This window comes from Heptranchias perlo, chromosome 3 (genome assembly GCF_035084215.1).
Source record: "Heptranchias perlo isolate sHepPer1 chromosome 3, sHepPer1.hap1, whole genome shotgun sequence".
In the NCBI taxonomy this organism is placed as follows: domain Eukaryota; kingdom Metazoa; phylum Chordata; class Chondrichthyes; order Hexanchiformes; family Hexanchidae; genus Heptranchias; species Heptranchias perlo.
The window spans coordinates 73,233,298-73,305,386 of NC_090327.1; the positions used below are offsets into that span (position 1 = coordinate 73,233,298).

General features: G+C 43.4%; 1 long non-coding RNA gene across 1 annotated transcript; it reads right to left on the bottom strand.

The window, feature by feature from the left end:
• Positions 1-11,256: 11,256 nt before the first annotated feature.
• LOC137306567 (uncharacterized) lies at positions 11,257-59,403 on the bottom strand. The gene is made up of 3 exons (XR_010958909.1): positions 59,262-59,403; positions 56,419-56,510; positions 11,257-12,396 (listed from the first exon to the last, which is right to left on the bottom strand). It is a non-coding gene; the product is annotated as an uncharacterized lncRNA (long non-coding RNA).
• Positions 59,404-72,089: the final 12,686 nt, after the last annotated feature.

The window sequence follows — 72,089 nt, forward strand, 5'->3', positions numbered from 1 at the left end:
ACGGCGATATATTTCCAAGTCGGGATGGTGTGTGACTTGGAGGGGAACGTGCAGGTGGTGTTGTTCCCATGTGCTGCTGCCCTTGTCCTTCTAGGTGGTAGAGGTCACGGGTTTGGGAGGTGCTGTCGAAGAAGCCTTGGCGAGTTGCTGCAGTGCATCCTGTGGATGGTACACACTGCAGCAACTGCACACTGCAAGTGATAGCCCTTTTGCTTTATGAAGACTCCTTGATCATGTGGTGGTCCTCGGATTGCCACGTGTGAGCAATCGATTGTGACCTGCACCCGTGGGAAGCCAGCCAGAGGGGTAAAACCCACTACACGCTCATTCAGGCTGATGTCGTCGCGGGGCAAGTTCACGTAATCGGACGTGCTGGCAAACAAGCCATCCATCACCTGCCTTATACACTTATGTGCAGACAATTGACACTTCCTGGAGATGTCGCCGGTGGCGTATTGGAAGGATCCAGAGCCAAAGAAATTGAGGACAGTGGTGACTTTTACTGCAACGGGCAATGCGTGGCCACCAGGTCCAGTATGGAATAGCTGTTCCTCAAGGGGGCTACAGATGTCTGCGACCACCTGCCGACTCAATCTCAGCCTGCATAAGCACTGCTCCTCAGAGAGGTCCAGAAAGCTCAACCTCTGCCTGGAGACCCTCTCACATGGGCAGTGCCTCCTGCGACCTCGGCCCCTCTGTTGATCCTCTCTTTGCTGTTCACCAGGTCCTTGTTGCGCACCTACGACGTGGCTGCCATGGATGGTCATTTTCCTCCTCCTCAGATGTCCTCTGGAATACATCTATTGTGCCCTCCAACCTGATCTTGTCAGTTTGAGAGGCTCAAAACTTTAGCTAAAGCTGTCTCAACACAAGAACTCTCAGTCTCAACACAATAAGAACTCTCAGCCAAACATTTGCCTGAGAGAACTGAGAGACCAGCTGCAATGCCTCAGCTTTTATTGAGATGTGTCAATCACAGGTTTAAAAACCCAAATTAACTTTTTTTAAAATTCGTTCATGGGATGTGGGCGTCGCTGGTGAGGCCAGCTTTTATTGCCCATCCCTAATTGCCCTTCAGAAGGTGGTGGTGAGCCGCCTTCTTGAACCGCTGCAGTCCCTGTGGTGAAGGTTCTCCCACAGTGCTGTTAGGAAGGGAGTTCCAGGATTTTGACCCAGCGATGAAGGAACAGCGATATATTTCCAAGTCGGGATGGTGTGTGACTGGGAGGGGAATGTGCAGGTGGTGTTGTTCCCATGTGCCTGCTGCCCTTGTACTTCTAGGTGGTAGAGGTTGCGGGTTTGGGAGGTGCTGTCGAAGAAGCCTTGGCGAGTTGCTGTAATGGATCCTGTGGATGGTGCACACTGCAGCCACTGTGTGCCGGTGGTGAAGGGAGTGAATGGAGTGGATGGGATGCCATTGGTGAGTGGGCTGCTTTGTCCTGGATGGTGTCGAGCTTCTTGAGTGTTGTTGGAGCTGCACTCATCCAGTCAAGTGGAGAGTATTCCATCACACTCCTGACTTGTGCCTTGTAGATGGTGGAAAGGCTTTGGGGAGTCACTCGCCGCAGAATACCCAGCCTCTGACCTGCTCTTGTAGCCACTGTATTTATGTGGCTGGTCCAGTTAAGTTTCTGGTCAATGGTGACCCCCAGGATGTTGATGGTGGGGGATTCGCCGATGGTAATGCCGTTAAATGTCAAGGGGAGGTGGTTAGACTCTCTCTTGTTGGAGAAAGGGGAAAAAAAATTATGTTTTTAATATTCCCTCTCTCTCTCTCTCTCTGCCATTTGGGTTTCTTTCTGTCTGTATATAATTGACACAATGTATATCCAGTGTACTGGGACATGCTGTTCTCTGTGACTGGCCTGTTTGAATAACAACGACACCTTTTGATTGGTGTGATGCTGTCCTAGTATAAGATATGCGATTTGAGAACCTTTTCACTCATTCACCTGACGAAGGGGATAATCTCCGAAAGATTGTGATTTTAAAATAAATTTGTTGGACTATAACCTGGTGTTGTAAGATTCCTTACATTTGTTGGAGATGGTCATTGCCTGGCACTTGTCTGGCGCAAATGTTACTTGCCACTTATTAGCCCAAGCCTGGATGTTGTTCAGGTCTTGCTGCATGTGGGCACGGACTGCTTCATTATCTGAGGGGTTGCGAATGGAACTGAACACTGTGCAATCATCAGCGAACATCCCCATTTCTGACCTTATGACGGAGGGAAGGTCATTGATGAAGCAGCTGAAGATGGTTGGGCCTAGGACACTGCCCTGAGGAACTTCTGCAGCAATGTCCTGGGGCTGAGATGATTGGCCTCCAACAACCACTACCATCTTCCTTTGTGCTAGGTATGACTCCAGCCACTGGAGAGTTTTCCCCCTGATTCCCATTGACTTCAATTTTACTAGGGCTCCTTGGTGCCACACTCGGTCAAATGCTGCCTTGAGGTCAAGGCAAGTCACTCTCACCTCACCTCTGGAATTCAGCTCTTTTGTCCATGTTTGGACCAAGGCTGTAATGAGGTCTGGAGTCGAGTGGTCCTAGCGGAACCCAAACTGAGCATCGATGAGCAGGTTATTGGTGAGTAAGTGCCGCTTGATAGCACTGTCGACGACACCTTCCATCACTTTGCTGATGATTGAGAGTTGACTGATGGGGCAGTAATTGGCCGGATTGGATTTATCCTGCTTTTTGTGGACAGGACATACCTGGGCAATTTTCCACATTGTCGGGTGGATGCCAGTGTTGTAGCCGTATTGGAACAGTTTGGCAAGAGGCGCGGCTCGTTCTGGAGCACAAGTCTTCAGCACTACAGCCGGCATGTTGTCAGGGCCCATAGCCTTTGCTGTATCCAGTGTACTCAGCCGTTTTTTGATATCACATGGAGTGAAACGAATTGGCTGAAGACTGGCTTCTGTGATGGTGGGGATATTGGGAGGAGGCTGAGATGCATCATCCACTCGGCACTTCTGGCTGAAGATGGTTGCAAACGCTTCAGCCTTGTCTTTTGCACTCACGTGCTGGACTCCGCCATCATTGAGGATGGGGATGTTCACCGAGCCTCCTCCTCTCGTTAGTTGTTTAATTGTCCACCACCATTCACGACTGGATGTGGCAGGACTGCAGAGCTTTGATCTGATCCGTTGGTTGTGAAATCGCTTAGCTCTGTCTATAGCATGTTGCTTCCTCTGTTTAGCATGCATGTAGTCCTGAGTTGTAGCTTCATCAGGTTGGCACCTCATTTTTAGGTACACCTGGTGCTGCTTCTGGCATGCTCTTCTACACTCCTCATTGAACCAGGGTTGATCCCCTGGCTTGTTGGTAATGGTAGAGTGAGGAATATGTCGGACCATGAGGTTACAGATTGTGCTTGGCTGAATCTTCCCTCCGTTTCACTGGCGAGATTTAGAAGCCCTGGGAAACCCATGCAGGAGAAGTTAAATAGGAATCAGATTCAGAATCAATTAAAAAAAACCTATGTCAAGTATCTTAACTAGGTAAATTGCCCTCCTAACGATCCGTAATTGGAGATGCGACATAAGCGAATCGGCTGTGCAGGCGCATCCAAACGTACCCATGTTGGAGCCGGGTTGTGGTCGCGATAGCAAAAAGTGGAATTTTCACCTCCTACCTGACTCCAACCCACCCGTTCTTGGGGGTTAAATCTCCCTCCAGCTGTCAGCGCCCAACAACACAACTGTGATTGAGAACTGAGTGTGTGGGAAATCACAGTTGCAAATGAGTCTCCCATCATTGGGTGATGCTGCACATTAGAGCAACAATAATCTACATCACCATGCGACCTCTCTGATAATTACTTTCCTCCTGAGATTTTTGTGCTTAACTCCCCTATACAAAAAGCAAAAAGCAATGGTTCTAATATGATTCCAAAACATTTCTATCCAAATTGTGCATCTAGTTTAAAACAAATCTGTGTGCTGTGTTTAAATAACTGTAGTTGACATGCAGGACGGCTGGGGCCCATTGCATGCACATCCTGTGCCATGTGAGAACTCCAGAACACTTTGTGTGTCCTGGAAAACCACATGTGCAGGAATTGCCGCCAACTGCTCGAGCTCGAGCTCAGAGTTTCTGAGCTTGAGGGGCGGCTGGCGTCACTACAATGCAAACGGGAAGCTGAGAGTTTTGTGGTTAGCACATTTCAGGAGCTGGTCACCCGCAGCTACTGAGAGTTCAGGAGGAGAGGGAGTGGGTGACCACCAGACAGGCTGGGAGGAACAGGCAGGCAGTGCAGGAGTCCCCTGGGAGTGTGGCACTCAATAACAGAGACCTGGCTCAAAGAAGGGAAGGATTGGGTACTTAATATTCCTGGCTACCAGGTATTCAGTGTTGGGAACCAGTGAAGGCGTTGACACCTCGGGGGAGTGCAGTTGGGAGCAAATCCATGGCACCGTGGGAGACTCGGCTGCAGAGGGGGGGCAAAAGAAATGCAGTTATTATAGGGGATTCAATAGTAAGGGGATAGAAAGCCGTTTCTGCAACTGCCAACATGAGTCCTGCATGTTGTGTTGCCTCCCTGGTGCCAGGGTAAAGGACATTACTGAGAGGGTGCAGAACATTTTGAGGGGGGAAGGGGAACAGCCAGAAGTCGTGGTCCATGTGGGAACCAATAACATAGGAAGGAAAAGGGTGGAGGTCCTGCAGTCAGAGTTTCAGGAGCTAGGGAGGAAGTTAAAAAGCAGGACCTCAGAGGTAGTAATCTCTAGCTGTCTGGATACTGGGTATGGTAGCATAGTGGTTATGATACTGGGCGAGTAATCCAGAAAACTGGAATAATAATCTAGAGTCATGAGTTCCAATCCCGCCACAGCAGCTGGGGAATTTAAATTCAATTAATTAAATAAAATCGGGAATTAAAATACTAGTATCAATAATGGTGGCCATGAAACTACCGGATTGTCGTAAAAACCCATCTGGTTCACTAATGTCCTTTAGGCAAGGAAACCTGCCGTCCTTACCCGGTCTGGCCTATATGTATCTCCAGACCCACAGCAATGTGGTTGATTCTTAATTGCCCTCTGAAATGGCCTAGCAAACCACTCAGTTGTAAAATCTCACGAAAAAAAGTCATAATAAGAATAAAATCGGACCACTAGGCACCAGACACGACAAAGGCAAACCAAGCCCAGTTGACCCTGCAAAGTCCTCCTCACTAACATCTGGGGACTTGTGCCAAAATTGGGAGAGCTGTCCCACAGACTAGTCAAGCAACAGTCTGACATAGCCATACCCACAGAATCATACCTATCAGCCAATGTCCCAGACTCTTCCATCACCATCCCTGGGTATGTCCTGTCCCACCGGCAGGACAGACCCACCAGAGGTGGCGGTACAGTGATATACAGTCAGGAGGGAGTGGCCCTGAGAGTCCTCAACATTGAATCTGGACCCCATGAAATCTCATAGCATCAGGTCAAACATGGGCAGGGAAACCTCCATGCTGATTACCACCTACACGACCTCCCTCAGCTGATGAATCAGTCCTCCTCCATGTTGAACATCACTTGGAGGAAGCACTGAGGGTAGCAAGGGCACAGAATGTACTCTGGGTGGGGGACTTCAATGTCCATCACCAAGAGTGGCTCAGTAGCACCACTACTGACTGAGCTGGCCGAGTCCTGAAGGACATGGCTGCCAGACTGGGCCTGCGGCAGGTGGTGAGCGAACCAACACGAGGGAAAAACTTACTTGACCTCGTCCTCACCAATCTACCTGTCGCAAATGCATCTGTCCATGACAGTATTGGTAGGAGTGACCAGCGCACAGTCCTCGTGGAGACAAAGTCCTGTCTTCGCACTGAGGATACCATCCAACGTGTTGTGTGGCACTACCACTGTGCTAAATGGGATAGATTCAGAGCAGATATAGCAGCTCAAAACTTTGCATCCACGAGGTGCTGTGGGCCATCCAGCAGCAGCAGAATTGTATTCCAGCACAATCTGTAACCTCATGGCCCGGCCAGGCAGCATTTGACCGAGTGTGGCACCAAGGAGCCCTAGTAAAATTGAAGTCAATGGGAATCAGGGGGAAAACTCTCCAGTGGCTGGAGTTATACCTAGTACAATTTTGGCAAGTTAAAATTGACCCCAAGGCTTCTACCCCTAGTTTTCTGCCCTTTTGCTCCTGACATGTGCCTGTGCTGTTGCCGCACAGGAGTGGAATTTTTATCCCATTACGTATTACTAACAGTATAATGAAAAGAAAGTAAAGCCCCGATTTTCACCCAGCCCACCCAGCAGGAACAGTGTGGGTGGGGATTAAAATGGTGGCCAGCCGGAAGCCACTGCCTTCCCTCCCACAACCAGCAGCACTAACCTTATTCCAGGTTCTATTGTGTCCCCAGCGGATTCGGCCTCCCACATGATTTCCCACACCCGCCTGCCAGCTCTGACATCATTCCCGTTGTCTTCAGGAAAGAGACAGTGCAGACACATTTAAATGAGGCCAGGGCCTCACACCGCCACCCGCCCCAAACCCATCCCAGGGTAAAATCACGGCTTAAATATAGGAAGAGAAATAAGGAACTATCCCCATTCTGTATTCAAAAAATACATGTTTGGAAAATGCTCCAAGAATCTTCAATTCTTTACCTCCAACAGAGAAAGATCAGGTGGCGGCTGATTGCCTCTAGACCAGTATGATGACATCACCAGCAGGGAGGTGTCCAATGGAGCTTCAGTTATGCAATAAGGATCACCACTTTGGACCAACCAGATTCCACAGAAACTAGCCAGTAGGAGTTGCACAACAGCTGCATTCCCTCCATTGCTCCATTATTGTGGCACAACTGAGATCAGTAAATCATTGTGTGAACGACTGCAAGCACAAACTCACATTTGCCATTCCACGACAAATATGTTGCAATCTCAATACTGTGCCACCTGCCCACTATACAATCCTTTTTTTCTATTAAATCATAAAAGATGAAGTAGGAGAGAAACATAGAAACAAAGTGACAAAGTGGTAACACTGTGACCAAATATTAGCGTACCCAGTTACTCAGAGTAGTAATAAGAACTGATCCAAATTAAAAACAACTTATAGAGCTCATTATACACTCCATAAACTAAACTAATGAAATAATTAACTATCCCCAGTGATGAAGGAGTTGTGTTGAAAAGGCTTTATTTAAATGTGTTTTGGTTCTTACTCAAATTGATTACCTTCTTGGTAATTTTTAGACCTACTCAAATGCACTAATGCACTATACCTGAGCTTCCAAAACAAATAGCCAGCAAAGAAAATACCACTGCATTTTGTACATCAAAGGAACTATCTTAATTCAAATTTATTTTTGGTATTTTAACCCCTCAAGAGCTCTCCTCTGAGCCTCAGCAGCCTTCTGCCTGCCGTGCTGAAGCCACTGGGGAAGTAGCTCAGAGGGGTAGTAGAGTAGGTAAGAGATTTCTTATTTGTGTAAGCCAATAGAATTATAAATCTTTGTGACCAGAGTGTTGCTGTAGTAGCTCTTGGCCTTGCAATGTTAGGTAATAAAAAAAAAGAACTCGCATTTATAAAGCATTTTTCACGACCTCAGGACATCCAAAAGCGCTTTACAGTCCATGAAGTACTTTTAAAGTATAATCATTGTTGTAATGTAGGAAACGCGGCAGCCAAATAGTGCATAGCAAGGTCCCCAAACAGCAATGTGTTAATTACCAAATTATCTGTTTTAGTGTTACTAGTTGAGGGATAAATATTGGCCAGGACACCGGGGAGAGCTACCCTGCTCTTCTCTGAATAGTGCCATGAGATCTTTTACGTTCACCTGGGAGGGCAGACGGGGCCTCGGTTTAATGTCTCGTCCAAAAGACGGCACCTCCGACAGTGCAGGAGTCCCTCAGCACTGCACTAGAGTGCCAGTCTAGGTCTCTGGAGTGGGATTTGAACCCACAACCTTCTGACTCAAAAGCAAGAGTGTTACCACTGAGCTACGGCTATATTAATATGTATATCAATGGTCTATGGGCAGAATTAATTTATTAGAGGATAGAAGGACTCGGACAAATGTTGAGCATGAATGTTAATGCAGGGGATGCAAGGATTGCTCTGGCTGTAGACTGGTGTGGTGCTTTCCCATTTCTTCGTCATTCCCAATATCATTTGTGTCATCTTCACCATCTGCTTGAAGGTCCTCAATCAATGTTGGCTTCAAGTATTGTTCCTGTTGCATAGCAAAGTTATGCAGCAAACTACTATGATATAGGGCACTCTCTTTCAGCTGTGCTGGAGGAAGCTATCTGACCTGTCCAGGCAGTGGAATTGTTGCTTCAGTACTCCAATGGTCTGCTCGTCGAGAGCTCAAGTCGACCCGTGGGTGTGCTTGTGGCTCTGTTCATGCAGCAACCATGAGTTTCTGAGAGGAGTCATAAGGCAAGTATGCAGGGGATAGCCCTTGTCCCCAAGCAGCCGACACTCTCACTTGCTGAGCAGAGGCAAAGAGTGCAGGGGATGGAGGATTGGCATAATATAAAAGCATCATGGCAACTGCCAGAAAAGCAAGCACAGACGCACGCGATGCGCTACTGGTGATCGCACACCAGTTGCACATTAATGGAGTGGACATCGTTGCAATTCATGAAGGCAGCGGGGTCACGGAAGGAGCCAGCAGGGCAATGTATGTACAGTCAATGATGCCCTGGACTTGGAAGAAGCCTGCAATCTGCACAGAGCCCTATCCCTTTGTTTCTGGTAGTTCATGGGAAACATGATGAAATTGTTTGCTTTAGAGATCAGTCTTCAGGTGCTTCTGAATGAAATGAGGGCAAAAGAGAGAAAGACTGCTGCGTGACCGTGGGAGGAAACTGCAGAAAAATGTGCCATGTGGAGGCAGGTGGCAGTGGCATTGAGTGCCACCTCTCTCACCCCCAGCACTGCAGACAGGTGCCAGAAAAAGTTCAGTCACTTCATAAGGACAGGCAAGGTAACATATAGGCCACACTCTATTTTCATTACACCCACTTTGGGCTGTGGAACAAAACTGAAACTAATGGTAATAATAAAAGAAAATCATAAAACTGCTTTTTCTTCCTAATTTAGTAACATCTATTCTTTCATTAAACTTTACACACACAGGAAAATATCTCCCCTGATGTTTTTCAGCAGTGTGGTTTGAGTCAGTCAGTGCTTTGTGATTGAAGCAATCTCCCTGGACCAGCAGGTTCTGGGGTGAATTGATTGCCTCTCAAATTCAGAGTATACAACCAGACCACACGATGCAAGGTTGTGGTCACAGTTCATAACATTTTAAACAGTAAGTTTCCGCAGAGGATGTTTTTCCCCCTCGAACTGGCTCAGAATTGGTTTTACTTTATGCTATTTATCGTATTAACCAAATTTATAAAATCATTTTATATTAAGGGTCAGTGACAAGATCATTTTCTTTATAGTTAAAATTATAAATTTGTTTCTCAAGCACTTTTATTGCAGATTACACGTAGCTGATTCTCAGGAAGAATTAATCATGGAATTACAACATTCTTACAATGCTAGCTTTCAAAGTGATTGAAAATTTAATAGCACTTGGTTTTTATGCAAAGATTGGTATAAATTTGTGTGTTGACAACCACTTCCATGTCAATTGATTCTTGGTCTCCCTGTTACAGCGTTAGACAGTATAGGTGCCAAGTGTCAGATATTACCAATGACTGTTAATGCAGTCAGGGATTATGACGAGACAACAGAGCCCCGATTTAACCCCTACATGCCCGAAGAGAACGGGGGGTTAAAATGCTTGCAATAACCCACTCACCTGATCCTCACTGGCCTCGTGCTGTGTGCCATTTTAACAGGCATGTTCTGGACAGCCAGCGAGGCCCCCGCAGCAGGTAGACGAGGACCTCATTGAAATTCAAAAGTCAGGATCTGAAGACATCATTCAGACCCCAATTGTATTTTACCCCTTGGCAGAAGCATTCGGCGACAAATGCCAGCCTCGCCAGGAGCACTGGGTGAAAAGGAGCAGCAAACTGAACAGAGAGCCAAAAAGATAAAGGCATTTTTTTAATGCTTTCCTGGCGGACCAGCAAGAGTGGGAGTGCTCCTCCGGGCCCCAAGAGGAAACCTAGGACCCCGGACTTCCCTTCCCCCGACCGCAATCGCCTAACCCCCATCACCACTTACTAGACCACTTGGGACTGTTCCCATTAGGTCCCCAGCTCCTGCCACGCTTGCCCGACTCAAACCTGCCAGCCTGACCTAATTGATGTCGAGTTCAGGCGGGAGTTGGGCCTGGTATATATAAACGATGCTCAGGACTCACATTACTGCCCCACACTTGCCCCACGCTCCCAGGAAAAATCGGGGCTCAGATTTTCTTTTCCTTTTTTTTCTTTTGCATGACTTGTTGCCAATGAGAAAAACAATTTTTTTAATTGATGATGTGATTCTTTTCATTACTATTTCTGTTTTGTCTCGAGAACAAGCACTTTGTGAGTGGCAGTAGTATGCTGCAGAAATTAGCATGACTGCCAAAAAATAGTGATTGAACATAGCAGGTGCCATCTGCTTTAACTCAACACACTGGCCCATCTTGGTTATATCCTACTGTACAGTGGAAAGGTATCGATTACCACCAAGGAATTGCCTGCACAATCCAGATAACATTTCATTAAGTAGAGTAAATCTCCTTTGAATTCACAATACTGCCTTCATTTTATTCGTTTAAAACTGTATTCAAATCTGTCATGCTAAGCAGAGTGGATCACTGCAAATAATTTTTTACATTAAATAAACATATTCTTGTTGTCATTTAAATATTCAGTGATGGTCAAAGAGACAAATTTAACATAATCATACAAACTGGTATAAAGATTTAATTAATAAATTTATGTTTGGGATAGATATCAATCACACTCTTTAAGTTGATGATCCCAAAACTGATTTTAAAGCATTTTACGCACCCATGATGGTTCAGCAAGTTTATCCAGTGAGTAGCTGAGTTGTATAGAGTGGGAAGATGTCTGACTCAAACCCCAGTCTATGCTGATCACAGCTGAGGAAGCAGTAGGGATGCTACAGTTGGCCTCAGAGTGATGTGGACACAGAGTGAGGTCAGGATTGCACTGAGATGTGTCAGTCTCTGTGATCGATTAGCCTGCCAGCACTCACTATTAAGATTCACATGCATACAATAGCCATTTGGGCAAGATAAGGGAGGTATTTGTAGAACTGCACCCAATAAGGAATCAGCACCTTCAGGATGTTATGTGTGAATAAACACTTAGGTTGATGTGGTAATGTAGTGGCTGCTTTTATTTCAGACTCTTTGGAATATTCGTTCAAAGATATAACATTTGGTAACAAGAGGAGACTCTAGAGTGTAATTGCTACAATATGCTTACTCGCATCAGAGGGCCCTCTAGTGTTTAACTAACAATGTGCAAGTACAATAAATATCACAGGAGAGGGAGAAAAATTGTCAAGAATTTTTTTTAAATGTTGCATCAGAATTACTTTCTGTTTAGCTACAAATAACCCTCTTCTGCTAAAAGGGAGGCATTCAGTTCTCACACAGAGTTAGTCACCAGGTTTGGATCAAATCTGTAGGATTACTGATATTTACATAGAATCACAGTACATAGAATTTTACAGTATAGAAACAGGCCTTTTGGCCCAAAAAGTCTATGCCGGTTTTTATGCTCCACACGACCCTCCTCCCATCTTACTTCATCTAACCCTATCAACATATCCTTCTATTCCTTTCTCCCTCATGTGTTCATCCAACTTCCCTTTAAATTCATCTATTCGCCTCAACCACTCCTTGTGATAGCGAGTTCCACATTCTCACGACTCTCTGGGTAAAGAAGTTTCTCCTGAATTCCTTATTGTATTTATTAGTGACTATCTTATAGTAGTTTTGGCCTCCCCTACAAGTGGAAACATCTTTTCCACATCTACCCTTTAAAAACCCCTATCAGGTCACTCTTCTTAGGCCCACTTATGTTGTTATTACCCTTATTCCTGTTTCATTTCTTACAAGAGAAAGCACCCCACTCCTCCACACTATCCACCATGTGGTGGAAGCTTCTGGAGAGCTCCACCAAATAACCCAACAACCTGTCAGACTCAGAAAGCATCCTTCTCTTAAAAGCTGGGCCATTGAAATCTGATTCTCTGCCCTCATCAGCTAGGGAGGGAGGTGACATTGCCCTCCAGTGTGGGCTTCCTGTTCCTCTTCCTTATATGTGCTCCTGCTCCTGTCCATCCATGCTCAGTGACTCACCAGCTCTATTGTCCTTCTGCTGTCTATCTAAACATACTGGGATGGATGTCTCTGAGCTGATAGATGGGTAGGTTGATTGCAGTGGTAGGGTGCTAGGTGTGTTGATATTTAACAGGGGCTGGCTCTGGAAGGCTGAGGAGATCCTGCAGAAACACAAAAAGAACAGAGTAACTACAAGGAATTTAGAATGGTAACACTAATCATAGAATTACAGAAATTTATGACACAGAGGAGGCCATACGGCTCATCGTGTCTGTGACTAATGTGGCATTGGCAAGCATTTTACATGTTTCCAGTGCTCCTGGAAAGACTCAGTTCTTCAGGTAAGTTGTTATGTTGCAGTGTTCTGGAAGTACCCTTGGGATATTGTAAGAAAAGCATTATACAAACTTTCTCATTAATATTGCTAATCTTGTTAGGAAAAGCATTATACTGGTTTTTCCTCTGAACAAGGCCTACTGTTCTCTGTCATTAGCATCAACAGGCTTTTGGTAATTTTGTGTAGGTAATGCACCCTTGAGTAATGAGAGAGCCTGTCTCCATTATCAGGGAGGTCCAATGATGTCAGATATTGTGTGATATCTGGAATGTTCAGGGAGTGAAACAAATGACAGCTCCATGAGACAGAGAGAAGGATTGATGGGAGGCCTCATGAGTGCACACGGCCCTGTAAAACTAATGTGTTAATAACGTATATAAGCTGAGACGTAAATCGGATTTGTTAGAACGTTTCTCAGAGCGAGGCTGGACAGCTCAAGTAATATCAAGGACCTTCGAGATTTGAGAGTGCACCTCAGAACCTTGTTGATGATAAGCTTTGCCAGGCTGTATCTAAGTGTCTTATGTATGTTATAATTGTATGCTTGTATTTTAATATTTTTGCTACTTATATTGTAACTTCTTAATAAAACCTTTATACTTTGGAACAAAACACCCTCTAGTCTCCTTGTGCAAGGAACTGATCATTTAAAAGATTATTCATATTTTGGCACACAAGGGCCAGGAGGTGCAGTTTTGTATGAAGTATAAGTGTTTGGGTTATTGTACCTGTTAACGGGCAAAGTTGGGATTACAAGTTTTGGGTTGTGAGAGACCTGTGTAATAGTTCAGGGGCAGTACCGTGGTGAGTTGTTTAATGTGGCGAGAGATTATACCCTTGCATGGACTCACGATTCTCGTGGTGAGTTGTTTAACGTGGCAAGAGGTTATATCCTCGCACGGACTCATGATACTTGTGGTGAGTTGTTTAACGTGGCGAGAGATTATATCCTCGCATGGACACAGGATATTGTGAAAAAAAGGGTTTTTTTTAAAAAAGGGAGCGTGTTTAATTATGGCAGATGAGATTGATAGTTGCGGAAAGATGGAAGGAAAGTCAGTAAAACTCTGGTGAATAAAACAAAGAAATATATTCAGGAGAAACTAGGAACTTGTGCATTATTAGTTAAAAACTGTCAGACATTGTGTAAGGTTGAGGATAAAATGAAGGCGTTAACTAAGAAGAAAAAGATCAAGGGTAATGATTGGAAAGCAGGAGTACCGCAGTTTCAGCTTTGGGAGATGGGAAGATTAAGGGACGAATTGCAAGCAGTTCAGATTGACAATAAAATGCTGAAAGATAAAGCCCAGAGGAGGAGGAGAGGTTAATATCAGTTCTTTCACAGCAAAGGCTGTGAAAGAGTTGCATAAAAATCCTGGGTTGGACACTTCAGATGTAACAAAAGGGTTAGGAAAAAGAGAAAGAAGTTAAAAGCTCACAGCATGAATTAAAATTGTTGTGAGGAAGAAAGGCAAAAGCAGAATACCACAGATGCTGCGTGACTTACTGAGTATTTCCAGCATTTTCTGTTTTTATTTCAGAATACCACAGGTGGTACCTGACCTGTTCGTGTTTCCAGCATTTTCTGTTTTCATTTTAAAAGGGAAAGGCTGCTGGAATTTCAGTCTGTGTGAAAGTGTTTGTGAATGTGTGGAAATCTGCTGATGGCTTAACATTCCGAATGCTACAAATGTTTAACAAGCTACAGCATTACTTTTGTTTGAAAGTCTCTCTTAAAAAAAGTGTGTGTGATGTTTGTTTTCGGTGTCAGCTCCACCCTCTTCTTTTCACAGAGCTAAAAGCAGTTTAACCCTCTGGAGTCTTTTCTTTGATGTTGGTAGTACTTTAAGCATTTTAATCAATATCTTTTCTATAAGCATATGGTGTATTAAGTTTGTTAATTGATTTCTCTATTTATGTATACACACGTGTATTATTTTTGAGATATTGAGTCCTTCTGTTTTTGGTTTTGAACTGATTTGGAGTAATTGACAGATTGAGTGTTTGATTAAATTATCAAATTATGAACCTGGTTTTCTGTGGATGGCCACTACAGACAGTTAGTAATGCAAATTATGTGAATAGTCCTAGATGTGTAGCTTGGGATTATCATGTAAAATTTGGCACTTTCTGAGTTCATAACCTATTCAGGAATCGATATTTTTAAGGTACCTGAAAGTGTGAATATGGTTGTTGAGTATGTTCATTTCAATTTAAGATTGTGTCCCCAGAATATGGGAGTTTTTTTTTATTCGTTCGTGGGATGTGGGCGTCGCTGGCAAGGCCGGCATTTATTGCCCATCCCTAATTGCCCTTGAGAAGGTGGTGGTGAGCCACCTTCTTAAACCGCTGCAGTCCGTGTGGTGACGGTTCTCCCGAAGTGCTGTTAGGAAGGGAGTTCCAGGATTTTGACCCAGCGACAATGAAGGAACGGCGATATATTTCCAAGTCGGGATGGTGTGTGAATTGGAGGGGAACGTGCAGGTGGTGTTGTTCCCATGTGCCTGCTGCTCTTGTCCTTCTAGGTGGTAGACGTCGCGGGTTTGGGAGGTGCTGTCAAAGAAGCCTTGGCGAGTTGCTGCAGTGCATCCTGTGGATGGTACACACTGCAGCCATAGTGCGCCAGTGGTGAAGGGAGTGAATGTTTAGGGTGGTGGATGGGGTGCCAATCAAGCGGGCTGCTTTATCTTGGATGGTGTCGAGCTTCTTGAGTGTTGTTGGAGCTGCACTCATCCAAGCAAGTGGAGAGTATTCCATCTTGTGCCTTGTAGATGGTGGAAAGGCTTTGGGGAGTCAGGAGGTGAGTCACTCGCCGCAGAATACCCAGCCTCTGACCTGCTCTCATAGCCACAGTATTTATATGGCTGGTCCAGTTACGTTTCTGGTCAATGGTGACCCCCAGGATGTTGATGGTGCGTGATTCGGCGATGGTAATGCCGTTGAATGTCAAGGGGAGGTGGTTAGACTCTCTCTTGTTGGAGATGGTCATTGCCTGGCACTTATCTGGCGCAAATGTTACTTGCCACTTATGAGCCCAAACCTGGATGTTGTCCAGGTCTTGCTGCATGCGGGCTTGGACTGCTTCATTATTTGAGGGGTTGCGAATGGAACTGAACACTGTGCAATCATCAGCGAACATCCCCATATCTGACCTTATGATGGAGGGAAGGTCATTGATGAAGCAGCTGAAGATGGTTGGGCCTAGGACACTGCCCTGAGGAACTCCTGCAGCAATGTCCTGGGGCTGAGATGATCGGCCTCCAACAACCAATCCCATCTTCCTTTGTGCTAGGTATGACTCCAGCCACTGGAGAGTTTTGGAAAAACATTGTGCTTTACATTTTAAGTTAAAGATGCTGGTGTGGATTTATTTCAACTGAAATATACATTATGCAACTGTTAAAAGTACAGAGTTTTTTTTACATAAGAAATAGGAGCAGGAGTAGGCCATACGGCTCCTCTAGCCTGCTCCACCATTCAATATGATCATGGCTGATCTTCAACCTCAACTCCACTTTCCTGCCCGATCCCTATATCCTTTGATTCCCCTGGAGTCCAAAAATCTATCTATCTCAGCCTTGAATATACTCAACAACTTGGGGGAGAGAATTCCACAGATTCACAACCCTCTGTGTGAAGACATTCCTCCTCATCTCAGTCCTAAATGGCCAACCCCTTATCCAGAGACTATGCCCCATAGTTCTGGACTCTCCAGCCACAGGAAACAACCCCTCAGCCTCTACCCTGTCAAGCCCCCTCACAATCTTATATGTTTCAATTAGATCGCCTCTCAGTCTTCTAAACTCCAGAGAGCTTTTCACCAGCAGGGGGAGCCTCGTATGACCCCCTGGCCCAGAGTTAAAACGCCTCCTAGTCATGTCCTAGCATTCTACTCAATCCCTCATCATAGGACAACCCTCTCATCCTAAATCCCTCTCACTTACAAAAAAAGATAAAAATGCAGCTTTAAAGAATTACAAGTTATAGTTGCAGGATGGTGTCTGGTTGTAAATCGATTTGAACTTCTTCAAAGCACTCTGTTTTAATTGGGTTACAGCTAAAAACTGCTATTGCTTTATACAGTTTAAATTAAAGATGCTTGGTTTGTTTTAACTCCATTCAAATATTTACAAAGCACTGTTTTTTAATTTGGTTACTGCAAGTCTGAGACCTGCTATTGTGATTGTCTCCTACCCCACCCTTAACGTTTTGACAAGCAAGAAGTAATTAACTCTTACTTCTGCATTGCTGAAGTTAATTACCTGCTGTACTAGTTTTTTTTAAGAAGTTGGCCTGACACCTTTTGAGCTTCCAGCATTTTCATCCACTGAGTCACAGCTTTCTGAGTGGAACGAGCAGTCACTGTACAGTTTCAATGGGCATTAAATTGGATAGGGCCGGAAATTGGGAGCGGGTTTTGTGATCTGCGATTGACTCGCACCTGGTGCTTCCTTCATCCGGCCTCAGTGCTCACCTGAAAGCAGCGTTGCAAATCAGTGTTGACACTCGGATTCAAGGACGTTCGCACTTTTCACCAGCAGGTGGAGCCTCGTATGACCCCGAGCCCAGAGTTAAAATGCCTCCTAGCCATGTCCTAGCATCTGATGGCCCTTGGAGAAATTTGCAGATTGATTACATGAGCCCGTTTCAGAGGACTCAGAAGGGTAACCAATGGGTCTTGGCCATAATTGAGTGCTTTTCTAAATGGGTTGAGGCTATCCCTGTGAGATGAGCCACTGCTTCCAAACTGCAAAGGTACTTATTGAGCATGTTTTCATTCGCTGGAGACTGCCAAATACAATTGAGTCCGATGAAGGGACTCATTTCATTGGTCAGGTCATGAAGAAGACACAAAGCCTCCTAGGAATCAGGCAAAAACTTTACATTCCATATAACCCTCAGGCAACTGGGATGGTCGAGCTATGAATCGTACCCTTAAGCAACAAGTTATCAAGGCAGTGAGAGAGGCTGGTAAGACTTGGCATGTTGTATTGCTGTTCATATTGATGGTAATTCGGGGTAACCCCCGCCTGGGAGACGGGGCACACTCCGTTCAAGGTCATGACTGGACGCCGAATGCGATTGCCAGAGCTTTGATAGGCAGCGCCCTCTCCGGACCTCAACACGAGAGTGTGAACATGGACACGTCTATGGAGCGGTTTGGAGCTCATTTAAGACAGATGTACCTAAGTTCAACCCTATCCCACTGGCCACAATAATAAGTGCCGGCACAAGTTTGACCTTTATATTAAGGGTCTTGAAATGGGGGACATGGTGATGGTGAAACTGAACAGGGTCACAGGAAAGTGGGCAAAGAGATTCGAAGGACCCTTCTCGATAATAGACAGATTGAGTAGTAATGTGTACAAGATTCACACTGATAAAAGGGATGGATGGGTACATTAACAGATAAAGAGGTGGCAGGGACAGGATATCGGAAGGATACATTCCATCGTTTCTTTAATCCTTTTATGGCTTATGGACGATGACGATGAGCAAGTTGAGGCGAACGAGACTGCCTCCACTTGGACATTCCTAGATTATGAGTCCGATGAGCTTTTAAATTTAACATGGGATGATGAGGGGAGTTCGAAAATTCTGACCTTAAAAACACAAAGACAAAGAGAAAGACTTGGAAATTCCAAATTCAGCCATCCTATGTACATCTGTGTGTGAGAGAGACAGGGTTAATTTCAAACAGGCTGCTGGCTGCTAGCTCCAAAAGTGAGAGAGAGAAACCTTGGGAGATAAGGCAGAGAAGGTGTCATACCTAACACAAAGGAAGATGGTAGTGGTTGTTGGAGGACAATCATCTCAGCCCCAGGACATTGCTGCAGGAGTTCCTCAGGGCAGTTTCCAAGACCCAACCAACTTCAGCTGCTTCATCAATGACCTTCCCTCTATCAAACATGGGCAAGGAAACCTCCTGCTGATTACCACCTACTGTCCTCCCTCAGCTGATGAATCAGTCCTCCTCCATGTTGAGCACCACTTGGAGGAAGCACTGAGGGTAGCAAGGGCACAAAATGTACTCTGGGTGGGGGACTTCAATGTCCATCACCAAGAATGGCTCGGTAGCACCCCTACTGACCGAGCTGGCCGAGTCCTGAAGGACATAGCTGCCAGACTGGGCCTGCGGCAGGTGGTGAGCGAACCAACACGAGTGAAAAACTGACTTCACCTCGTCCTCACCAATCTACCTGTAGGCAAATGCATCTGTCCACGACAGTATTGGTAGGAGTGACCACCGCACAGTCCTCGTGGAGATGAAGTCCCGTCTTCGCACTGAGGACAACATCCAACGTGTTGTGTGGCACTACCACCGTGCTAAATGGGATAGATTCAGAACAGATCTAGCAGCTCAAAACTGAGCATCAATGAGGCGCTGTGGGCCATCAGCAGCAGCAGAATTGTATTCCAGCACAATCTGTAACCTCATGGCCCGGCATATTCCTCACTCTACCATTACCAACAAGCCAGGGGATCAATCCTGGTTCAATGAGGAGTGTAGAAGAGCATGCCAGGAGCAGCACCAGGCGTACCTAAAAATGAGGTGCCAACCTGGTGAAGCTACAATTCAGGACCACATGCACGCATACAGTGGAAGCAACATGCTATAGACAGAGCAAAGCGATTCCTCAACCAACGGATCAGATCAAAGCTCTGCAGTCCTGCCACATCCAGTCGTGAATGGTGGTGGACAGTTAAACAACTAACGGGAAGAGGAGGCTCTGCAAACATCCCCATCCTCAATGATGGCGGAGTCCAGCACGTGAGTGCAAAAGACAAGGCTGAAGCGTTTGCAACCATCTTCAGCCAGAAGTGCCGAGTGGATGATCCATCTCAGCCTCCTCCCGATATCCCCACCAATACGGAAGCCAGACTTCGGCCAATTCCATTCACTCCACGTGATATCAAGAAACGGCTGAGTGCACTGGATACAGCAAAGACTATGGGCCCCGACAACATCCTGGCTGTAGTGCTGAAGACTTGTGCTCCAGAACTAGCTGCGCCTCTAGCTGTTCCAGTACAGCTACAACACTGGCATCTACCCAACAATGTGGAAAATTGCCCAGGTATGTCCTGTCCACAAAAAAAGGACAAATCCAATCCGGCCAATTACCGCCCCATCAGTCTACTCTCAATCATCAGCAAAGTGATGGAAAGTGTCATCGACAATGCTATCAAGCGGCACTTACTCACCAATAACCTGCTCAACGATGCTCAGTTTGGGTTCCGCCAGGACCACTCGACTCCAGACCTCATTACAGCCTTGGTCCAAACATGGACAAAAGAGCTGAATTCCAGAGGTGAGGTGAGAGTGACTGCCCTTGACATCAAGGCAGCATTTGACCGAGTGTGGCACCAAGGAGCCCTAGTAAAATTGAAGTCAATGGGAATCAGGGGGAAAACTCTCCAGTGGCTGGAGTCATACCTAGCACAAAGGAAGATGGAAGTGGTTGTTGGAGGCCAATCATCTCAGCCCCAGGACATTGCTGCAGGAGTTCCTCAGGGCAGTGTCCTAAGCCCAACCATCTTCAGCTGCTTCATCAATGACCTTCCCTCCATCATAAGGTCAGAAATGGGGATGTTCGCAATCCCTCAAATAATGAAGCAGTCCGAGCCCGCATGCAGCAAGACCTGGACAACATCCAGGCTTGGGCTCATAAGTGGCAAGTAACATTCGCGCCAGATAAGTGCCAGGCAATGACCATCTCCAACAGGAGAGAGTCTAACCACCTCCCCCTGACATTCAACGGCATTACCATCGCCGAATCCCCCACCATCAACATCCTGGGGGACAGCATTGACCAGAAACTTAACTGGACCAGCCATATAAATACTGTGGCTACGAGAGCAGGTCAGAGGCTGGGTATTCTGCGGCGAGTGATTCACCTCCTGACTCCCCAAAGCCTTTCCACCATCTACATGGCACAAGTCAGGAGTGTGATGGAATACTCTCCACTTGCTTGGATGAGTGCAGCTCCAACAACACTCAAGAAGCTCGACACCATCCAAGATAAAGCAGCCCGCTTGATTGGCACCCCATCCACCACCCTAAACATTCACTCCCTTCACCACCGGCGCACTGTGGCTGCAGTGTGCACCATCCACAGGATGCACTGCAGCAACTCGCCAAGGCTTCTTCGACAGCACCTCCCAAACCCGCGACCTCTACCATCTAGAAGGACAAGAGCAGCAGCCACATGGGAATAACACCACCTGCATGTTCCCCTCCAATTCACACACCATCCCGACTTGGAAATATATCGCCGTTCCTTCATTGTCGCTGGGTCAAAATCCTGGAACTCCCTTCCTAACAGCACTGTGGGAGAACCTTCACCAGACAGACTACAGCGGTTCAAGAAGGCGGCTCACCACCACCTTCTCAAGGGCAATTAGGGATGGGCAATAAATGCTGGCCTCGCCAGTGACGTCCACATCCCGTGAACGAATAAAAAAATAAATAAATAAGGTCAGAAATGGGAATGTTCGCTGATGATTGCACAGTGTTCAGTTCCACTTGCACTTCCTCAGATAAATAAGCAGTCTGTGCCCGCATGCAGCAAGACCTGGACAACATCCAGGCTTGGGCTGATAAATGGCAAGTAACATTCGCGCCAGACAAGTGCCAGGCAATGACCATCTCCAACAAGAGAGAGTCTAACCACCTCCCCTTGACATTCAACGGCATTACCATCGCCGAATTCCCCCACCATCAACATCCTGGGGGGTCACTATTGACCAGAAACTTAACTGGACCAGCCATATAAATACTGTGGCTAAAAGAGCAGGTCAGAGGCTGGGTATTCTGCGGCGAGTGACTCACCTCCTGACTCTCCAAAGCCTTCCCACCATCTACATGGCACAAGTCAGGAGTGTGATGGAATACTCTCCACTTGCCTGGATGAGTGCAGCTCCAACAACACTCAAGAATCTCGACACCATCCAGGACAAAGCAGCCTGCTTGATTGGCACCCCATTCACCACCCTAAACATTCACTCCCTTCACCACCGGCGCACCGTGGCTGCAGTGTGTACCATCCACAGGATGCACTGCAGCAACTCGCCAAGGCTTCTTCGACAGCACCTCCCACATCCCATGAAGGAATTTAAAAAAACTAGCTCTCTCAATTTCCCTCTGGTTTGGAAGTGACATGATGACTGCTATGGGTGCGACCTCTATCGCCTAGAAGGACAAGGGCAGCAGGCACATGGAACAACAACACCTGCATGTTTCCCTCCAAGTCATACACCATTCCAACTAGGAAATTTATCGATGTTCCTTCAACGTCGCTGGGTCAAAATCCTGGAACTCCCTACCTAACAGCACTGTGGGAGAACCTTCACCGCACAGACTGCAATGGTTCAAGAAGGCGGCTCACCACCACCTTCTCAAGGTCAATTAGGGATGGGCAATAAATGCTGGCCTTTCCAGTGACGCCCACATCCCATGAACGAATAAAAAAAAACTAGCTCTCTCAATTTCCCTCTGGTTTGGAAGTGACATGATGACTGCTATGGGTGCTTGCCCAGTTCATGGGACAGTAAGATGTCATCTTGGTCCCTCTGCTTCAAAGTAATGAAGAATTTGGAGTCGTCAGATGCAACCACCCATTCGGCCTCTACCGGGTGCCCGGTTGCAGACAAAGATCCCAGCAATGGTTTATTGCTTTTCAAAACATATCAGACACAATATAATGTTGTGAGATTTGAAATCTTCCCTGTTCTGATTAATTTTTCAAAGATTGCTTTGCTATCAGGTTTGTGTAATGAAACTTATGAGAGGCTCTAGCAACAGATGTTGTCTGAGAAACCTGGACAATTTATGGAGAGAAATTCAGGTCGAGATGTAGAGGCAGTCCCAAGGAACAACACCATACCCCCCATTAGACAGAGTGGAAAACGGGAAGTGGCTGACTGGATATAGGGGCTACAGCAGGGACGGCCGCTAGGACCAGGATAGATATAGAAAGCATGCAGGAACACGATGAAGCCATGTGAAAGCAATTAAAGGGTATTATGAAAGGGGAGAATGGGGTAGTGAAAGGGTCATTAGATGAACAGCAACAAGTTTTTGTGTCTTTGAAGGAGATGGTTGACAACTTTTGGCAGACTCAGGAGAAAATTAATGAAATAATAAGTGACACGATGACATCTAAGACTCAGATCTCCAAAGGGATCACATGTTGTAAGTACAGCTCGTTTATGCTGTCACAGGCACAAAAGGGATTGGAAGATATTGAGAACAATCGTATCCCTTTTATAACTGATGAACAGCTAGATAAATGGACTGGTGATGGAGGAAATCATAATGTTAGACGCCTGGGATCTATGAAACACTCCTGTGAAGGGTGGAAAGAAGGAAAAGGTTTTTCTTTGACTATTGCAATTCCGCACGCCTTCCACCCAATCAGAGGTCTCCAAGGTGGAGTCCGTAGGCATCCTCAAAGGTGACATACATAAGGAATTGGTTAACTATCCAAAGGTATTGACAAAGGATGGTGAAACGTGGGTGCCACCAGATTTATCTGGCTGTACTCTAATCAAAGACACATGGATGTGACAGTGTGATGAAGGAACGGCGATATAATCCCGACTTGGAAATATATCGCCGTTCCTTCATTGTCGCTGGGTCAAAATCCTGGAACTCCCTTCCTAACAGCACTGTGGGAGAACCGTCACCACACGGACTGCAGCGGTTCAAGAAGGCGGCTCACCACCACCTTGTCAAGGGCAATTAGGGATGGGCAATAAATGCCGGCCTTGCCAGCGACGCCCACATCCCATGAACGAATAAAAAAAATTAAAAAAATGCCACCCAGAGCAGTGCCCCGGCTTGTGGTTTCAGTCTTGATCCCAGTGAATGTTCATAATGCTACAGAAATTCAGGTGGAAATCAGTTTAAGGGAGGAAGCCCAGAAGGTGGTTATATAGCATGGACATCCGATTCAACCACTGTCACTGAATCGTAAAACTATACTTGATCGGAAGGTCACATCAGCGTGCCACCTAATTGACCTACAACAATGAAATGCAGCCATAGAAAGGGATATAAGACAGCTAGGGTTGCATAAATGGTGGGAAGCAGTATATAACATAGGACAGCATCCTTGGACTAGAATTCTGTCACTGGTTTTAATTCTTACCCAGTTTGTCCTTATTGTAATTGCTATCATATTGCTTTGTGTAGTATTCTCAATGTATAAAAAGATGAATATGCAAATAGATGTATTGCGTTACCGAGCCATGAACTAAGGATGGGACGGGAATGTGAGCATAAAGGAATTCCCTTGTAGGCTCAACAGAAGGGTAATGTAAGAAAAGCATTATACTGGCTTTGCCTCTGAACAAGGCCTATTGTTCTCTGTTATTAGCATCAACAGGCTTTTGGTAACCTTGTGTAGATAATGCACCCTTGAGTAATGAGAGAGCCTGTCTCCATTATCAGGGAGGCCCGATAATGTCAGATCTTGTGTGATATCTGGAATGTTCAGGGATTGAAACAAATGACAGCTCCATGAGACAGAGAAGCCACAGGAGTGTACTGATGTGTTAATAACGTATATTAGCTGAGATGTAAATTGTATTTGTTAGACTGTTTCTCGGAGCGAGGCTGGACAGCTCAAGTAATATCAAGGACCTTCGAGTTTCGAGAGTGCACCTCGGAACCTTGTCGGTGATAAGCTTTGCCAGGTTGTTTCTAAACGTCTTATTTAGTATGTCATAATTGTACACTTGTATTTTAACATCTTTGCTACTTATATTGTAACTTCTTAATAAAACTTTTTGTAGCAAGCTGATGAGAGCCCTGATCCCATAGTGAGAGTATGGCCCTTTAAGAAACCTTGCCTTTAAAGGTAATTTGCAACTTAAGTGGGTGGAGACTTTCCCCAACCAGATGAGACTAAAAGGGTGAGGTTCAAGCGAAGTGGGAAGGCTGAAAGAGGCTAGAAGTTGGAGAGTGTTTTAGGTATTGTTAAATTGAATGTATTACGTGGTGTTGTTTTGGGCTGCGTGAATATAAAAATGTTTGAAATACAAATTCTTTGAGGACTACCGTTTATAGGAGAAAGGAGACTCCGAGATGGTAGGATCGTGTGACACTTTATACTTTGGAACAAAACACCCTCTAGTCTCTTTGAACAAGGGACCAATCCTTTAACAGATTACTCACAGATATTAACCCTTTGCTGGGACTTGACCTGCATTTACAGCTCCCGCAATCTCCAAGATCCAGTGTCCATTGCTCTGATGGATTTACATCTCAGCTTATACACGTTATTAACACATTAGTTTTACAGGGCCGTGTGCACTTATGAGGAAGGAGGCATTGCTGGATTTGGTTTTGGAGAATGAGGTGGGCCAAGTGGAGCAAGTGTCAGTGGGGGAACATTTAGGGAACAGCGATCATAGTATTATAAGGTTTAGAATAGCCATGGAAAAGGACATGGACCACTCTAAAGTAAAAATACTCAATTGGAGGAGGGTCAACTTCAGTGGGATGAGAACAGATCTGGCCCAGGTAAATTGGAATCAAAAATTGGCAGGCATAAGTGTAATTGAACAATGGGTGGCTTTTAAGGAGGAGATGGTTTGGATACAGTCTAGGTACATTCCCACGAGGGAGAAAGGTAGGGCAACTAAAGCCAGAGCTCCCTGGATGATAAAAGAGAAAGTAAGATGGAGCAAAAAAAAACGGGCTTATGACAGATGTCAGGTTGATAGCACAAGTGAGAACCAGGCTGAATATAGGAAGTTCAGAGGGGAAGTGAAAAAGGAAATAAGAGAGAGTATGGGAATAGACTGGCAGCCAACATAAAAGGGAATCCAAAAGTCTTCTACAGGCATGTAAACAAGTAGTAAGAGAAGGGGTGGGGCCGATTAGCGACCAAAAAGGAGATCTACTCATGGAGGCATAGGCATAGCCGAGGTACTAAATGAGTACTTTGCATCTGTCTTTACCGAGGAAGAAGATGCTACCAGTCTTAGTAAAGGAAAATGTAGTTGAGATATTGGATGGGCTAAAAATTGATAAAGAGAAGGTGCTAGAAAGGCTAGCTGTACTTAAAGTAGATAAGTCACTCAGTCAGGATGGGATGCATCCTAAGTTGCTGAGGGAAGTAAGGGTGGAAATTACGGAGGTATTGGCCATAATCTTCCAAACATCCTTAGCTATGGGGGTGACGCCAGAGGACTGGAGAATTGCAAATGTTACACACTTGTTCAAAAAAGGGTTTAAGGATAAATCCAGCAATTACTGGCTGGTCAGTTTAACCTCAGTGGTGGGGAAACTTTTAGAAACTATAATCTGGGACAGAATTAGCAGGCACTTGGATGAGTGTGGATTGATTAGGGAAAGCCAGCACGGATTTGTTAAAGGCAAATCATGTTTAACTAACCTGATAGAGTTTTTTGATGAGGTAACAGAGAGGGTATATGAGAGCAATGCAGTTGATGCGGTGCATATGGATTTTCAAAAGGTGTTTGATAAAGTGCTGTATGGTAGGCTTGTCATCAAAATTGAAGCCCATGGAATAAAAGGGGCAGTAGCAGCCTGGATACAGAATTGGCTAAGTAACAGGAAACAGAGAGCAGTGGTGAACGGTTGTTTTTCCGACTGGAGGGATGTTTACAGTGGTGTTCCCCAGGGGTCAGTACTAGGACCACTGCTTTTAATGACTTGGACTTGGGTGTACAGGGTACAAATTCCAAATTTACAGATGACACAAAACTTAGAAGTGTAGTGAACGGTGAGGAGAAAAATGATAGACTTCAAGAGGATATATTCAGGCTGATGGCATGGGCGAACCTGTAGCAGATGAAATTTAACGCAGAAAAATGCGAGGTGATACAATTCATAGGAAGAATGAGGAGAACCAATATGAACTAAAGGACACAATTCTAAAGGGGTGCAGGAACAGAGAGATCTAGGGGTATACTTACACAAATCGTTGAAGGTGGCAGGGGAGGTTGAGAAAGCCGTTAAAAAAGCACATGGGACCCAGGGCTTTATAAATAGAGGCACAGAGTACAAAAGCAAGGAAGTCATGATGAATCTTTATAAAACACTGGTTCAGCCACAACTGGAGTACTGTGTCCAGTTTTGGGCACCGCACTTTAAGAAAGCTGTGAACGCCTTAGAGAGAGTGCAGAAGAGATTTACTAGAATGATTCCACGGATGAGGGACCTTCAGTTACGTGGATAGACTGGAGAAGCTGGGGTTATTCTCCTTGGAACAGAGAAGGTTGAGAGGAGATTTGATAGAGGTATTTAAAATCATGAAGGGTCTAGACAGAATAGATAGAGAGAAACTGTTCACATTGGCGGAAAGGTCGAGAACCAGAGAACATAGATTTAAGGTGATTGGCAAAAGAACCAAAGGTGATATGAGGAAACATTTTTTTACACAGCAAGTGGTTATGATCTGGAATGCACTGCCAGAGGGGGTGGTGGAGGCAGATTCAATCACAGCTTTCAAAAGGGAACTGGGTAGGTACTTGAAAGGAAAAAAATTGCAGGGCTACAGGGAGAGGGTGGGGGAGTGGGGCTAGCTGGATTGCTCTTGCATAGAGCCGGCACGAACTCAATGGGCCAAATGGCCTCCTTCCATGCTGTAACCTTTCGATGATTCGTATGAAGACAACGGACTTCGAGTTCTGGTGGAGGTGCTATAAAGGAATTGAGGGGAAGTTCTGGTGTTGCTCAGGTCTTAATGGCAGCAGCAATGTTAAAGGGGCAGGTCAAAGGGGAAGTCCCATGAGAAGCCCAGATCTTTGAATTTTAAAGGTAACTTGGCAGAATTTTTCTTGTTCCAGTTTCTGATGAATTGCTATAAATGTTGAAATTAACTTATGCTTTCCAGAGCTATGATTTGCATGTCAGTGCTCTTCATCTTCAATTAAAGGTTGCATCCCCTGTGAAAGAGTTAGTGTGGCTGGGATGGCAGCAGCATCCCAAGCAATAGTCCGGGTGGCCCCTGTGGTCTGCCTTGGAGCTGGTAAGAGCGCAGCACCAAGGTGCCAAGCAGTAGGTGGAGAAACTAGGAAAACAAGTGTGAATATGAAAAATGATGGTGCAGGAATGGGAGCAGGGGGTGTTGGCTGTGACATTTCTTATTTTATTGGTGCATTGGAGCAAGGGGAGTGGTTGGGAAAGAGTTGATATTGGCTCAGGAGAGGTCCAGCAGGTGACTTCTGCAGCTGTCAAGGGGGCTTATGGTTGTTTCGCTTGTCTGCCTCCAAATAAGCCATAACACAAAAGGGGGCGGGGGGGTTACACACTGCTGGATATGGCCTCCATTACTAAGTATAACAAGTGCAGCAGCAGCAAAATCACTTTTTATTCAAAAAGTCAAAAATATAGGCCTATCCTAACAATATCAGCCTGTCCTTTTAAGGCAAATTGTGCCAGAACAGCAGCTCAGTAAACAGTGGCACCAGGTTTTTATAGGGCCAGTTTGCACTTGATCTGTACCTGATGCAATTGGAAGAAATCTGTGTCCAAAGCTCTCTGACATTCATTTGCAAGTAATTTTAAATGTTCCGGCACAGTCAGACGCAGACACCAGAAAAGCCACAGAGGAAGTTCAGGTGCAGTGCTATTCAGGAGCAAAATGGGAGCAAAGGGTTAGCACCCCTACTTTGCACCCATTTCTCAGGCACTACTTTGGAGCAGGACAGAGGAAAATTGGCCTTATTTTGTCCTTAATACTAATACGTTGCTATATTGCACAAATACTTAGGACACATGAAAGTATGATACATGCCTAAGAAATACAAATGTGTACTTCTACTTATGTAACAACTTTGTACCCAAGCTTTCTTTAAGAGCTGTCTATACGAGCTCTTAAATTTGTATATCTTTGCATGTTGCACACATTTACTAACACTTTTGTATATGTTTAATTTGCAAGCATGTCAATTAAATATTAGGAACATAGGAACAGGAGTAGGCCATTCAGCCCCTCATGCCTGCTCTGCCATTTGATAAGATCATGGCTGATCTGTGATCTAGCTCCATATACCTGCCTTTGGCCCATATCCCTTAGTATCTTTGGTTGCCAAAAAGCTATCTATCTCACATTTAAATTTAGCAATTGAGCTAGTATCAATTGCCGTTTGCGGAAGAGAGTTCCAAACTTCTACAACCCTTTGTGTGTAGAAATGTTTTCTAATCTCACTCCTGAAAGGTCTGGCTCTAATTTTTAGACTGTGCCCCCTACTCCTAGAATCCCCAACCAGCGGAAATAGTTTCTCTCTATCCACCCTATCCGTTCCCCTTAATATCTTATAAACTTCGATCAGATCACCCCTTAACCTTCGAAACTCCAGAGAATACAACCCCAATTTGTGTAATCTCTCCTCGTAACTTAATCCTTGAAGTCCGGGTATCATTCTAGTAAACCTACGCTGCACTCCCTCCAAGGCCAATATGTCCTTCCGAAGGTGCGGTGCCCAGAACTGCTCACAGTACTCCAGGTGCAGTCTAACCAGGGTTTTGTATAGCTGCAGCATAACTTCTGCCCCCCTGTACTCCAGTCCTCTTGATATAAAGGCCAGCATTCCATTAGCCTTATTGATTATTTTCTGCACCTGTTCATGACACTTCAATGATCTATGTTCCTGAACCCCTAAGTCCCTTTGGACATCCACTGTTTTTAACTTTTTACCATTTAGAAAGTACCCTGTTCTATCCTTTTTTGATCCAAAGTGGATGACCTCACATTTGTCTACATTGAATTCCATTTGCCACAGTTTTGCCCATTCACCTAATCTATCAATATCCCTTTGTAATTTTATGTTTTCATCGACACTGCTTACAATGCTACCAATCTTTGTGTCATTGGCAAACTTAGATATGAGACTTTCTATGCCTTCATCTAAGTCGTTAATAAATATTGTGAATAATTGAGGCCCCAAGACAGATCCCTGCGGGACTCCACTAGTCACATCCTGCCAATGTGAATACTTACCCATTATCCCTACTCCCTGTCGCCTTTCACTCAGCCAATTTCCTAACCAAGTCCGTACTTTTCCCTCGATTCCATGGGCTTCTAACTTAGCTAACAGTCTCTTATGTGGGACTTTATCAAATGCCTTCTGGAAGTCCAGATTGGCATATTGTTATTCTTTATATATGTTTCAGTACAATTTAAATATAAATTTAATATTTCATTTCAAAGAAGTGTTCCAGAGTTCAGGTTTTCACCTAACTTGTTTACTCTATGAACAAGGTCACTAGGAACAGTGCATAATAACATAGTTTGCTCGGATGAAATTCCTCTCGGTTTACGATCACAGCTCTCACTTAACTGTCAAATTCGATTGTGTCTTATCCATTGTTGTGTTTAAATTGTTCATCCACAGGTGGTTTCTTAAACTTCAAGCCAAATTAACAAAATATCAATTTGTCTTCTGATTGTTCTGATTTGGGTAGGACGCACATAGCAAATTCTATATTGCGCAAACTGGGCAGATAACCTTTTTGCTTGTCCCTACTTGTTGTCGACTACATAACAAAATGTTTTTGTGAGTATCAAACTAATAATAAAAGTTCTGACGTCAGAGTTTTCTATACAAACCAAAAAAACTCCTATTGTCCTCAAAGGTTGAAACATTTAAATGACAAAATCAAGAGATTTGTGAGATCTACACTTGTGCCCTTTTTTCTGAGATATTATGTGCGTCCTACCAAAATTTGAATAATAAGAAAACAAATTGATATATTGTTACAGAGCATTCATATTTCACACAGTGTAAGAAATTACCTGTGGGATGAACAGTTTTCACAGAACATAATGGCTAAGACATGCATGAGTCTAACAGTTGCGTCTTTAAAAGCTGTTTGGTTGTATTTCCCTAATTTCTCTATTCTTCTGAAAGCACTGACTAATGCTTGGGTACAGTTTTACAGGAACAGACAGCCCTCCAGGGCCTTGCCCAAGTGACTAGTCATCACGATTATGCCTAGATAATGTTGGTGAGCTATTCAACTATGGGGCATCACAGTTGAGTCACATGACACCCAGACCATGTACTTTTCAGCAAGGATCAGTAAATAACGAATGGTGGTAGAAACCTTGGCTAATTTTTCCTTTCACTAGTCCAGGGATATTTTGGCTAATTGTAATGTTACCACAACTACCCACTTGAAATCAAATAACTCACCACAGATCAGAGAATGAAAATGGAACCTTCTTGGTCTGTATGGCTTAGTGCCACAGTAGGTGACCATGGCAAAATTTGAATTGCTTGTTTGATTTACTTAAAAATCAGAGTGCGTCTTTTAATCAAGAGATTAAATTGGTTGGATAATTAGTAGTGTTATTCCTCTGAAGCAACAAAATAATTTTTCTTAATTGTTAAGATTTGTTTGATGCAGACTTGCATATCTTTTGTTTGCATGTACTTCATATCTTCCTGGATATTGGTCATTGTAGTTGTGACATCTATTGGTAATTGAATGTATGTGTGTGTGTATAAAGTAATGTTGAGGCAGACGTGGAAGCTCTATATTAAAAAGTGAAAGAAAAATTTGTAATTGTATATTGTCTTTCACGACCTCGGGATGTCCCAAAGCACTTCACAGCCAATGAAGTACTTTCGAAGTGTAGTCACTGATGTAATGTATGGAAACAGGCAGCCAATTTACACTGCAAGGTCCCACAAACAGCAATAAGATAAATGACCAGATAATAAGTTTTTGCTGATGTTGATTGAGGGTTAAATATAGGCCAGGACACCAGGAGAACTCCCCTGCTCTTCTTTAAATAATGCCATGGGCTCTTTTATGTTCACAAGATAGGACCTTGGTTTAACGTCACATCCAAAAGAAAGCACCTCCATCAGTGCAGAACTCCCTCTAACCTTGCTTAACCTGAAGTGCAATGCCACAGGAAATTGACTAACATCTTATTAAAAAGCATGTATGCACACACTTCATGTCCAACAAAATATTTTCTTTGGTCACAATTTCTTGACATGCTTTTATGTCAACATTTAACCGTGAAATTGCTGATGTACACATTATAATGGGATTTTTCTATGTAAACAGCTACAATAATGTCATAGCAGCAGGCTCTGGCAAGTTACAGATGCAGCCTTTGGGTACCAGGTGGAGCAATTTTCAATTTTCTAAAGGCCAATTCTGACCATCATCTTGCTTTTCCGCTCTGCGAGATAAGTATTTGAGTTTTTCAAACTTTTTAGTTTTCTTTTATATTTTTAAATATATATATATATATTTTTTAACATTTTCATTTTTGCCCACTTCCACACATCTCCATGCTCTTTTCTTTTGATGATCCCTCAGTGTGCTCTGATCTCTCCAGCCTTCCCGCTGTACTTTCCCTAGATTTTCCCTTGCCTCACCCATCTGACTCCCAGCTCCTCCGAGATCTTTCATCCTTTGCTTCCTTAGCTGGCTCACTCCCAAAAGCTTGACCTTTTCATCTCCAACGCACTGCAAAGTCCTCCTCTCCTTTCACCCTCACCCTGTCCCCAGTTTTCAGCCATTTATGCCATCTCTCGGGATTCCAACGAAGTTGAGTTACGGCAGGAAATTTAGGGTCAAATGTTTTCAGCAAAAATAATACAAATTACATTCCCGTTCAAAAGTTTTCTGACAGAGGCTGATCGTTGCAGCTCCTTGCCAATAATAATGTGGGAGAACCTTCACCACACGGATTGCAGCATTCAAAAAGGCAGCTCACCACCACCTTCTCAAGGGCAATTAGGGATGGGCAACAAATGCTGGCCTTGCCAGCGACGCCCACATCCCATGAACGAATAAAAAAAAATACCAGATGGGCAAATTGTCTCATTCACTTAGAGTTTGGGTTTTTATCGTGAAGAACAAAGAAATTAAAACTGGTGCTGCTTCTGGCGTGCTCTCCTACACTCCTCGTTGAACCAAGGTTGGTCATCTGGCTTGATGGTGATGGAGGATTGATGGATATGCCAGGCCATGAGGTTACAGATTGAGGTGTAAGACAATTCTGCTGCTGCTGATCAGTATGATTCTGTGAATATGACTATGTCAGGCTGTTGCTTGATTAGTCTGCTAGTCTGTGGGACAGCTCTCCCAACTTTGGCATCAGGCCCCAGATGTTTGTTAGTGAGGAGGATTTTGCAGGGTCAACTGAGCTGGGTATACCTTTGTCGTGACCTAATTTGATGCCTAGGTTTCCTTCTCTAAAGGACATTAGTGAACCAGTTGTTAGCACCCCTTACTGCAGTCAGTTCTTGGGTTTTACATACCTGCCGTGCTCATGACCTTTGAGTGAGATTGCTAATTTATGAAGTATGCATGGTTTTGTGGTTACCAGGTATAGGGATGATATGCCCAATATTATATAAGACTCTGAGCCAGCAGAAATAAAAGACTTTCATGAATAAGTCTGGGTTGGATTCAAATCTGAATTGTCCCTGTGCCATCAGTGCTAGTCTTAAATACTTTTGTTACGTTAATTATATTAAATGATTACATAACTTGTGATAACTTAGGAATGTAATACAACCTTTGTGCTCCAGTGTGTAAATTAACACATCCATGTCTCTGTGCATTTAGTTCGAGCACTGAAAATAAATTACAACAAATTGTTCATATGTCATCTCAAAGAAAATTATCCAGGAAACGACAAAGGGCCGTAACAATGCTGATCCCTCTGAAAGTGATAAAACTTGTAGTTTGTTAGCTAAAATGACTAAAATTTTGAATAAATATTTTGGGTGGGATTTTAATTTTTGGGCAGCTGACTGGCGGAATACATCGTCCACCCAGCCGTATCAGGACTGAAGACATTGGAGCCATTTCGAGGTCCGGCTTCATTTACATAGAACTGGTGAGTGGCGTGTGCCAAATTGGCAACAAAATAAATCCTGTGGGGGAGATGGGGATCATAATAACGGACTGGGGAACCCAAGCCGGCAGCAGCCCAGATTATTTTTGTGGAGCACAAAGGAGCACTCCTGCTGCTCCTGGCCCCACAAAAATAATTTAAAACTTACCTTTTTGGGGCCTCTTCTGCTGTACTGCCCTATTAAAACTGGTCAGAGAGTGCTTGGCACACACTCCACTCAGATCTAGCCAAAAATAGCAGTCGAGGTTCTATATAAGTGATAGGACCCCGATTTATGTATTAAAAGGGCCTACCGCCTGAAACAGGCAGGTGCTTTGGCCGCCCAGCGGTAGGCCCCTTTAGAAATGGCAGTGACCAGGAAGTCGGTGTTAAAGGGACAGTAAGTCTATTAACCCCATTTTGAGGCCATTACTGCCTCGTTAACGTCGATTTGACCAAGTTAAAATTGGATCCTTACACCAGAATTTGTTAAGAATTTCTTAAACAACTTTAATTTGCCTTAATTATGGGAGACACCACTCACAATGAACATGACAAGGCAAGAAAAGCTCAGAAGGGGTGGTTGTTACCGTGTTGTTTTTATGAGCAAGTTAGAATTCTATAAAACTACTGTAACTACTGAGTTTGGCAAGGTTTTACATATTAAATATATTTTTGACAGGCAATTACAGAAGAAGGTACCAGGGGAATGGAAATAAATTGTTACAATTTGGGGAAAAAAGATCTGTCTAATTCGTAACAAAGATATTACTGAAATCTACCATTCACTGTAAAGTTGCTAGGAAACCCTGAACAATCAGAAGGTTTAATTAAGCATCAGTTGTTTAAAAGGTTAAAGGAAAGGGCAGTGACATTTTTGGAGGACAAAAATCAGCTGTCAGTAGAGATCAATAAGTTAATAAAAAGAGCCAATTAAACCAAATCCAGGCATGTCCCATAGTTCTGAAAATCAAATATTACGTGTGGTGCATATTGATCAAATCTCAATGTCCTAACCTTTCTTCTTTAGATTGACTATATCTTGTTCAGTAATTCAAATATATTGCTAATTGCTTCCTGTAAAACTTTGTAATGATCAAACTCCTCCCGAAACAACCTCTAACTTGCTTAAAATTCTGCTGCCCACATTCTGTTCCACACTAAGTCTTGCTCATCCGTCACCCCTATCCTCACTGACCTCCACTGGCTCCCTGTCTGTTAACACACCAAATTCAAAATCCTTATCTTCATCAACAGATCTGTCCACAGACTTGCCCCACCCTAACCTCTGCAACTTCCTCCAACCCTACATCTTTTGAATCCACACCCTCCCCTTCTGGCACACCTCACTTGGTGCCACAACCTTCAGCTATCTTGGCCCCATTCTGTAGAACTCCCTTCCTAAATCTCTTCCCCTTCCTATTTTCCTCCCCATGTTTAAAAGCCTCCTCAAAACCGACATTATTGACTGTGCCTTCGATCAACTCTCGTAAATGCCCCCCACTGCTTCAACTCTCCTATGTGAAACACCTTGGGACCATTCATTACATTCAAGGTGTTACAGAAATGCAAATTGTTGTACACCAATGGAATTCTACCTTTCAATCTTTTAGTTTGAGAAACATCAAACCATACTTTTTTATCCGCTAGTAACAGATGGGGAAATTTTAACTTTGTGGGGGATTTGGTTGGGCGAGGGTGGGACAAGTGACAAAACCTTCCATGGCATTGGCAGCATGAGGCCCAAGCGATTTTAATTCCCAGGCTCCTCCTAGCCCCACAAGGAAAGTAAAGAAACTGACCTTAAATTACCTCTTCTGGTCTCTGATCCTCTTCCCACTCTCTTCACCTGGCGGGAAAGCCGCAATGGTTTCCACGCTCAGGTCACAGTTAAAATTGCAATCAAGGCCGATTACATCATCAGACCAGATCTGCACATTTAAATAAGGACGCTGCCGGTTTCAGGCAAGTGTCGTTGCCACCTGATCAGAAGAGCAGATTAAAATTGAAGATGGCAGGATCCAGGCAGGATGTCGGGAGGTGAGTCACCCGGCCGGTTTTAACTGCCCACCCGCCCAGCAGAAACTGGTTAAAATCGCCCCTAGTATTTCTAGCAAATAGTTAATGTGCATTGAACAATTGTTAAGCCCCGCTCCAATTAATGCACTGATATTAAGAATTTCTTGCAACTAATTCAACAAATCTTATGGCGCATATATTGTGACTTAGATTAAAATACCGCATTTGCAGTAAATGTCTGCAACTCGAGGAACTTCGCTCAGAGTTGTTGAGCTGGAGTCCGAGGTGCAGACATTGCGATGCATCAGGGAGAGGGAGTGTTATCTGGACACTTTGCTCCAGGAGCCAGTCACACTCCTTAAGTTAGGTAGAAGTTTAGATTTGGTCAGTAGTCAGGGACAGGAGAATGTGACTGAGTCAGGCAGATATGGGGACCCAGGATGCCGTGATGGAGGAGTCTCAGCCTTTGACCTTGTCCAACAGGTAAGAGGTACTTGCTACCTGTGTGGATGAGAACAAAGATTGCAGGAAGGATGGGCAATATGACCATGGCACGGTGGTACAGGAGGCCATTCAAGTGGAGGAGTAAAAAGGAATGTGATAGTGGTAGGGGATAGTATATTCAGGGGGATAGATACTGCTCTCTGCGACCGGGAATCCAGAAGGCTGTATTGCCTGCTAGTGCCAGGGTTAAGAATATCTCCTCGCAGCTGGGGAAGAATTTGGAGCATAAGGGGGAGGATCCAGTTGTTGTGGTCCACATAGGAACCAACGACATAGGTAGAACTAGGAATGAGGTTCTGCTGAGGGAGTTTTGAGGAACTAGGGTCCAAATTAATAAACAGAACCTCAAAGATAATAACCTCAGGATTACTACCTGAGCCACACACACATTGGCATAGAGTCAAACAGATCAGAGAGTTAAATGCGTGGCTCAAAGTGGTGTGGGAGACAGGTTTCGATTCATGGGGCACTGGCACCAGTACTGGGAAAAGAGGGAGCTGTTCCATTGGGACAGGATGGGACCAGAGACCTGACGAATCAAATAATTGTAGATAGAGCTTTAAACTAAAAAGCAGGGGGGAGGGTTCAGGGAAGGGTAAATTTAAAATCTAGAGAAAAGCCAAGGCCATAGAGCAGTGTAGCCATTTGGGTAAAGAAAAGCAGAGAGTGTCAGGAAGGGACAAAGAGTTTAACAGTAATAGTGCATCAGTGAATAAGGTCGAATCAGGGAAAAATAGTAAAAAGTTAAAATTAAAAGCGCTTTATCTGACTGCACGAAGCATTTGTAACAAGATAGATGAATTAATGGCACAAATAGAGATAAATGGGTTTGATCTAGTAGCATTAGATTAACATCCATTACTGAGATGTGGTTGCAAGGTGACCATGGTTGGGAACTAAATATTCCAGGGTACTTGACTTTTTGAAAAGACAGACAAAATGGAAAGGGAGGTGGGGAGGTAGCCCTGATAATAAAGGATGACATAAAGGCAGTAGTGAGAAAGGATCTTGGCTCGCAAGATCAGGAAGTAGAATCAGTATGGGTGGAGATAAGAAATAACAAGGGACAGAAAGCTTTGACCAACACTATAACAGTGTTGGACAGAGTATAAATCAGGAAATCAGAGGAGCATGTAACAAGGGTAATGCAAGAATCCTGGGAGACTTTAATCTTCATAGACTGGGCAAATCAAATTAGCAAATGTGGTCTGGAGGACGAGTTCATGGAATGCATTCAAGACAGTTTCCTAGAACAACACGTCGTGGAACCAACCAGTGAACAGGCTATTTTAGATCTTGTCTTGTGTTATGAGACAGGGTTAATTAGTAAGGGATTCTCTGGGGAAGAGTGATCATATGATAGAATTTCACACTGGGTTCGAGAGTGACGTACTTAAGTCCAACACTATAGTCTTAAACTTAAACAAAGCCAATTACATTGGTATGAGGGGAGAGTTGGCTAAGGTAGAATGGGAAATTAGATTAAAAGATATGATGGTAGATAAGCAATGACGAACACTTAAAGAAATATTTCATAATTCTCAACGAATATACATTCCATTGAGAAATAAAATCTCCATGGGGAAAGTGATCCATCTGTGACTAACTTAAGAAGTTAAGGATAGTATCAGATTAAAAGAAGATACTGATAATGTTGCCAAGAGTAGTAGTAAGCCTGAGGATTGGGAGAATTTTAGAAACCAGCAAAGGGTGACCAAAAATTTGATAGAGGGAGAAAATAGAACATGAGAGTAAACTAGCATGAAATATAAAAACAGATTGTAAGAGCGTCTACAAGTAAGTAAAAAGGAAGAGAGTAGTAAAAGTAAACGTGGGTCCCTTACAGGCTGAGACAGGAGAAATGATAATGGGGAATAAGGAAATGGCAGAGAGGTTAAACAAATATTTTGTATCTGTTTTCACAGTAGACACAAAAAATGTATCAGAAATAGTGGGGAACCAATGGTTTAACAAGAGTAAGGAATTTAAAGTAAATAATATTAATAGAGAAAAAGTACTAGAGAAATTAATGGGACTAAAAGCTGACAAATCCCCTGGACCTGATGGTATACATCCCAGGTGGCTGCAGAGATAGTGGATGCATTGGTTATGATCTTCCAAAATTCCCTAGATTCTGGAACAGTCCCCGTGGATTGGAAGATAACAAATGTGACCCCACTATTCAAGAAAGTAAGGAGAGAGAAAACAGGGAACGACATCAGTAGTCAGGAAAATGCTGGAAACTGTTATTAAGGACATGGTAATGGGGCACTTAAATCGTAATATGATTAGGCAGAGTCAACACAGTTTTATGAAAGGAAAATCGTGTTTGACAAATCGACTGGATTTTTTTGAGGATGTAACTGGCAAGGTAGATAAAGGGGAACCAGTGGATGTAGCATATTTGGATTTTCAAAAGGCATTCAATAAGGTGCCACATAAAAGATTGTTACACAAGATAAGGGCTCATGGTGGGGTTGGGGAGAATATATTACCATGGATCGAGGATTGGTTAATGGACAGAAAACAGAGAGTAGGAATAAACGGGTCATTTTCAGGTTGGCAGGCTGTAACTAGTGGGGTGCCGCAAGGATCGGTACTTGGGCCTCAGATATTTACAATCTACATTAATGACGTAGATGAAGGGACCGAGTGTAATGTATCCAAGTTTGCTGACGATACAAAGCTAGGTGGGAAAGTAAACCGTGAGGAGGACACAGACTCTGCAACGGGATATAGACAGGTTAAATGAGTGGGCAAGAAGGTGGCAGATGGAGTATAATGTGAGGAAATTTGAGGTTATTCACTGTGGTAGGAAGAATAGAAAAACAGAATATTTTTTAAATGCTGAGAAACTAATAAATATTGGTGTTCTGAGAGATTTGGGTGGGTTTTTTTATTCATTCAAGGGATGTGGGCGTCGCTGGCAAGGCCAGCATTTATTGCCCATCCCTAACTGCCCTCGAGAAAGTGGTGGTGTGCCACCTTCTTAAACTGCTACAGTCCGTGTGGTGAAGTTTCTCCCACAGTGCTGTTAGGGAGTTCCAGGATTTTGACTCAGCGACGACGAAGGAACGGCGATATATTTCCAAGTCGGGATGGTGTGTGACTTGGAGGGGAACATGCAGGTGGTGGTGTTCCCATGTGCCTGCTGCCCTTGTCCTTCTAGGTGATAGAGGTCGTGGGTTTGGGAGGTGCTGTCGAAGAAGCGTTGGCGAGTTGCTGCAGTGCATCCTGTGGATGGTACACACTGCAGCCACAGCGCGCTGGTGGTGAAGGAAGTGAATGTTTAGGGTGGTGGATGGGGTGCCAATCAAGCGGGCTGCTTTGTCCTGGATGGTGTCGAGCTTCTTGAGTGTTGTTGGAGCTGCCTGACCTGTGCCTTGTAAATGGTGGAAAGGCTTTGGGGAGTCAGGCGGTGAGCCACTCGCCACAGAATACCCAGCCTCTGACCTGCTCTTGTAGCCACTGTATTTATATGGCTGGTCCAGTTAAGTTTCTGGTCAATGGTGACCCCCATGATGTTGATGGTGGGGGATTCAGCAATAGTAATGCCATTGAATGTCAAGGGTAGTTAGACTCTCTCTTGTTGGAGATGATCATTGCCTGGCACTTGTCTGGCGTGAATATTACTTGCCACTTATCAGCCCAAGCCTGGATGTTGTCCAGGTCTTGCTGCATGCGGGCTCGGACTGCTTCATTATCTGAGGGGTTGCAAATGGAACTGAACATTGTGCAATCATCAGTGAACATCCCCATTTCTGACCTTATGATGGAGGGAAGGTCATTGATGAAGTAGCTGAAGATGGTTGGGCCTAGGACACTGCCCTGAGGAACTCCTGCAGCAATGTCCTGGGACTGAGATGATTGGCCTCCAACAACCACTACCATCTTCCTTTGTGCTAGGTATGACTCCAGCCACTGGAGAGTTTTCCCCCTAATTCCCATTGACTTCAATTTTACCAGGACTCCTTGATGCCACACTTGGTCAAATGCTGCCTTGATGTCAAGGGCAGTCACTCTCACCTCACCTCTGGAATTCAGCTCTTTTGTCCATGTTTGGACCAAGGCTGTAATGAGGTCTGGAGCCGAGTGGTCCTGGCAGAACCCAAACTGAGCATTGGTGAGCAGGTTATTGGTGAGTAAGTGCCGCTTGATAGCACTGTCGACGACACCTTCCATCACTTTGCTGAAGATTGAGAGTAGACTGATGGGGCGGTAATTGACCGGGTTGGATTTGTCCTGCTTTTTGTGGACAGGACATACCTGGGCAATTTTCCACATTGTCAGGTAGATGCCAGTATTGTAGCTGTATTGGAACAGTTTGGCTAGAGGCGCGGCTAGTTCTGGAGCACAAGTCTTCAGCACTACAGCCGGGATGTTGTCGGGTCCAAAGCCTTTGATGTATCCAGTGTGCTCAGCCGTTTCATGGTATCACGTGGAGTGAATCGAATTGGCAAAAGACTGGCTTCTGTGATGGCGGGGATATCAGGAAGAGGCCGAGATTGATCATCCACTCGGCACTTTGGTCGTTGTACACGAAGCACAGAAAGTTAACATGCAGGTACAGCAAGCAATTAGGAAGGCAAATGGTATGTTGGCCTTTATTGCAAGGGGGTTGCAATACAAGAGTAAGGAAGTCTTGCTGCAATTGTACAGGGCTTTGGTGAGACCACAGCTGGAGTACTATGTGCAGTTTTGGTCTCCTTACCTAAGGAAGGATATACTTGCCTTAGAGGCTGTGCAACTAGATTGATTCCTCGGATGAGAGGGTTGTCCTATGAAGAGAGATTGAGTAGAATGGGCCTATGCTGCCTGGAGTTGAGAAGAATGAGAGGTGATCTCCTTGAAACATATAAGATTCTGAGAGTGTTTGACAAGGTAGATGCTGAGAGGCTGTTTGCCCTGGCAGGAGCGTCTAGAACTAGGGGGCATAGTCTCAGGATAAGGGGTCGGCCATTTAGGACTGAGATGAGGAGGAATTTCTTCTCTCAGAAGGTTATGAATCTATAGAATTCTCTACTCCAGAGGGCTGTGGATGCTGAGATGTTGAGTATATCCAAGGCTGAGATCATTAGATTTTTGGACTCTAAGGAAATCAAGGGATATGGGGATCGGACAGGAAAGTGGAGTTGAGGTCGAAGATCAGCCATGATCTTATTGAATGGCAGGGCAGGCTCGAGGGGCCGAATGGCCTACTCCTGCTCCTATTTCTTATGTTCTTATTACCGCAGTTGAAGCCTAATACTTATAACTACTACATCATCCGGATCAAGAATATATATTAATGACATGGACTTGGGTATACAGAGCACAATTTCAAAATCTGCAGATGACAAAAAACTTGGAAGTATAATAAACAGTGAGGAGGATAGTGATATACTTCAAGAGGACATAGACAGGCTGGTGGAATGGGTGGACACATGGCAGATGAAATTTAATGCAGAGAAGGACGAAGTGATACATTTTGGCAGGAAGAATGAGGAGAGGCAATATAAACAAAAATGATACAATTCTAAAGAGGGTGGAGGCACAAATCTTCGAAGGTGGCAGGACAGGTTGAGAATGCGGTTGAAAAAGCATACGGGATCCTGGGCTTTATAAATAGAGGAGTCGAGTACAAAAGCAAGGAAGTTATGTTGAACCTTTATAAAACACTGGTTCGGCCACTGCTGGAGTATTGTGTCCAATTCTGGGCACCACACTTTATGGAGGATGTGAAGGCCTTTGAGAGGGTGCAGAAAAGATTTTCTGGAATGGTTCCAGGGATGAGGGACTTCAGTTACGTGGATAGACTGGAGAAGCTGGAGCTGTCTGAGAGCAGAGAAGGTTAAGAGGAGATTTGATCGAAGTGTTCAAAATCATGAAGGGTTTAGATAAAGTAAATAAAGAGAAACTATTCCCATTGGTGGAAGGGTCGAGAACCAGAAGACACAGATTTAAGGTGATTGGCAAAAGCACCAAAGGCGAGTAGTTATGATCTGGAATGCGCTGCCAGAAAGGGTGGTGGAAGCAGATTCAATCATGGCTTTCAAAAAGGAATTGGATAAATACTTGAAGGGAAAAAATTTGCAGGGCTATGGGGAAAGAGCAGGGGAATGGGACTAACTGGATTGCTCTTACAAAGAGACAGCACGGGCTCGATGGGCCGAATGGCCTACTTCTGTGCTGTAACCATAAAAAAATCAATAAAAAAGAATAAAAATGTCAGTGTTCACCTACATTATAACAGTGACTACACATTAAAGTAATTTATTGTACATAGAGCACTTTGGGACATTTCTGCACTATATAAATGCAAGTGATTTATTTCCATCTTTAATAAGGCACTCCATATTATACAGAAAAGAAAATCATGCACAAAGGCCAACTTATACATCAGCTTTTTCAATAGTTTTCCCAAAATACTGATTAGATTCCATGAACTGCAGTTGAAAGTTTTCAATCTCTGTACCTTTGTATCAGTCCACAACTTACTTTTGATAGAGATGGCCAACTTTCCAGAGCTCGAGAGAAGGAAAAAGAAAATATATTTGACAAGGAGCTGCAATTTTTGAAGCCTTTTTATGTTACAGTTCAAGTCCTGGGACAGCAATGACAAAACCGGGCCTCCACTGCCGTCAGTTCTACAGAGCTCAAGTCATTTATGTTCATGGATGTCATCAATGGTGTGAAAACCACATGCCTGCCATCAATGGCACTGAATCAAGGTGAAAGTACTGTACATTAAATTCAAATATGAAGAGGCTTCAGATCAGCACCAATATTTTTAAAACGTGTTTGGCACACCCTAGACCTCAGACGCAATGAAGGAGAGTTCAGCTCAGCACCAACATTTTTGCACCACTTCCTGGCATACGATGGGCCTCAGCATGCTGTACAAAGGATATTTTTCTCTTTTCAAACTTCCTGCTTTTTGCTGAACAGCCCTTTCTGTCCAGTGAGCATGACTGCTGTAACCATCCGATTGACAACAGCCATCAATAGGTTACACTAGCCAAGGATGGAGAAGACAAGTGGTGTAAGGTAAGAGAAGGCATGCCAACAAGTCAGTTGATAACTGAGTTAGACTGCCTGCACCCACCAGGTTAATGGCAAACCTACCTGTCAATGATATGGGCAACTTCCTCCTCAGGCTCTGGGTCAGTATGGATAAAGTTACAGAACTGTACCTACAAACAATCTTCACAATGGGATGGCACTGCCACTGGCTGTTGAGCTCATTTTCTCTCTCGGCTGTCATGCCTTTGCCTCTTTGGCAAGCTAGCATAAGCATCAGCTACTATATCAGCCATTTTGCTGCCTACAGATGCCTCAACCAAGTAAATGATGCGTTGTTCAGTCAGGGCAGCACTTATAGATCCTTTCCTACTGAATACCAATAGCGATGTGACATGGCTGCTCAATTTTCTCACAATGCTAAGTTCCCCAAATTCTAGTGGGGGCATTGATGGCACTCATGTGTATATCGAGTCCCTTCACCCAATGCCGTAGAACCATAGAGGTTTACAGCACAGATGGAGGCCATTCATCCCATTGTGTCTGTGCCATCTCTTTGTTAGAGCAATCCAAAATTAATCTCATTACCCTGGTCTCTCCCCATAGCTCTGTATCTTTTTTAGCTTCAAATATTTATCAAATTTCCCAACATTCATGGGTGCCTCAACCAACTCCTGGGGCAAAGCATTCCATGCTCCAACTACCCTCCGTGTAAAGAAATTTCTCCTAACTTCTCCCCTCACTCCCTTAGTGACAATTTTAAATTAATGGCCCCTCATCAGAGAAGCACAGGGCAGATACAATGAGGCCCAAGTATCGATTATAAAGCATACCATTGAGATCTTAAGCCCGCAGGTGGTGCATTGCTTTACAGCCCCACCAAGGTCTACGAGATCATCATGGTTTGCAATATAAAGAGGACTAACCATGGAAGAGAAGAATGAGGAGAAGGTCACCCGACTATCAAGGTCAGGACAGGTCAAGGTCACTGATCAAGTGGATTTAGCAGCAAAAAACCCTATGCAGCCAAGAATTCTATGGACCCATGTGCTCATAAAAAATCTTACGGCCAATTTAGCAAGGGTATATACCCGGAGCACACCCTCACATTTTGGGATTGTGCTTCACTGAATCAGACAAATAGGTCCAAATTCGTGCAGCGGCAAACTGTAAATTATGGAGCCCTAGCACAGAGCATATGTGAGCCTAATTAGCTACTTAATTTACAAAATCCTACATAAATTGGTTCACATCTGAAATCAGTGACCTTTCTCACCTATTCACTTCTTCAATGCTGCTTACCAATTTAAAACGGGCAATACAGATATTTTCCAGCTTTCGTGTTTTGAAGCTTCATAGAATCATAGAAATTTACGGCACAGAAGGAGGCCATTTGGCTTGTCGTGTCTGTGCCGGCCGAAGAAAAGCTATCCAGCCTAAACCTACTTTCCAGCTCTCGGTCCGTAGCCTTGTAGGTTACGACACTTCAAGTGCACATCCAAGTACCCTTTAAATGTGATGAGGGTTTCTGCCTCCACCACCCTTTCAGGCAATGACTTCCAGACCCCCACCACCCTCTAGGTGAAAAAAATTCTCCTCAACTCCCCTCTAATCCTTCCACCAATCACTTTAAATCTATGCCCCCTGGCTATTGACTTCTCTGCTAAGGGAAATAGGTCCTTCCTATCCACTCTATCCAGGCCCCTCATAATTATATACAACTCAATTAAATCTCCCCTCAGCCTCCTCTGTTCCAAAGAAAACAACCCCAGCCTATCCAATCTTTCCTCATAGCTAAATTTCTTCAATCCTGGCAACATCCTCGTATATCTCCATTGTACCCTCTCTGGTGCAATCTCATCTTTCCTGTAATGTGGTGACCAGAACTGTACACAGTACTCTAGCTGTGGCCTAACTAGTGTTTTATGTAGTTCTAGTATAACCTCCCTGCTCTTTTATATTCTATGCCTTGGCTAATAAAGGAAAGTATCCCATAGGGGGATGGGATACAGAGTGGAGCTACAATAGGGGGTGATGTGCAGCCAAATATAGAGAAAAAAACAAGTCAGCTTGGAAGACAGGGCAAATATGTGAGGGTAAGGCTGGATGGCATCTATTTTAATGCAAGGAGTCTTGCGAATAAGGTGGATGAACTGAAGGTGTTGATAAACACATGGGAGTATGATATTGTTGCTGTCACAGAGACATGGTTGAGGGAGGGGCAAGACTGGCAGCTCAATATTCCGGGGTACAGAATCTTCAGGCGAGACAGAGGGGGAGGTATAAGAGGAGGGGGGGTCGCAATATTAATTAAAGAATCAATTACTGCCATAAGGAGGGATGATATATTAGCAGGTTCCTCTAATGAGGCCATATGGGTGGAGCTTAAAAACAAAAAGGGGGCAAGCACTTTGATGGGAGTGTACTATAGGCCCCCAAACAGTCAGAGGGAGATAGAGGAACAGATATGTAGGCAAATCTCAGAAAATTGTGCAAATAATAGGGTAATAATAGTGGGGGATTTCAACTTCCCCAATATTAACTGGGATACTCAGAGTGTAAAAGGCTTAGAGGGTACAAAATTCTTAACGTGCATCCAGGAGAGCTTTTTGAGCCAGCATGTAGAAAGTCCTACAAGAGAGGGGGCGGTACTGGACCTAATTCTAGGGAATGTGGCCGGCCAAGTGGAAGAAGTGCTAGTAGGTGAGCACTTTGGTGAGAGTGACCATAATTCGGTGAGATTTAAGGTGGTCATGGAAAAGGACAGGGAGGGGCCGGAAATAAAGGTTCTAAATTGGGGGAAGGCCGATTTTAATAGGATAAGGCAGGATCTGGCCAAAATGGACTGGGATCAGCTGCTTGTAGGAAAATCCGCATCGGAGCAATGGGAGTCTTTCAGAGGGGAGATTGAGACCATACAATGGCAACATGTTCCCGTAAAGGTCAAGGGTGGTTCCAAGAACTCCAGGGAACCTTGGATGTCAGGGGATATACGAGAATGGATTAGGAAAAAAAGGAGGGCTTTTGGCAGATACAAAAGGCTAAAGACGGAGGAAGCCCTAGAGGAGTACAAAAAGTGCAGGGGGATACTTAAAAAAGAAATTAGGAGATCAAGGAGGGGCCATGAAATAACACTGGCGAGCAAAATAAAGGAAAATCCTAAGATGTTTTATAAGTATATTAAGGGTAAGAGGATAACTAGGGAAAAAATAGGGCCCATTAGGGACAAAAATGGCAATGTGTGTGTGGAGCCGGCAGATGTAGGAGGGGTTCTAAATGAATTTTTTGCATCTGTTTTCACTATGGAGAAGGACGATGTAGACATAGAAATACGGCAGGGGGACTGTGATATACTCGAACATATTAACATCGAGCGGGAGGAGGTATTGGCGGTTTTAGCAGGCCTAAAAATGGATAAATCCCCAGGCCCGGACGAAATGTATCCCAGGCTACTGTGTGAGGCAAAGGAGGAGATTGCGGGGGCTCTGACACATATATTCAGAACCTCTCTGGCCACAGGGGATGTGCCAGAGGACTGGAGAACCGCTAATGTAATACCATTATTCAAGAAGGGGAGTAGGGAAAAACCGGGGAACTACAGGCCAGTGAGCCTAACATCAGTGGTAGGAAAATTATTGGAAAAAATTCTGAAGGACAAAATTAGTCTCCACTTGGAGAAGCAAGGATTAATCAGGGATAGTCAACATGGCTTTGTCAAGGGAAGATCATGTCTGACTAATTTGATTGAATTTTGGTAGGGTGGTAAATAGCGAGGAGGATAGCCTCAGTCTGCAGGACGATATAGATGGGTTGGTCAGATGGGCGGAACAGTGGCAAATGGAATTTAACCCGGAAAAGTGCGAGGTGATGCACTTTGGAGGGACTAACAAGGCAAGGGAATACACAATGAATGGGAGGACCCTAGGCAAGACAGAGGGTCAGAGGGATCTTGGTGTGCAAGTTCACAGATCCCTGAAGGCGGCGGAACAGGTAGATAAGGTGGTAAAGAAGGCATATGGGATACTTGCCTTTATTAGCCGAGGCATAGAATATAAGAGCAAGGAGGTTATGATGGAGCTGTATAAAACACTGGTTAGGCCACAGCTGGAGTACTGTGTGCAGTTCTGGTCGCCACACTACAGGAAGGATGTGATCGCTTTGGAGAGGGTGCAGAGGAGATTCACCAGGATGTTACCAGGGCTGGAGCGCTTCAGCTATGAAGAGAGACTGGGAAGATTGGGTTTGTTTTCCTTGGAGCAGAGGAGGCTGAGGGGGGACATGATTGAGGTGTACAAAATTATGAGGGGCACAGATAGGATGGATACTAAGGAGCTTTTTCCCTTCGTTGAGGGTTCTATAACAAGGGGACATAGATTCAAGGTAAAAGGCGGGAGGTTTAGAGGGGATTTGAGAAAGAACTTTTTCACCCAGAGGGTGGTTGGAGTCTGGAACTCACTGCCTGAAAGGGTTGTGGAGGCAGGAACCCTCACAACATTCAAGAAGCATTTGGATGAGCACTTGAAATGCCATAGCATACAAGGCTACGGACCAAATGCTGGAATATGGGATTAGAGTAGACAGGGCTGATGGCCGGCGCGGACACGATGGGCCGAAGGGCCTTTATCCGTGCTGTATAACTCTATGACTCTATGACTCTATGACTCATATGCGTTCTTAACCACCTTATCTACCTGTCCTGCTTCCTTCAGGGATCTGTGGATATGCACTCCAAGCTACCTCACTTCCTCTACACCTCTTAGTATCCTCCCATTTATTGTGTACTCCCTTGCCTTGTTTGCCCTCCCCAAATGCATTCTCCAGATTGAACTCCATTTGCCACTTTTCTGCCCACCTGACCAATCCGTTGATATCTTCCTGCAGTCTACAGCTTTCCTCCTCACTATCAGCCACATGGCCAATTTTTGTATCATCTGCAAACTTCTTAATCATGCCCCCTACATTTAAGTCTAAATCATTGATATATACCACAAAAAGCAAGGGACCTTTTACTGAACCCTGCAGAACCCCATTGGAAAAATCCTTCTAGTCACAAAAACACCCGTCGACTATGACCCTTGCTTCCTGCCACTGAGCCAATTTTGGATCCAACTTGCCACTTTCCCTTGGATCCCATGGGCTTTTACTTTTCTGACCAGTCTGCCAAGTGGGACCTTGTCAAAAGCTTGATTGTTAAAGGTGTGATTGCCTGTTTAATAATGCATTTAAAGTTATGTGTTTTTTTTTTGCTTTTCACATGGCTGTATCTGCATTATCTTTGTTGTATTACTTGCTGCTGGTGTTTGCAGCTGCATTTTTGTATTGCAAGACTCCTTTTGCAGCGACCTTTTCCCACAGCACTGTTGCTGACAGCAGCTGCTGCTTCATTAGTAGCAACCACAGTATTCAGCATGTGAATTCCACTGGGCATTCTAATGGAAGAGGTGATATGGAAGAGAAAGGAGAGTTCATACAGGGGGAAGAAAGGTAGGTGCAACTGCACTTATGTCTCGCGCCCACTTGGACTCATCCTTGGAGCAAAATCATCAGGCTTAGCCATACCTATCTGGGGATGTCCAAATAGACTGCCTTTGCCGTCTGTGCTTCCCAATCCCAAGTGATACTTCCAGAAAATTATAGAGCCGGATTTTCCTAATCCCGTTCCACCAGGCTCAGAGTGGGATTTTCACTCGCCACCTGGATGCTACCATAATCCCAGTCCAGTTTCCTCCTCAGGAATTATTACAGATGCAAGGCAGCCTCTCCAGTGTGTTCTGACAATGTGTAACACCCAAAACATCTACACACCTCCCATCTCTCAGAACACCAACATACCCACTCCACATCAACATCATCTCCTGCTGTAAAGAAAATTAAGGTCTGAAGTTATGTATGTCAATGTTCAGACCAGAGGGCTGCAGACTACCCAAGAGAAAGAGGAGATGCTATTCCTGAAGTTTGAGTTGAGTTTGGGTGGAACCGTGTGAGAGGATAAAGATGGGAAGTCAGTGGGAATGAAAGCAGGAGTTCGAACAGATCAAAAGTGTCCAGCAAAGCAGTCCTTAGTCTGCATTTGATTTCCTCAATGTAGAGGAAAGTGCACCACAGGCAGCGATACGGTATATTAGAGGAGGTATTATAAATTGCTGACCACATGGAAGATGTGTTTGGGGCACTAGACGGTGGTATGAGAGGACAGGTGTTGCAAACACATGGTTGTTGTAAGAGAAGCGGGAAGGGTGAGTGCAGAGATCCCAGAAATGGGGTGGGTATGGTCAAGGGTCCTGGCAACTACTTTGGAGGGGAAATCTCAGCTGAGAAAAAAGGAGGACATTTCAGAAGTTCTGGTGTGGAGTTATCAAAGCAAATGTGATCAAGGCAGAGAAAATGGGAGAAAGAATGCGAAGGACAATTCCACGCTCCCAGCAAGGAGTAGTACTTGCAGGGAGTGCACAGTGGGAAATCGTGGGCCTGCAGTTGATGATTTTCCTCCCAATATGCGCACCTGCGATTTACTAGCATGCAGTCCACGCAAACATCATTGCCTCCTGTGAACACGCGAGTGTGGAATCAGTCCTTACATTCTTCTTTAAACAGTAGCCGAACTAGTCTCCATCCATCACAAAACCTCCTCTGCCTAGCTGAACTAGTTCTCATCTTGAATAGCTTCTTTTAACTCCACTTATTTCCTCAGATAAAAAATGTTGCTATAGGAACCCACAAGGGTCCCAGCTATGGCAGTCTTTTTGAAAACTAAGTTGCTCCAGTTTTACTCTAGTACCTTCCAATTCCTGTTACTGTAACAACAGTGCTAATTTCTGCTCTCGTTCTGATCTTAAGTATTCCATGAACTATGTTTCAGTTTCCACCCATCCCTTATCTTTACATGGTCAATCTCTGGTCCTTCCTTTCCCATTCTTGACTTCTCTGTCTCCATCTCTGGAGATAGGCTTTTGACGGACATTTATTGCAAGCCTACTGACTCCCTCAACTACTTGGATTGTGCTTCTTTCCACCCCATTTGTTTCAATAGCCTTGTCTATAAATCAACTAATTTCAGTTAATCCTCTATTCAGCTTCTGCCATGTCTGTTCTTCAATTGAAATACTTCACTCAACAATGTATTAGCTTCAGTTTTGGTGAAGGTTAATTTGCTAAAATTACATATTTAATGTAGCATTTAAATCTATTACCAACTAGTGCATTTTGTAAATGGATGATTAAAGCAATTTAAATGAATTCTTATCTTTGATGCTGGCATGGTGACTTCCCCTATTGATGTATTAGCGCCTTTAAGTGGACAATTTAGAGGTAATTTGCACTGGCAGTGGGGAGCCCCACCCAGAGGCAGTGCAAGTTTGGAAATGTGGGCCTCTGAATCTCAGATATGCCCTCCCGGCAGGTGAGGCATCACACCAGCAGAATGAAGTCGGAAAATTACATTTTTCATTAACATGACTATTTACTTGGGAATCACATTAGCTGTGAATGTTAGAAATATTTAGAAGGTTTATGATGTTTTAAAGACTATTGTCTGAATTTTCAGATTTAAAATGTCGCTGGTTTTGTATCCTTGGCGACACAGAAATGCTCAGTATAATTCTTCAACTCCGTTTTATTCCACCAAATTACTTCATGTAAGTGCACAGCACTTAACGTTCCAATATGGAGAAGCTCATCAATAATATGACACTAAAACGTTGACAAGTTAGATGAACTAAAAAAACAGTCCCACCACCACCTTCTCATGGGCAATGAGGGATGGGCAATAAATATGGCCTTGCCAATATCGCCCACATCCCAAGAACAAATAAAAATTAACATCTCAAAGACTGACCTACACATAACCAGATTAATATTAATATTTGGAGCTAATGGCTGGAAAATTGTTGTCAGCCAATGAAAAACCAATATTTTGGAACTTGCACCTATCCTCAAAATGGAGTGTTGAAGCATGATTTTTACCTGGAGCCGGGGGAGAGCGGGGGGAAGGGGGGAGGATTGATCTTCACGGGGGAAACCAGGAAGTAAAGTTGGCGGGTCGGAATCTGCGATCACAACCTAATTAAATGTTAAAAAGTTTACTTCTGGGTTTTGCACCCAGCAGCCAACCTGATTGACAGGCTGTCGGGCAGGAAAGCAGCCAGGCAGAGATCAGTGTCCTCGGGAGTTGGATGGGGGAGGCCAAACACAGCAGTGGGTGGAGGTGAGAAGTCTGCGATCAGGGTGGGAGGGGGGTCTCGGACATTGGGGAGGGTCGGACGCTCGCAGGGGTCCGATCAAGGCAGGTAAGCTTGTCAGGCCTGAAGGAGATATTCCTGCTCCTCCTGGCCCACAAGCAGTGGCAATAAAGACACTTACCTGATGAACTGGCCCTACTCGTCTCCTTTTACCTGACGAGACTCACGAGCCCCGAGAAAACTGTCCTGGAAGCGTTAAATTAAAGCTCAGTTAAAATCAATTTAAACGAAATGCTACTTAACGTCTCTTAACTACCTTAATTGCCCCGCTAATGACTTGCCTGCCAGCATTAATTGGGGGCACAACTTCAGCAATTCGGCTCCGTGCATGCATCCAAATGCACCCATGCTAAACTCGGAAATGGGCATGTTGGAGTCGGGTTGCGGTCGCGAACCAAAAAACTATTTTCACTTCCCACCCGACTCCAACCCACCCATTCTTGGGAGTTAAAATTCCCCCCTTGGAGTCAGATGAAAGAAGATAAGTGAAGGGTTTTTAAGTTATTTTTAAAGGTATAAAATGATCATACTGGATTATATTAGATGGGAAGATGGGAAAAAATAAGATTAAAATTTAAATAATCAAAATAAGACAGAGAGAATGAAACGTACAAAATGGCTCGCAGAAGTAAGAGGCCTGAAAATCCTTGTGGGCACGGCGGAACGGATGCCACTGAGAATTGCTCCCCTGACCCTACTGGCGGATCTGGGGTCAGGACAGAGTCAGATAATTCTAATAAAGTTGGCAGGTGCCTGCGCTAGCGTGGGTGCAGCCTGAGTGTCCGCTACAGGAGGGAGTGTAGGAAGTGCAGTGCCAAATAAGCACTGTGGCTTGTCCGATGGTTTTCCCCTCCCCCCTCAACACACAAGTGCTGACCACGTCCCATTTGTATGAGGGCCAATCAAAGCTTTCAATTATTGGATTTCTATGATAATCCACACCATGGCGAGAATTTTAACTCCCAAGAACGGGTGGGTTGGAGTCGGGTGGGAGGTGAAATTAGTACTTTTTTAGGTCGCGTCTGCAACCCGGACCCAAACACGCCCATTTCCGGGTTTAACGTGGGTGCGTTTGGACGCGTGCACGGAGCCGAATTGCTGAGATCACGTCCCCGATTAGTGCCGGTGGGCGGGTCATTAGCGGGGCAATTAAGGTAGTTAAGAGTCATTAAGTAGAATTTTTTTAATTGATCATAACTGAGCTTTAAATTTAACATCTCCGACAGCTTTCCCGGAGCTCGTGATTCTCACCAGGTAAAAGGTGGCCAGAAGGGCCAGTTCATCAGGTAAATGCCTTTATTGTACTGCTTGTGGGCCAGGAGGAGCAGAAGTGTTTCCTCCAGGCCCCACAAGCTTACCTGCCGTGATCAGACCCTGCGATTGGCCGACCCCAGATGGCTGAGTCCCCTCGATGTCCGAGCCCCCACAAATCGCCGACTTCTTACTTCCCCGACAGCAATCGCAACCCCCCCCACACCATCCAACCCCCAAGGACACTGATCTCCCCCCAACTGGTTTCTCACCGACAGGCCTGTCAATCAGGCTGGTTGCCGGGCGCGAAACCTCGATGTAAAATTTTTATTATCCAATTAGGTTGCGATCACAGATTCAGACCCGCCAACTTTACTTCCGGATTTCCTGCGCGAAAATCTACCCCCCACCCCAACCCCGCTCTCATCCCGGGTCCAGGTAAAAATCATGCCAGTCTGGAGACCCTGGAGGGCCCAATTTCCCCCCTTAACTGACCTGCATGGGTGATTCATCCCAGCATCCAGGTTGCTGGGCAATAGGGAGGCTGGGGCCGAGGAAATTCCCAGGGTGGGAAATCCTTCCCCTTGGCCCCCAAATTATATTTTGGCCGTGCCTCTCACACCTAAGTTCTGCTAGGGATTCTGGGATTTTCGGGCCCATGTATTTAATTTTCTATATATTTTAGACTGAAGTGGTTATTTTTATCCTTTAGCAGTAATTTTGCAGTAACAAAACTATTCCTGACATTTGAGTGTCTTTATTCCTGTGTTTGTTTCGGTATCATGACATGTTAGCTGAAAACTCACAAAACTGATCTGAAGATGTAATTTTACTGGACCTGTTGACACTCTAAGGGTTAATGCTACTCTGTTGTTACAAGGGTTTCTGCCTTAGATATTTTCACGGGTATAGCAGTGCTGTCCATTCCCATAAGTGATCTGAGCATCCTATGTCCAGGAGTGTGCCCTTAATGTCCAATATCTAACAACGTGATAACGTAACTCAGTAATGCAACAATAAACCCCCTTTGTGATCTGGATCTGAATATTGTATCTTTCACACATGCCCTCACATACCCTTCTCCAATCTGTTCAAAGACGGACTGAAACAGTTTCAATGCAAATCGTTAACCTGCTTTATTTCACAGACAGGAAGTGAACATATAGAGTAACACTCAAAGCAAATTCCACCTATCCTGGGCAGGAAATTTGTGGGAAGTCCACTGGAAGGGTGGGGGGGGGGGGGCGGTGGTTAGATCTGAAACTAAGCAGAACTACTGCCCACCTACTATCGACGTCCATGATACTGTTCGAAATTCCACGGTCAGAGTCACTTAAACATTTTGGGTGGGTACCTGTGCCATTCTTGGCAGAACTGGACTGCTCACGAGTGAGAGAGGATGGAATGTTACTGTCATCCCTTGTTGCAGCATTAGCAAGCACTTCTTCTGACGCATTTGGCAATGCAATCAATTGGAGAGTGAAAACCAACCTTTGAATTGTTAAATTCCTCACTCCCCCTCCTCATTAGCTGCCCTAGCAACACTGGACACCGGTGTACAACATTGCTAACAACATGAGAAAAATATGTAGTATGATATATTACCCTGGGTCTTTTCTCTGTTGAAAAGAGAAGACTGAGAGGGCATTCAATGACTGTGTTTCAAATATGAAACGTTTGGACAAAATGGTTCCAAGTAAGCTTTTCTGCTGTGTACAGAACTTAAGCACAAGGGGTCACATTTACAAATTAAGGACAACAAAATGAATAGGAAATGCAGGAGGAACATTTTAACTAAAAGGGTGTTAAGTATATGGTATAGATCACTGGCACGGGTGGTTTCACTAGAAATCTTAAAGGGTTTCAAGAAGGAACTAAACAGGTTCTTGTCAACAAATAGAGTACAAAGTTATTGGAAATGTACCAAGCGAATACTGTGGATAGGTGGACTAGATGGACTAAAGGTCTTCTCCGGCCTGAAACTGTTAATATAGCCCTGATTCTAACCCTGCTGCCTGGTGAGAACAGTGCAGGCAGAGGGAGAAAATAGTGACTGGACCCTACCCCCCTACATTCCCGCAGTGTTCGCACCTCCCCACCATTTTAATTCCCAGTTTTCGAGAGCATCAAGGCTGCCTACCGCAGGCAAGCAGGGGCCTCATAAATAGTCGGCCCCCCCCCCAAACGTATATAAACTCTGAATTGCACAAATCGTGCACAATCCGAGAAATGCCAGCAAAAGCTGGCGGCAAGCAGGATCAGAGCCAAAACAGGCCCAGGTAAATTCCTTCTTTTTAATTTTTTTCCTTGAGTGCTCCTCCTGGCCACACAAGGAAACCTTGGGCCTCCTCTTCCTAGGGCTTCCCCGCTCCCCCGATTGCGATCGTGTCAGATCTCTCCCACATCACTTACCTTGCCAGAGATTGTTATTTGGGTCCTCGGCAGCAGTTTGCAGCTGCCCAATTTCCCACTTCCACCCACCGGCCTTCACATCATCCCCACCGGCTTCGGGTGGGAGTCAGCGTGGACAATTTAAGTGAGATCCGGGAGTTAAGGTGGCACAGGCCACATGCCAGTTTGGGTATGTGAGCCTGTCGTTCGCTTCAGCCACGCACGCCACACTCCTGCCCCAGGTTAAAATTGGGGCTAATGTTACTGTGTTAGTATTTCTGATCGGGGCTGATCCCTGGTGGATCCACCCCAACTTCTGCCCCTCACCAACCCACCCCACCATGCTGCCAGTATGCCCAAAAACCACACAAGAGTTTTGGTGCCTTATCATTAGCATGATTATAAAATGTAATACTGAACAGCAACCAGGTAGCCCTTCCTACCTAGAATAGAATCATAGAATCGTTACAGCACAGGAGGAGGCCATTCGGCCCATCGAGCCTGTGCCGGCTCTTTGTAAGAGCAATCCAGTTAATCCTATTCCCTGGTCTTTCCCTGTAGCCCTGCTAATATATATTCCTTTTTGAAAGCCATGATTGAATCTGCTTCCACCACCCTTTCAGACAGCACATTCCAGATCATAACCACTCGCTGCGTAAAAAAGTTTCTCCTCACGTCGCCTTTGTTTTTTTTGCCAATCCTCTGGCAGAAGGGTTGAGAACCAATAGAAACAGTTTCTCTTTATTTACTTTATCTAAACCTGTCCTGATTTTAAACACTTCTATCAAATCTCCTCTCAACCTTCTCTGCTCTCTGCTCTGCTCTGCTCTACCACAATTATCATTTTTTGGCTGTATGTTAGAGTCAACTTTTAGAACCAAGAAGAATTTTGTTTTTCTTTCTGGTAGTTGCTTTCACCAAATAACCCCCTCAAAAATCCAACTGCGACCCATTTTTGGTTACCACAAAAAGGGAAAACTGAACCAAAGGCATTTTATTTGCAGACCAGTGAGACATAAATTAGTAACTTGAACGTCCTCCCTTTACAGAACCCGCCCAATTGTTGTCCCATTAATTCCATGAAGATTGGGGGGTTGGGGGTGGGCAGGATTCTACAATGGGCGGGCGATTCACTCTGCTAGGCTACCACCCAGGCAGTGAATTTGAAAATTACCCCCAAAATCTAATAGAGCCAACATGTATTAATTCCAAGCTTTTCTAAAAATAGAAACATATGCTTTCAATAAAAGCCTCCCGATGGTTCTCTCTATAGAGAAGAAACACTTATGAAGCTACTAATGCGATGCAAGAAAGAAAGGCAAAATATATCAAAGGTAAAGCTTCCAAGTCTGATGGGGATTACAGTGGAATTTTTTTTTCTTTTAATATGCATACCAAATAGTCTCTAAGATATGTTTCAGGAAGTAGAGGTCAATAAATTTAACACCAGGTCCATCTGAGTAATTTCAGCTGAACTATAATTCATCCTTATTTATCAGTATTGGAATCCAATAAGGAACAGTACAAAGTGGCAAATCTTACTTGTCTCAAAGGAGAACTGTGAATTGCCATAAAACTCAAAGAAGGTACTTGTGCACTTACCTGGTCTCTCTGTCTCATGCTTGGAAACTACTGTTTTGAAGCTGCCTGGCAAGAAGCCATCATAATGTCACTGAAGTGAAGCTTTAGTGTCACTGCATAAAACGATGAATTCAATTACTGTGACTTACACCAGTACATCTGCGTCATACAGCATAGATCAAAGTGTCAACACAATTTCAATGTATACTTTATGGCTCAGACTGCAACACATGTGCACCCACCAAAATCATCATTATCCTCGATATTGTGTTCATCAAGAATAATAACAACAACAAACATAGTGCCTTTAATGTAAAATCAGCCCAAAAATATTTAACGTTTTGAAGTCCCAACTGGATAATAAAATTATATCACACAAGGTGCCAAGTCCAAATAATGTGGAATGGCCTGCTGGAGGGGATCTTGCATGGTTTGACTTTGGTGCATTCCAGAGTTAGATCAGGACCTGATTCTATAGTTATTTTGAAACATTCACGTTCGGACGCATCCCAAACCATTTTGCATTGACATGAAAGTGACATTATACTGACAATTTTCTGAATCATGCTCCTGGTGCAGAGCCTTGTCCAGGAAACAGGGAGTAAGAATAAATGGGTCTTTATCGGGGTGGCAGACAGTGACTAGTGGGGTACCGCAGGGATCAGTGCTTGGGCCCCAGCTATTCACAATATATATCAATGATTTGGATCAGGGAACCAAATGTAATATTTCCAAGTTTGCTGACGACACAAAACTAGGTGGGATCGTGAGTTGTGAGGAGTTGTAAGAAAGGCTTCAAGGCGATTTAGACAAGTTGAGTGAGTGGGCAAATACATGGCAGATGCAGTATAATGTGGATAAATGTGAAGTTATCCACTTTGGAAGGAAAAACAGAAAGGCAGAGTATTATTTAAATGGTGATAGATTGGGAAATGTTGATGTACAAAGGGATCTGGGTGTCCTTGTACACAAGTCACTGAAAGTAAACATGCAGATGCAGCAAGCAGTTAGGAAGGCAAATGGTATGTTGGCCTTGATTTCAAGAGGATTTGAGTACAGGGGCAAGGATGTCTTACCGCAGTTATACAGGGCCTTGGTGAGACCACACCTAAAGTGCAGTTTTGGTCTCCTTATCTAAGAAAGGATATGCTTGCCATAGAGGGAGTGCAGCGAAGGTTCACCAGACTGATTCCTGGGATGGCAGGACTGTCGTATGAGGAGAGATTGGGTCGACTCGGCCTGTATTCACTCGAGTTTAGAAGAATGAGAGGGGATCTCACTGAAACATATAAAATTCTGACAGGGCTAGACAAACTGTATGCAGGGAGGATGTTTCCCCGGGCTGGGGGGTCCAGAACAAGAGGTCACAGTCTCAGGATACGGGGTAGGACATTTAGGACTGAGATAAGGAGAGGTTTCTTCACTCAGAGGGTGGTGAATCTGTGGAATTCTCTACCACAGAAGGCTATGGAGGCCAAGTCACTGAATATATTTAAGAAGGAGCTCGATAGATTTCTTTACACAAAAGGCATCGAGGGGTATGGGGAGAGAGTGGGAATATGCTATTGAGATAGAGGATCAGCCATGATCATATTGAATGGCAGAGCAGGCTCGAAGAGCCGAATGGTCTACTCCTGCTCCTATTTTCTATGTTTCTATGTTTTATCAGCAACGCCTATCAGGAAATTGTGGGCGTGCTCTGCACAATTTTCCATTCATTATGGAAGGGAAAGTGTGGGGATAACGTCCGCGATTTCTCGATTTGCATTGCCAGTGGGCAAAGCACTGTGCCACGAGTATTCATTCAGAAAATTGGCACTATTATTGCAATTTAAGGAGCTCTTTATTTCCACCTGGATGTAAACCAGTTTAAGTGATTCAAAGCCTAATACAATAAAACATGAACGAGCCACTTGAAGGTGACTGAAGTCTATTTGTCAGGACGATATGCTGAAGCAGCTGCATTTGTTCTCCATTTGTAATCTCTAAAACATATTTCAACAAAGAATTCTTTACAACAAAAAAACAATATTATTACTAAAATAAAACTTATGACAAAATGCAACACTTTCAAATAGAAAGTGCTTCTGAGGTCAATAATAATGTTCCAGTATTCCCTGAAGAGTTTTAACAGATATCGTGCTGTACTTGGTCAAATAATCTTGTTACACTGCAAGGCAACTGTTAGTATTTATACTGTTTATTCCCAACAGATTATATCCACTTACTCCTATAAACACAAACAAAAAGTATATGACAGTAAAGGGACTGAATCAATCAGCAGCTTTAGCTTCTGTTGACAGGAACTGTTTGAAGTTGACTTGTCCTAAACCTCAATGTTGCACAAAAGTTTTCAATATTTATCTATCATTGAGTATCTGAATTTAAAGTCTCTGTAAGATGGGTGATTGTGGCCTAACATGAATTAATATGAACTTGACGTTTCAGCTTTTGTGCATTTTTGAAAGTTAAGGAAGGATGAACAGCAGCCCACTGAGACCTCGGCACCTTTCAAATTATACATATCTCTTCTCATTATACAACATCTGCAACAATGATTTCTATGCATATCTAATGAAGAATTAAAGCAGAATTTGAGAATTACATGGAAACATGGAGCATTTCTTAATTCTAGGAACAAATGAAAAAACTTCAACCTTATTAGGCTTTTAATTTTGTTGTTGAAATACTTCTGCAGTCCTCAAAGAACTGCATCCCGTTTTGTTTAAAAGTACTCGGTACACATTTGCTGCAGTGATGTTTTGCTTGAGGTTTTTTTCAGATCAGTATGTTAATTACTCACAGAATGATCTTATTGATAGAAATGTTATTAATTGCACAGTAAGGTAAATAACACTGTATACCTCTGCCTTGTTACTATCCTGGAGTGGCTTGGGAACGGTGAACGGGGGTCTGCTAACATGCTGCACGCCAGAGGGTCCCCACATAGTGAGCATCCCCTCTTGGTTGAGCCTTCAGCAGGAGATATAGAGGTGAAGCCAGGCATTTCCCCACTGGAAAAGAGAAGGAAAAAAGTATATCAGGTATCTGCTGTACCTCCTAATGACTGGATAGAGAATAGCACTGGAATTAGAACTACTGCTTGTATGGAGGATAAACACCAACACAGACTGATTGGGCTGAATGAGCTGTTTCCATGTTGTAATTTCTCTGTAATTCTTTGTACTTTTATGAATTATGAGTAATGGTAGAACAGTGTCTGAGTGAATTGTTTTTGGTTCATTAATAATAAGGGTTTAGTTCCTGCATTTCACCCTTTTAGTTCTGGTTGGAATGTGTTTTTTAAGGTTTTTTTTTATTTGATTTAAGTGTCCACATGGCTCAGTTGTCTAAACTGCTGTTCCACTACACCACTGAGGGATGCTGAATTGTCAGGGGTGTCATTTTTCAGATAGGACGTTAAACCGAGACCCTGCTGGTTCAGGTGAGTGTTAAAGATTCCATTTAAAGAACAGTATGAAGTTTTCCTGATGTCCTAGCCTACATTCCTCCCTCAGCCAATGCTACTAAAAACAAAACTGTTCAACTGCTGTTTGCAGGATTTGCCTACTCAACATCAGTCACTGTAATTGAACTGTACATGAAGCACTTTGAATGTTTTTGAGAGACTTGATCAATGCAAACTATATAAATGCAAATCTGTCTTTCTTTGTTGAAAAATGACAGCATCAGTCTGATACCTGGCCATGTGATTCATTTAGAGTTTTCAATGTTACGCCAGCGAGTACTGCCATGTTGTTGAATGTGACACCAGCAGGTACTGCAATCAAAAGGTGCTTTCACACTGCTCTAGAGACCACATCCTCGAAAAATTAGAAAATTAGAATCTGCTTATATTATGTTGCTGTTTTTTCTAAACTCCCTCAAAAACTATGTGAGTAAATATGAAATAGGAGTAGGAGTAGGCCATACGGCCCCTCGAGCCAGTATGATGTGCCTATGACCTACATAGACCAAGAATGTTTAATCACTGATCTGTGCTGAGTTAATCAAAGTCAGCTCAGGCAATAGTACGGGTAGTACATATTAGATTTTGGTTATAATAATCAATTAATTTCATCATTATAACTGACTAATTGCTGTATCCAAGGCTGCCATTTGCTGTTCCAGTTAACTATCTCAATAGCGGCATAGGCATAGAACTGCCATTCAATGCACCCCTCTTTAAAATGAGTTATAAATGTTTAAAGTGTCAGTGAGCAGAGTACATGCTGCAGAATGTACAGTTAGTGTTACTTTCAATAATGTGCTCCATTCACTAACATATTAAACATTTTAGATTGTAATTTTAAACAGAAGTGGATTTAAAGTCACTTTTAACTTTTGATCTTCTCGTAGCTCAGTCCTCTAACACTAGGGGTCAGCCTCATGGCCCTTCTTTGCATCAATTCTAGACTTCGGATATTTCCTCTGCGTGTTGGCCATCAGAACTATGTGTGGTATTCAAGATGCAGCCTAGTGGCCAGTAGTTTTAGCTACCAAAACCAAGGTGATTTTGGCAAAGGTAGACCAATCATTACAACTGAGTGATCACTACAAGTGGTATCACTAAAACTGAGTTCACTGTAACTGACCTTGATGCACTTAGATTAATGAGGAAAAAAATCAGATTCCCACTCCTAATCACTATTCAGTGACCCCTCCTAGAAAGTGTGTGTGGACATCAGATGAGAACAGGATCGGGACTTATTGTAATGGCCTCCCGTGTCACATAGCATGGCAACATACATTGCATAGGCTCACACATGAAGGGCAGCCTGTTGGGTCAGGTACCGGAAAGTTGACAGCATTATAACTAGTTGTTTTACTGACTATTCTTACAGTTTACTTAATATTGCCTGATAGAACTATGCTAGCAAGAGTACAAAATTCTTTCTAGCCAGTTCCTGCTTATCTCAGTGGTTTCACATAAACCAAATATGGAAACACATTTTTACATGATTCTAAATCATTTCTGTTTTGTTGAAGTATATAGATGGTAAACTGTTATTAACCAAGAAACATCTTTGTATATATAATAATACACTATGGTCTGGTGCATTTCTGAAATCCATTGTAAAGAAAGCAGATTGAAAAATGTTGATATGCTAAAATAATTCAAATTAATATATACTACTGTTATCTTAACAGGAGACACTTTAGCCCTATATAATTATTTTATGCCACCTAGAACTGTATTAGCCTTTCCCTTCTTTTATGACAGGGTTACAACTGAATGTCAATTGAGGTAGTGCAGAATCAGTCCATTATAGTGCACTTAACATCAATTTAGCTGACACAAGCTTTCGAATGATTCATGTATTACGTTTGTCTCTGTTCATTCAAGAATATTAGAAGTCAAAAGGTTTCAAATAAGATAGTCTCCAAAGTTTATTCTATTCAACAACCCAGATTGAAAGACAGCCTTTATTTTTTAACTTTCAATTGACGAACTTTTAAAACGAATGCCTTTCACAATTTTTTATTTAACTTTTTGTGTTAATTTCAATACACTGTGTCAAGGTAGAGAGCAATATAGGCCATAATTTTTCCATTTTGAAACTCAATGTTGTACATTTGTCCTTAGCTTTCAAAGTAGTAAATGCTTTTTAAAACCGATGAGCATTATTTTGACTCATACTATTGTACCAGGGTCCTGTGGCCTCTCAGTCCAACTCTCTCACACAACTTGACCCCTTTCTTATTATCAGAGTTAGTGCTGCACATAATTGAATAAAACAAAAGCAGTTTTTATTAAGATACAGAGGAGGTTAGTTGCATCAGGCCACAAGACATGCCAGAAACCCACTCAACAAAACATGTAGCCAGGCTGCTTTGGCAGGTTCCATTTTGCTGAATAATGCTTAAAAAATAAGTTTACTAAAATCAAGTATTACATTTGCTATAGTAAAATTTTCAGCTACAAACAAACAACCTACTATCTAGCCAATTGCACATCACTGCATCTAGAAACAATGGGCATGGTTTTACTATGAGACAGATGCTTTCCTACATGAAACTGAGTTCAATTGCATTTATATTTATACATCAGACTATGCTGTCAATCAAACATTATTGGGACAATTAATAAGACCATTTCCATTTGCAATAGCCTCACCAGCTTCAGAGATAACAGGGTATATACAGTAGCTCTTTAATTAGCTTATCCCCACTGTGGAGGATAGATCACCACTTTGTTCATGTGACTTACTAAAAGATTTCTTTCACACCTCATTGCCTGCCATTCTCACATTCGTACATAGGCTGATCAATAACATATTTCCAGAAATTATACTTAAAATACATGTCAGTCTAAAAATCTTTAGCTATCAGGATAGGTTCAGGGAGTTAGGTCACTTTACACTAGAAAAGTGTAAACTTCAATGAGATTTGATTGAAGTATTTAAAATGATGGACTAGACTGTCCATCTAGACAGATTATTTGAATTAGATAAGTTAGGGAGAACAAAGAAACATGCCTACAAGCTATGTATGCATTGAACCTGGTTAGATGGAAGGAATTTTTTCTTTTCTCAGAGAATTGCTGACCTTTGGAATAGATGGTTGAGTCGTACAGTGGATACAGATTCATTGCAAACGTTCAAATGGGAGCTGGACAAGTTCCTGGAGGAGGCTGATATTTCTGCATTGCTGAGTGCTGTAGCTCGTGGTCATTGTTATCTCATGAAACTCCTTTTTCTTTGCTTCGGGAGTCAGAAAGGAATTTCCCAGAATTCTTTCCCCCAAATTGGCCTAGGATTTTTAATTTTTTTTCTCTCTCCCAGTTTATATGGTTGCTGGAGGATAGGGAGGACTGGGGGTTATGTTAATCCCTGAAATTGAAGTTTGATTATGCTGAATTCCCTAGATTCCACGGAGGACTTTCTTAAGTGAAGAGGCGCAACCAAAGATCAGACTCCCAGATGCACCAATGTCACTCTGGGCATGACACACTGATGAGCTGTCACTCCCGGATGCACCAGTATTTATGTCATTGTGATAGACAACAACTGCCAGAATGCAGTTTAAGGCTTCTCACTCTGACACTTTACGCGTGAGGCAGGGATTTGATGCAGAAAGTCGTGACACACTCCGTAAAGAGCCAATCTTCACGTCAATCATAAAAAAACTTGGTGTTTTAAAAACACATCCAATTTTCTAATTGGAAAACTAAAAATTTCCTCTAAGTACATCCTTCTGAGTAGAAATCAAATCCAAGGAGGAAAAAATCCCTCAATAGCTGCCATCACAATTTGCTGCTTCCTGGCACGGCAAACTTTGGCCACTATATATTCAAGAGCTGAAAATCTGCAGCATCCCCGGTGGATTCCGGCTGTAACTTCAGCCGCCAGCAGAAATTCCACCCCTCAATATCTATATTTAGCCTTTTACCTTTTCCAGCTTTAATTTCCAAAGGCTAGAAATTACAATTAGTTTAACACATTCATATAACATTTCTCTGTCTGCTATTTTGATGCAGGCATTAGCCCCTCCTTTATTATAAATCTGCTATATTTTAAATCTCCACTAAAACAGTAGACAATGGAATGCCATTAAGTATTTGTCCACTAATATTGCAAACAGTAATTGAGAGCCTTGTGTAATTCAGAAGAATAAAATACTCTTTATTGTGTATTTTAATTATTGCTTTCCATAATCTACACATAGCTGTTGAAATATGCATCTGTTGTAGCATATGGTAATCTATCAATATGCACTGCTTCGTTGTACCAGTAAGCAGGGGTGGAATTTTAAATATTTTCATTCATTTAAAAAATGCTCCTCAAATTACACATCATGATCACCATTTTCAGCATAACTTATGCTTCACTGTAGTATAGGACAACTGTGCCTGAAATAGCAGTCTGTGATGTTGCACGTGCTGTTTTAATGGTTGAACAGCTGTCGGGGTTGGAGTCTGTACTCACAGGTGTCTGTGAGACAAGCACAGTCATTGGTGGCACTTGCAACAATTCGAACAGCATGTAACATGCATTCTAAGGAAAAATATAGCTATCTCGGTCATTCTTAGTCAACCTTTCACACAGAAAGTGTAGAATGATGAAAATTGGAGAAGATTGGGAGCCACTGGAAAGATGCAGTGCATTATAGGAGTAGCATTGCTGAACGAACCAAAACAGACAAAGAGAGAAACAGAAACTGCAAATGAGAGAGAAAGAAATCAAGAGGGGCTGTGATAGAGAGCGATCAAAGATAGACAAAAGTTTAGAAATTACTGTTGGCGATATCAGGGGACAAATGCTTAACGTTTTTTGCATGATAGTCCTCTGTTCATTATTCTAATGCAGGCATTAAGCCGTTTATTTTAAGGAATTAGTAGCAGTCAGATCAGCTTCATACAAATGCATTAACATTTATCTGCTAATACCGCCAACAGTAAATTTTGAGCTACAGACAAAAGGAAGGATAAATTGGAATGTCACATGTTTCTTCCACATCGCGGAAACTAAGTGAAAGGCTTAAAGCTGTAAACTGCTATCCCATTCAGTTATACACATAAATACACAAAACTCCATTTTTACATTCAGGATCTTATCATCTCCCATTATTGCTGCTTCATATTTTGCCACTCCCACTTAGAGAGGGTCACATGATGTGATTAATTTAGATGGTCAGAAACATATGTCCAAATTTCAAAATTACCGTTAATGTGTTCCTATAGAGAATACAATCAGTTTAACTCATTTCTTCTCTGAATACTTTAATTTATAAGGGTTGATTCATTTCTGCATTGTACACTGCCATCTGCTGTATTTCGGATGTATTTCGGTTACCATCATGCATTTTATAACTTACATGTAGCTTCTTGACGGAAAGCAATTAAAATGAATACAAGAACATACATTTTAGCATTTTTTTGACTAATTACACTATTACTAAATACTAAATTAATGCTCGATTCATATTGCTTATATAATTTAATGGCATACAAACCATACACCATATTTTATCCTCTCCTGTTTTTTTTCCTTCCTATCCTGAAGCTCTTGACATGCTGGGATAGGCTTCCACAGACCCCAGCACCTTCTAGTACCAGTCCAAGTGACCATTCTTCATCTATGATCATAGACAGAGTTGGTAAGCTATTCAACTATGGGCAGCCATCACTACTGACCCCCAATCCTGACATAAACACACACTTTTCAGCTGATAGAAATCAGGAATGGGAACCTAGGTAAGATTTTTCTCTCCCTAGCCCAGGGATGCTGAAGCCAATTGTAACACTCTGCCAACTGCCACCCAGTTAACATCAGCTAACTCATCACAGTTCCTCTTTTTATTTAGGTGTTGATTGCTTTATCTGGCAGTTGTTGGGAAGGGTGACTCCCCTCCTTTCCTATTAAGAATCAGCTGGCACCTACCTAGCACCTCGGTCTGACATCTCTCACTGAGTTTGGGAAGTGACCATGTAGTCGTGAATCCAGGTCATCATGCTCTAAGGTGCATCATACTCTAACTCAAACTCACTGTATAACCCAAAAGAATCAGTATAACTAGATGTCTGACATATGCAGAAACCCATCGCCATGTTTAAGAGTCTCCAAAGCTTGGTTTGGAGAAGTGTACACCCATCTTTGGGGTCTCTGTTTACCAATATGGAATACACACTTTCTTCTTATAGGGACACCTCCCACTTAACCAAGTCCAGAGAGTTTAAGCACAGGATAGCCATGGCCTTGAGACCCTAGAGTGTACAAGGATATTACTGGAGTTTGACCAGTTAAAACCATGCAGCTTAGCAGAGCTGCTTCCCGTTGTTTGTTCAGCTAGAGCTACCCTGCTCACTGGTGCATTGGCTTGTAGGATTATCTGGAGCTAAGTGAGAAGAACCCTGGTCCTAGACGTGTCTACCTCTCCAGGTTCTATTAGTGAGCCAGGCTGGTTGGTCAATCATCATGTGATTGTCCTGTAAAAAGTACAAGACACAGGTTCACGTATCAATTACCGAGTCTGTCATAGAGGGTTGAAATGGTTTCAAGCTGTCATCAGCTTGATCTATGATTCTATGATTCTAACTTCCAAATTCAAATCCTTGTATGAGGGGCTTTTTTTTTAGATGTTACCTCTCCCTCTTTAGATCCCACTATGCTTCAATGCCCTGGCCAAAAGACAATGAGGTGGCTGCTCCTAGCTTTCTGACAGTTATAGTCTTGATGTAGCCACAAGGAGGTGTTCATGTGTAGCTGAAGTGTGCTCACCCTCTGACTTTCCTTTCCTCCCTCTCTGTAGACAAATCATTTGGTCTCCAGTTGGTGGCACCTCTGACAGCATGATTGAGATTAGAAATTTGCCTTTTGAGGAAATCAAAGCCCTGAAACACATGTCTGTGTCATGATGTATTGGAGATTACTGCTCTACCTCAAAAGAGCAGATATGACATTAAAAAGTAGGTGCTTTAAGTAGACTTAAAATTTTTATGAGAACTAATAAAATCAGCAGTGTCACAATTATATTTATGTGTTTTTTCTTTGGTATTTGTCCTGTGAAAAGTACAAGATGGAACAGTCGGCGTACATTTCTTAGTTTACACTAGCAGTGCTGGGCCTTGCCCACCAGCTAATCATGCAAACTGGGACATTTTGGGCAATGCACATGTAATTTCCTGATATAATCATTCGACAGGCAAATTTGGAAAACCCATTATTGTATCTGTATAACCTGTTAGGGTAGTAAGTGGCACCTTACCTGTTACAGATTCATCCAGTCTGCTGTCCCACACAGTGGGAGTGATTCTACTAGTAGGATTTTAAATTTTAAGTCTTTCTCTAAAATGTAAAGCTAAGTTCAAGTTTTGCTTTAAATTGTCATTAGAACTTATGTCTGAGACCAGATGAAATAGGCTGAGTCTGATGGATTTGTTTGTTTGTTTTAGCACTTACTTTTAGAGTTTTCTTTTGCAGTTCTCCTAAACAGTACTGACCACAACTGTGCAGCAATTGTGACACCTGGGTGCATCTAAGGGAAAACTTTTATTTTTAACACTTTGCAATTTTAAAATTATTTTAAAAGATGCCGGCTCCTCTTCAGAGACGTGGAGCTTTGTGGTGCAAGTTATTTTCATTATGTATATCGGTCTGAAGTCAAGGCCTTGGTAGAGGCATGCAGAGCAAAGGAGAGCACAGTTCTACAGGTACTATAGTTGCAGCTTGGTGGGGAGTGATATCTGGGTTTGAAGAGATTCCTAAATGCAATTACCAATTTCTAAAATGTGGGGATTGAAATCACTGGCAGAGGCATTGTATCACCTAAGTCACCCAAGGCCTTATTCATCATTGTTCCCAAGTGTGGCTTTAATGGATTGCCATGTACTGTAAGACCGCTGTTGTAATTTAGGAACCACTACAGTTCAAATGGCTAGAAAAGCAGTGTGCTGCACTGTCCGCTGAGTGTTTAAATTGTCATTTACAAATGGTGTGCACCAAAATTAGAATAACTATATGCTACGCCTCAGAAGTGGGATATGGTTTTTTGGAGTGTTCCATTGATTACCCATTCTGTAACATGTTATAGGGAAGGAGGTGACTAATGGAGGCCAAGAACTGTCCCTTAGTGAGTCAATTTGTGGGATGCACTACCTGTTAATTTGTTTTACAGCACCAGTTGGAGTACAGGTTCCACTCCCTTTTGGACTTGTGGAAAAAAAGGAGGGAGTGTTAAACTACAAGTGTTTGTGTTTTGTTTCCTCTGAAGGAGAATGGTATTAATAATGCCAATCACTGATAAAGCGAACAGATGGAGGAAGGGGGAACTCCTTCAGAGGCCATTCTGAACCTGTTTCCGATCAGGAGTCTCCTAGATTTTTTTTGTTACTTTTAGAAAATGAGTTGCTTAGCTTACACTTTCTTTGAATTGGCCTCAGGATTCAGTATCTTCACAAGTTATGGCCTCCTCCACATCGCCTTCATCCTCTGTGTTAGGCGATGGCTTCAGCGTATCGGAGCTGACCTCGCTGGCAACTGCTGGAAGATGCCCCCGCACGGGTACTGGGGGCGCAAATGTGCTCACAAATGGAGTCGTTTGCTAATTTGGCCGAGGGGCTGGAGGTAGATGAATGGTGCCAGAAACCAAATCAACATCTTCTGGAATTCACTTTTCTCGGGTGAACAAAGTAAGAGACAGAACAGGTTTATTTTACCTCTTTGTTAGAAAGCATATTTCTTGATTTTTTTGGGCACTCAGGAGGCACAAGGTAAACACTCCTGCTCCTCCCAGCTCCATATTCAGGTAAGTTACTTACCTTCTTGGTTAACAGGCATTCAGTAGGGCTAGTTTTCCTGAGTGCAGCTCACAATGGGAAAACCAATATTGGAGAGGGGTAATCAAGCAGGCATTAGGTCCCTTATTTACAAATGTAAAGGGCCTAATGCTTGCTTCAAGATGGCAGTAGACCCTGGGGTAGCAGCAGCTACCCAGGCACTTGATGAAGAGAGGGGGCCTACTAGTGGCCTCCTCTCCTTCCATAATGGCCCCAGAAACTCGCCTAGTGAAGGCCTCAGTCCAGTCTGGAAGCATGCCCTGCATCCTTAAAGATCCCCAACCCAGGAAAATGGGCCAAGATCATGATCAGGCAGCAGGTAGGACTCCCGCCCCATTACAATACCACCAAGGAAAGGGAAATCCAGTCCTAAATATCTCTAATTCCAAAGTATTTCTGTATTTTTGACAAAACGTTTCCAGTATTAAATTAAAAATTTGATCCAGAGTATGTCACTATTCAGACTGTTTATATATGTGGTTTGAAAACCTTTATTTTATGATTCTGAAAGGCATGGATTTACTGCCACCACTTGTTGGCAAAGCGCAACTACATCATAGGCATCATTACCATTTATGATAAATATTGCCTAGGACACAGCAATCTCCTTGTTGCTTCAACGCTGGAACACTGTTTCAAAACTGACTCCGTTTAACCATTACTTATCAGTGTTTTTCAATCACATCCTGTTGCCACGTTTTAGTTTTTAAAAACATTCTAGTTAGAGATAATCTTGGAACCAACATTTTGTTTGGACAATCTCCACATGAAGTTTTACCCCAATAACATAACAAATGGGGATGTCTACCTACAGTGCACTGACCACATTTATGATGTTACCAATGTTGAGAAAAAAGGCCCCTCTTTTTAAAAGTAGCATTAATTAAATCAGTTGCTCATAGATGCCAACATTGAAAACATCAAAATACTGAGATTGTTATCACTACAAAAATGGAAGGACTTGCCAACAGCCCATTAATAGGGGGCACCTTTTCTCATACCTCATTACTTTTCTCAAAACTTTTCATACTTGCATGTAATTTTTACACATTTGCAGCAAAAACAGTTGACCCTTTGGTCCTCCTCCTCTCGGTACAGACTGTGACGGTCTTCCGTATTAGGTTTACAGCAGGGGCTATATTCCCCCTACCAAAAAAAAAGAATATATATGAAACTGAGCCCAACAAAAATCTATCTATTAATAAAAATCTAATCTCATATTGTTAAAAGAATTCCTGGATATAGACTCAGTTCTTTTTCCTAAGGAGTACCTTCATCTCTTGAATTATACATTATAAAGGAGGATGAAATTATTATATATTTTATCATTTAAAAAAGTAAAAAATAATGCTGTCTGGTTTTAGTATTGGCGATTTGGCCAAGTTTTGCTATTTTCTATTTGTCTGCACTGTAAAATTGAAGATACTAAAATGTTTTTATCCCCGGGATACCATAGATGGAGGTCATTCGGCCCATCCTGCCTTTTCCGCCTCTTTGTTGGAGCAATCCACTCTATACAATGCCATAAAGTGGAAATTCATGCATGGACCAGGTTTCATCAATTTACACAGAATCATAGAATCATAGAAAATTTAAGGCACAGGAGGCCATTTGGCCCATCGTGTCCTCGCTGGCCGAAAATGAGCCACCCAGCCTAATCCCACTTTCCAGCACTTGGTCCGTAGCCATGTAGGTTACGGCACTTCAGGTGCACATCCAGGTACTTTTTAAATGAGTTGAGGGTTTCTGCCTCTACCACCCTTTCAGGCAGTGAGTTCCAGACCCCCACACCCTCTGGGTGAAAAGATTTTTCACGGCTCCCCTCTAATCCTTCTACCAATCATTTTAAATCTTTGCCCCCTGGTTATTGACCTCTCTGCTAAGGGAAATAGGTCCTTCCTATCTACTATATCTAGGTCCCTCATAATCATGTACAGCTCAATTAAATCACCCCTCAGCCTCCTCTGTTCCAAGGAAAACAATCTTTCCTCATAGCAAAAATTATCCAGTCCTGGCAACATCCTCCTAAATCTCCTCTGTACCCTCTCTAGTGCAATTACATCCTTCCTGTAATGTGGTGCCCAGAACTCTACCCAGTACTCAAGCTGTGGCCTAACTAGTGTTTTATACTGTTCCAGCATAACCTCCCTGCTCCTATATTCTCTGCCTCAGCTAATGAAGGAAAGTATTCCATATGCCTTCTTAGCCACCTTTTCCACCTGTCCTGCTACCTTCAGAGATCTGTGAACATGCACTCCAAGATCCCTCACTTCCTCTACACCTCTAAGTATCCTCCCATTTATTGTGTATCCCCTTGACTTGTTTGCCCTCCCCAAATGCATTACCTCACATTTCTCTGGATTGAATTCCATTTGCCACTTTCTGCCTACCTGACCAATCCATTGATATCTTCCTGCAGTCTACAGCTTTCCTCCTCACTATCAACCACATGGCCAATTTTTGTATCATCTGCAAACTTCTTAATCATGTCCCATACATTTAAGTCTAAGTCACTGATATATACCACAAAAAGCAAGGGACCCAGTACTGAGCCCTGCGAAACCTCACTGGAAACATCCTTCCAGTCAAAAAACACCCGTTGACCATTACCCTTTGCTTCCTGCCACTGAGCCAATTTTGGCTCCAACTTGCCACTTTCCCTTGGATCCCATGGGCCCGTACTTTTTGACCAGTCTGCCATGTGGGACCTTGTGAAAAGCCTTGCTAAAATCCATGTTTTACATTTATTATACTTTATTGCAAATAGAAAATAACTTGCATTTATATATTGGCTTATTACATCTTCAGTATGTCCAAACGGGTTTTGCAGCCAATGAATTACCTTTGATGTGCAGTCACTGTTAAATAGGAAAATGTAACAGCCAATATGCGCAGGCTGAAGTCCCACAAACATCAATGAGATGACCAGTTAATGTTTTTTGTGGTGTTGGTTCAGAGGTATATTAGCCAGGACACTAGAAGCACTCCTTATATTTTTCAAATAGTACTATGTAACCAGTTAACTATGATCAGAGCAATACTATATAAACCAAAAAGACTTTATAGTCTGATTCCAAAAGCACTTTTTTTTCTGTACAAAATACAGTAGAACTACTTTAATAATTTGTCAGAGAGTGTACACATTTCCTCTCAGTGTGGTCTGGTTACCTATTTAGAATTATAGAATCATAGAATGATTACAGCACAGCCCATTGAGCTCATGCCAGCTCTTTGTAAGAGCAATCCAGTTAGTCCCATTCCGCTCACTTTCCCCGTGGCCTTGCAAATTTTTTCCCTTCAAGTATTTATCCAATTCCTTTTGAAAGCCTCGATTGAATCTGCTTCCACCACCCTTTCAGACAGCGCATTCCAGAACATAACTACTCGCTGCGTAAAAAAGTTTTTCCTCATGTCT